At 44.7% G+C, this 72089-nt stretch overlaps 1 protein-coding gene and 4 long non-coding RNA genes across 5 annotated transcripts; all 5 read left to right on the top strand.

The window, feature by feature from the left end:
* Positions 1 to 38817: 38817 nt before the first annotated feature.
* Positions 38818 to 40822, top strand: LOC109732897 (uncharacterized). The gene is made up of 3 exons (XR_012189998.1): positions 38818 to 39254; positions 40247 to 40301; positions 40471 to 40822. It is a non-coding gene; the product is annotated as an uncharacterized lncRNA (long non-coding RNA).
* Positions 40823 to 41196: 374 nt separating this feature from the next.
* On the top strand, positions 41197 to 42597 carry LOC109732899 (uncharacterized). Its single transcript, XR_002225498.4, has 2 exons — positions 41197 to 42086; positions 42256 to 42597. It is a non-coding gene; the product is annotated as an uncharacterized lncRNA (long non-coding RNA).
* A 1163-nt stretch (positions 42598 to 43760) lies between these two features.
* LOC120969510 (uncharacterized) lies at positions 43761 to 44382 on the top strand. Its single transcript, XR_005763789.3, has 2 exons — positions 43761 to 43874; positions 44044 to 44382. It is a non-coding gene; the product is annotated as an uncharacterized lncRNA (long non-coding RNA).
* A 453-nt stretch (positions 44383 to 44835) lies between these two features.
* Positions 44836 to 46175, top strand: LOC120969931 (uncharacterized). Its single transcript, XR_005764515.3, has 2 exons — positions 44836 to 45667; positions 45837 to 46175. It is a non-coding gene; the product is annotated as an uncharacterized lncRNA (long non-coding RNA).
* A 4938-nt stretch (positions 46176 to 51113) lies between these two features.
* On the top strand, positions 51114 to 53633 carry LOC109732898 (amino acid transporter AVT1I). Its single transcript, XM_020292099.4, has 3 exons — positions 51114 to 51751; positions 51933 to 52540; positions 52869 to 53633. The coding sequence occupies exons 1-3, from the start codon at positions 51676 to 51678 to the stop codon at positions 53382 to 53384; spliced, it is 1200 nt and encodes a 399-aa protein (XP_020147688.1). The 5' UTR covers positions 51114 to 51675; the 3' UTR covers positions 53385 to 53633.
* The last annotated feature ends 18456 nt before the right edge of the window (positions 53634 to 72089 follow it).

Below are 72089 nucleotides of genomic sequence, written 5' to 3'. Positions count from 1 at the left end.
CCACCTCCCCAAGTAACGTGGGAAAGGGTGTGGGGGGCGCACCACCCCTTAGTGGGCTGGTTTGCCCCTTCCCCTTTGGCCCATGAGGCCCTCCAACACTTGCCGGGGCTCCCGAAACACCTTTCAGTCATGCTGGCCATAGCCTGGTACCCCCGGAACACTTCCGGACTCCAATAACCTTCGTCCAATATATCGATCTTCACCGCCGGATCATTTCGGATCTCCTCGTAATGTCCAAGATCTCATCCGGGACTCCGAACAACCTTCGGTAACCACATACTATTTCCCATAACAACTCTAGCGTAACCGAACCTTAAGTGTGTAGACCCTACGGGTTCGGGAACCATGCAGACATGACCGAGACACCTCTCCGGCCAATAACCAATAGTGGGATCTGGATACCCATATTGGCTCCCACATGTTCCACGATGATCTCATCGGATGAACCACGATGTCGGGGATTCAATCAATCCCGTATACAATACCCTTTGTCAATCGGTATGTTACTTGCCCGAGATTCGATCGTCGGTATCCCAATACCTCGTTCAATCTCGTTACCGGCAAGTCTCTTTACTCGTTCCGTAACGCATGATCCCGTGGCTAACTCATTAGTCACATTGAGCTCATTATGATGATGCATTACCGAGTGGGCCCAGAGATACCTCTCCGTCATACGGAGTGACAAATCCCAGTCTCGATTCGTGCCAACCCAACAGACACTTTCGGAGATACCTGTAGTGCACCTTTATAGCCACCCACTTACGTTGTGATGTTTGGTACACCCAAAGCATTCCTACGGTATCCGGGAGTTGCACAATCTCATGGTCTAAGGAAATGATACTTGACATTAGAAAAGCTCTTAGCAAACGAACTACACGATCTTGTGCTATGCTTAGGATTGGGTCTTGTCCATCACATCATTCTCCTAATGATGTGATCCCGTTATCAATGACATCCAATGTCCATGGTCAGGAAACCATAACCATCTATTGATCAACGAGCTAGTCAACTAGAGGCTTACTAGGGACATGTTGTGGTCTATGTATTCACACATGTATTATGGTTTCCAGTTAATACAATTATAGCATGAACAATAGACAATTATCATGAACAAGGAAATACAATAATAACCATTTTATTATTGCCTCTAGGGCATATTTCCAACAGAATATTGTGTATATGATGTCTAAACTATGCAATGCAAGACACCGTATGCATGATATGAGCAGTATAACCATGCCAAGTTAGAGCATACACCTCAGTGGGGGAATAGGACTGGTCATCTGTCTCTGAATCCATCTCTGAGGAGCTATCGGGACCCAACAAGAGATCTGCTTCGACAGGTAGCACTGTCTGCTCTGAAGGCCTTGTTTTCACTCCAGATTTTTCCATCTCCCACCCAAATGGCTGATTCACAGGAAGAGTAGTTTAATGTGCAAACATTGTCGACAAATGGAAATGTAATGAAGAAAAGGATGGGCAAGGTATCATTCAAATATATGATGCCTGGTTAAACAGGATGGCATTGCACATTTCACATATATTATGGCTGGCTAAAAGACATGAGACTGCATAATTCCCATATATGATATAGAAACTAAACAGGTGGCATTACAGAACATGTCTAAACTAAGCAGATGACATATATGATGTCAAAAGTAGGCACTGCAAGGCAACATATGCATGATATGACTAACATCATCATGCCAAGGTAGAGCAAACACCTTGGGGGGTAAATAGGAGTGGTCAGCGGCGTCTGAATCCGCCTCAGAACAGATATCTTCCTCTGGATTACAATCTGGAGAGGGGTGGGGAGGGTTTTCCATTGAACCCACCATGGAGCGATGTCTGCATGACATTGTATTGCCGCGCAAAACTCTTCTCTTTTTCTCTACATGTTCAGCATGACTGTGTACAATATCTGACATGCATACGAAAAAAATATGGTGAGTTTATGTAAGGAGAGCATGCAGAAATTTAGAGTGATGGTAACAACTAGTGGATCGATGTTTTTCCGTTGAACCAAAATAGCCCTAATGGATCGACGTGAATGTATAGTAATAAGTGATGCAACAAGTGTACAACCTCTTTGTCGTAGCCGTGTCGACCTCAGCAACATTGGGTTGGTCGCTGAAGCAGTTGAGGCAGAGGTGGTTGTCGGAGGTGTGGAGGAAGATCTGAGGAATCTGTAGACGGCGTCCAGGGCACTGCTCTGTTGTGATGGATCGTTCTGTCGTTGGAGCAGCTCCGGTGAGCCGTAAGACGTCAAGGCTGAAGCAGCACAAGACAGACATCGTCAATCTCAAGTGGGATTCTAATAGCATCTCCAATATATGATGTAAAATGGATGTAAAATTAACATCACCAAAAACCACCTGACTACAACAGATGAGGTAAAAACTGTTGACTCTGAACTTAACTGTCGAAACTAAAATTTACTGTGGAATCTGAATGCTACTGTCAAAACTGAACGCAATGGTAGCAGAGAGACACTTGACATGTAGTTTAGGGAGGGCCTGCAGTTCATCTTCAACCTGCACCCCCCTGAGCCGCCAGCCACCACCGGCCGAGCCGCCGGCCCCAGCGCCGCCTCGCCGCCCCGAAACAACTCGCCACCGCCACCCCGGCCAACCCTCTAGGCCCCCCGCCCCCCACCCTGAACCCTAAGATAGATAGCGGGGTACCTCTCCGGCGAGCCCCCGTCCCCGCTGCGGGTGGTTCTTCCATGACTCCGGCGAGCCCCCCGCCCCCCCCCCAACCCCTGAAAATCGACTGATCCAAAAGTCGATTCAGTCGACTGAAGTGTGGCTTAATTGGAGCAGAGCAGCAGCACGAGCGAGGGGGGAGCAGCAGCAGCAGCAGCTGGGCGAGCGACCGATCGAGCGAGAGCCGGAGCAGCAGCAGCAGCAGCGCGAGCGAGCGAGAGCCGGAGCAGCGGCAGCAGATCCGGCTGGTATGGACGCCGCCGCCGAAGGGGCCTCGCACTGGGGGAGAGCCTCCGTGGAGATGTCGCCCGCGGCGCCGGCTTCAAGGTAGCCGCTCCATGGGGGTGCGGGATGGAGCACCGTCGGTGCCGGGAGGTCGAGTTAAGGAGAAGGTGCGATGCGATGAGTGTAAAACCTCTTTGGTGGCGCCGAGTAGGCCTCGGCTTCGTCCGAGGAGTCGGTGAGGATGCTGCGGTTCCGGTGGAGCAGGTTAAGGCGGCGCTGTGGGGATGGAGCAGCCGCGATAGACGAGGCGATCGTCGGAGCAGCTCCTTGGAGGTGGAGGACGGGGCGGCTGAACCGGCGGGATGGCGAGATGGACAACGGATCCTCATCCGGGGAGGTGGATGAGGGACGTCGAGCTGTTGCGGTGGACGACGTCGTCGGGGAAGAGGCTCCGGCTGGGCAGCGGTGACGTGGCGGACGGAGGAGGGTGGGGTTTCGCGGCTGGAGCGGAGAGGTTATGGCGGCCTGGGATTTCGAATGGCGAAAAGGGGGCGATGGGAGGAGGTGAAGCATGACTTAGGGACGCGCTTGTCCAAAATGTAGGGTGTGTTACAAAAGTACCCCCCCCCCCCCACCGATTTGAACTAGCGGCCCTTTCGGCTCAGGATTAGAAGGGGGATTTCGCGTGTCAGGATTTGGCAGCTAGAGGGAGTTTTCGCGCGCGTTGTAATTTCGGGATAGCATGGCGCGGGTTGTGAAGGCGCCAGTTTTGGGAGCACGATATCTAAATTTTCGGGATATAACAAGACGCGGGTTGAATTTTAGGGACAAGCCTAACGTGTAGTAATATTGTACTTGTACGTACCAAATCAATTCGCACTTCCCTCAACCAAAAAGAAAACAAAAAAAATAAAACAATTCATACCACACAAAGAGAGAGTCTTGCCCCGTTTTACTATACGAATGCTATTCAAAGCTACTCCCTCCTTCCATCTATATAGGGCCTAATGCGTTTTTCGATGCTAACTTTGACCAAATATTAGAGCAATGATATATGACATGCAACTTACACAAAGCACACCGTTAAATTCGCCTGTGAAAGGTTCTTTCAATGATATAATTTTCACATTGTGCATGTCATGTACTATTAATCTTGTCAATAGTCAAGGCGGTCTTAAAAATCTCATTACGCCCTATATAGATGGAAGGAGGGAGTATGAATCCATGTTATGTCCGATTAAATTTTTTCGCTTGCTGTATAATGCATGTAGCCTACTCATACCAACATTTTAGTGCATTCCAAATGTCTATACGCCCTATATAGATGGAAGGAGGGAGTATGAATTCGTTTCTCTATTTCAATAAGAATCTACAATCATGATTGTTGCCAACTTCAACCATCATAGTTTCCTTGCTATCCGCCAGATATAAATCGGACGGCCTATAATGCAGGATGGTAGGCACACCATCATCAACAACTCCGTTTTTTATAAGAGTAGACATAAAATATATTAAATGTAGTATAACATGTTCATAACCACACCGTGTGTATCACAGTTATATATATTCACACATGCGTCGGTTTGAAACACTATGATAAATTCTTCAAATATCCGAATTCGCTTTTTATAATGAAGTATATATGATCTCTATTCGTCTTTTACACCCACACAACCCTCTTATCTTTGTAGCTAGCGCTAACTTTCTCTTGTGCATGCACACGCCCGCATCCCTCTCACCCTCCCTCAGCATTCTCTAGATCCATCGCGCAAATTCGTCTTTTCACTTTAGGTCGTTCACCCACGGTGTGTGTAGGCCCCTAGCTCCTTCTTTACGGCACACATCGATCGATATGCCTCTCTAGCCAGGTGTGCCTAGCACAAACACAAGCTTCCCCTCTTCTCTTGTCACCGTCCATGCCTCAGTCCCACCACTCTTTTCATCGTTCTCGTACTTGCACACTCCTCCCCCTCGATATAGTATGCCTCTCGTACCCCCTCCTACATGCACCCCTCTCTCTCTATCCTTCTCCTCGTGCCTCATTTGCTTCTAACACACACATGCATGTATACCGATCGATCTCCCAACATATACCTAGATCGACTTTAACTACCCCCCCCCCCATCGATCGACGTACCTCACAAGTTATGTCTCTCCTTTCTCTAACAAAGGGCGATTGATCTTCCTATGTACTTACGTCTGCTTACCACAGCCACATCGTCCCCCCTCATCATTCGTGCATGCCTTCTGACCCGTCTCTCACACGCACGTGCACAGACAACAAGCAGCCATCTCCTCTCTTATTGATATTGCGGGTGTGCCCTCCGTTTGTCTAGCAAGCCTATCCCACCATTTGTTAGAAGCAACTCCACTACCACCCCCTCCAACACTCTAGCTCTGTCTCTCTCCCAACCTTATTCCTCTCCTGCACATATGCATGGATGCCGATCGATCTCCCATAATACATGAGGCAGATCGATCTCCTTAATACATGAGGTAGGCATCTCTCCTCCTCCACACATATACCAGCCATTGTACCTCTACAGTTAATTGGGCCTCCCTCTTCCCCCACCACACACCGATAGTCGAGCGCTGCAGGTAGGTATCCATGCCACAAAGACAAACTGCACATGTCCCATCTCACGTTCCAGTAGGCCAGCCACTCTATATCTTTGACGTGGGCACACACAAATTCGATGGCACTCTTTATCGATCGCGCGCGCACACACACACACATCATCCCTCTCTTCGATTCTATGGACACCTCAAGCCGATGATACCTCCACTCTCTTCTTGTGGATCGCCCCTCTATATATATGTTATATCCAGGACTCTATTTCACACACATTGCATATCTTACTTTTTTGATTGACCCCCCCCCCCCCCAAAATCTCAAGAACCCACACACTATATCTCTCTAGGTTTGTATCTCTCTCACACAACCCCACGTAGGTGGTGTACGTATACAAGAAGAGAATAGATCCACCGTGCACGTACTCACGCTTCGTGCCCAGCCACACCCGCGCGGGTACACGGTGGAGCTCATTTCTTTACGAAATGGCAGCCCACGTGCTAATTTGAACGCCTGTAGCGGTTGTTTACCTAGGGAGGTCGTGTACCACGCGTGCACGAAACAAAGTTCGACTTGACGCGTTGCCGCGTTATTTTTAAATAAAGTTATAGCGCTCAATGGCACGTACACAGAATATAAAACGATTTTTATGGAGAAAAAGGTAGTCCGCTCACTATATACAATGGAGCCTGCCTGCCTGGTTTGTCGCTCTTCAGAGTATCTCACACAAGGCTGCGGTGGCCTCCCTCTCTCTCTCTCACCGTTGGTCACTGATCCGGCCGCATCCCGTCCGCCGGGGGAAAGGGAGTGCGGTGGCCTCTCTCTCTCACCGTTGGTCACTGATCCGGCCGCATCCCGTCCGCTGGGGGAAAGGGAGGAAGTGCATCGTTTCTCCGTTTGACGGCGCCGAGGAAGCACGTCCCGATCTGCGGTACACGCCGTTCTCTCTGACCAAGCTACGGCGCGGCAGGGCCTACGCCACCTGCTCGCAGATTTTTCCCGCCGCCGCTCACCTAGTTACATCCCGACGACCTCCAGGTATCCCCTCCGGCCTTGCTCCACCGCCCGTCTTCCCACGTCGCTGCATGTGGATCTTCCATAGTTCTTTGCCCAAAACGTAGCTCGTCTGGCGTACTTTCCATATTGCATTCGCGTCCTCACACCGTTTTAGACAAACACAACCATGTTGTTATCTTCCCTTAGGACAAGGAATATGCTTCTTTTTTGTCGTCGCATGTGTCATCAACTGTTATTGGCCAGTAATTGTTTCCTTTCTACTCGTTGCTATTGCGACCTTTTGGTGAACTGCACAAATCACTTTTTTCTTAAGAGTGTTTTGTGCAGTTATACTAAAATGTCACACGGGCAACGTCTCTACATTTCAGTGCGACTGCACAAAGGGAGATTGGTTTTGCTCTATCCTCCTCATCCAACTCCGAGCCTAATCTTCTCCAACTAGTTAGTCTTAAGAGAGACTGCAAAGGTGACCGGCTTCTATTTGTGTGTTTATTGTTTCATCAGCAGTCCTCTATTATCGTAATCACACTTAATATCTTTGGAACAGGGACGCTCGGCTCTATTTTAGTGGAACTGCACAAAATGATCGGAATGTTGCATGCTCCAGACAGCTACTTTTTTTCCCAACATGCCTTGTTGATTTAGACAGAGCTAGGGGGACGTTGCTGCCAATGAAAGAATGGATCAATTTTAATTTAACACCTTCTCACAACTCTGTCTTCAGATGTGATGTAATTATTAGCTCTGATCTGCTAATAATTGACATGCATTAGCAAGGAAGTTAGTTTTTTATTGTTTCCGAAAGAGCATCGATGGCAAGACACGCGAAACAAAAGCTGAAAGCTCACACCATTGTACAATTTCATGTCGCTGGAAAATTATTTGTATAGTACGTCAATTATGTAAACAAATGATGGAAGCTTGATAGCATTGCCAGAAGCCTCTTCATCATCCGGGTCCATGTGCCATGCACAAAATTATACTCGTTCGTTCCTAAATATTTGTCTTTTTACAAATTTCAAACGGGCATATTTTAGAGTGTAGATTCACTCATTTTGCTTCGTATGTGTACTCCCTCCGTTCCTAAATATTATGTTCGTCTTTCTAGAGATTTCAACAAGTGACTACATACAGAGCAAAATGAGTGAATATACACTCTAAAATATGTCTATATACATCCGTATGTGCCAGTCCATTTGAAATCTCTAAAAAGACAAATATTTGATTACTCACTCGTTGAAATCTCTAGAAAGACAAATACTCCGGAGTATATTTAAGAACCGAGGGGGTAGTGCACAACCGCATGGGAGACTCATCCCGGTCATTGCGCCGCATTAATAGTGAGTAATGAGCAGTCAAATCATAAGCCCCACCTTTCCAACTGTAAGTTGCTCTGAAGAAGCAACCATCAATACGCTCTTCTTTGAATCCGCTCATACTACTCCATCCGTCACTATTTATACAGCGCGCTTCAGAAAAAAGAAAAAAAATCTGTAGGACCAAGGCGACTAGCGATCGGCCTGAAAAATAGCATTGGTAGTTATAGCACGGCGTCTATTACTAGAGGGAATAATGCGTACACACATGCATGCAGTGCTTCCACCCCGGGTACACACATGCATGCACTTACTCCACTCCGTAGTAGTACAGTACATGGAGAGAAAATTGTGGACTTGATTGCGGTTACCACGCCCTAATTAATTGAGCATTAAACCAAACGCGTCTAAAGTCTCTGTGGTGGTGGAAATGCATTGAGAGAAATGCATCATAATGAAGCGCGCCCTGTAAACTGTGACGGAGGGAGGAGTAGTATGAAGGTGCAAAACCAAGTACGCATATGGCCAGTCGGTCAACGCACCTCCTCTTGGCATATCACTGACATGTGGGACAGGAGTGTGAGCAAACCGATCTCAATTGACGGCAAAGAGCCAACCCGCCGTTCCTTGAGAGAGACGAGGAGCGAGAACACACAGACGGGCTCGCACGGAGGCCAAGATATATTCGAGCATGGTTGGTTGATCGATATCATTCATTACATGTTGGGCTGCCGTTTTCAACCCTTCTCCGAAATAAACGTGTACTTTATCAGAGATAAAAAAATAAGAGTACAGACGCTCCACCATGCGGTTCTAGTAGTAGTACTACTCGTACTACTGCGCTTGGCTCTTCGCCTCTTCGTGAAGACGAACAATGATGGTACTCCACATGTTGGGTACTACAGTGTATGCCTCTGACAATCTGACACCGAATGGACTGATGCATGTCCACCGAGGGTAGGTTGCATTAGTCAAAAGGCGTAAGCGAGCTTCACCTTGTCCTGCAAGCTTCTCCTCGTTCTGTGAGTTGACGGGACACACAAAAAAGTAGTGCTAGTCCATACTCCCTCCTTTCCGGTTAATATGGCTTAATCTTTTTTGCGGGTAAATAAGAGAGCTTTATTCATATATAAGCATTCTTAGGACGATCAGCCAAGACACTGGTCACTAGGAAGCGAGGTACCCCGCAAAAAAATAAGTAGGAAGCGAGGTGTTTCATCAAGCCAGCTCTCGGCCACATTCAAAGTGCAGCAAGCACGGTTCGCACGAAGATGTGCCACAAGGTTTGCTGACCTGTTTACATGCTGAATAACAAAAAAAGAGGAAATATTATCGAGTGCTACTATTTGTAACACGATATGAGCCAGAATTAAGAGAGAATTGTGACGAGTGTTCCATGCAATCAACTTCCATTATCACATGCGAGAACCCTCGAAGAGAACCAAATGTGTTGAAGATTGCTTTATCACATTTTAAAATTATAATAAGAGTGCAGACGCTCCTCCATCCGGTTCCTAGTACTAGTATAGTACATACCTTTATAGACTATAGTAGTAGTACTAGTAAACTTTGCGCTTGGCTGTTCGCCTATTCGGGAAGTCGAACAATAATAGCACTAGTAGTATAGTGTATGCTTCTAGCAATCTGACACCGAATTAACTGTTGCACGTCCACCGCCTGAGCGAGGGAGAGCTTGCATTAGTCAAAAGTTTCTCCTTGTCCTGCGAGCCACCGCGCGCAAGCTTCTCCCGTCCTGCAACCTTCTCCTCGTTCGGTAAGTTGACGGGACACAGCAAAGTAATGCTAGTCCATACTGCCTCCTCTCCGGTTAATATGGCTTAATTTCAAACGAGATAAATACACTGTCTGTCACTGTATATTTGTAAAAATACGGTCAGTGGACTTCATAATACGCTCATTGCGCTCAATATATATATTTTCCGGTGTTTATACGGTCACTAGCTCACCCTGACTGAGTATGTGTGTGCATGCACGTGTAGGTTGAGCACTTGAGCGTGACCGTGTGTGTTCCGTCGTGTGCTCGGACATGCATGAATTAGGGCGTCGCGCGTGTTTTTGCGTCCATGTGTACGTGTGACTGTTGCATACACGTAGGGGGAGTACGTGTAGGGGCCACTAAGGAGCAGTCAAATCACACAGTAAGTTAGTCGGAAGAAGCAACCATCATTTCACTCTTGAATGACACGTACGCAATATAACATGGTTGATATGGAGAGAAAAAGAAAACCACTATATATACACGTACGCAATATAACATGGTTGCTTAGGTTGCTCTCTTCACAAGCATAGAACGACGGGCCTGATCCCGCAGATGGGGGAAGGGAACAATGTTCTGCGTAGACGCGGTCGACATCGGCGAGGGAGAAAACCCACAGTCGGTGCGTCCCAATCGAGGGTCACCGCGGTATGGGCCGATGCCGCGTCCCAACCGCCCTTCTAGCTACAGCCCGACGTCCTAGGTAGTCCATCTTCCTTTTGGAGCCGGCTTGCTCCACTGCCGTAGCTCCATCTCCATGTCGATCTTTCTCTACTTCTACCGGCTTCTACTTGTGATGAGTTTATGTCTCATGAACTAGTGCCAGTACTATTATTCTAATCACACTTCTTCAATATCTTTGCCATCAGGGATGCTCAGGTCGATTTTAGTGGAACTGCACAAAAGCATCGTATGATCCGAGGGTGCCGGCCGTCTTTCCTTCGACAGGTTCTACCTGGCCAGGAAATTAAATCATGTTTAGGGTTTAGGGTTTAAGTCGTAGTGACCCCATCAGTAGTTTTTCTTTCGTACACGCTCTCACAACTTTTTTCTTTAGTTGTGAAGTAAATATTGGCTATGATCTGTGAATCATTGAGATGCATCAGCATGCGTGTTAGTTTTCCTTTGTATTTGATGGAATGTTGTAATGGGGCAACCTTGGAATAGGAATGAAAATGGAGTGGAAAGTTTCCGTTTTTCTGGAGAAAAAATGGAAACGGAGAGAAACCAACGTTTCGTTTCGTTGGATCGCGCCATCGAGCAAAACCAACGTTTAAATCACGTCTGTCGTGTTCGTGTCTCACCCTCCTCCATGGCTCGACCCCACACGGTCGCTCGGCATGCCACTCACCGCAAACCGAGTATACGATAACTTTCCCGCCTGCTTGTCGATGGATCGCGCCATGGAGTACTACCACTACTGGAAGAGATTGATGAGTTGGGGGAGGACAGCTAGCTGTAGCACGGACTCCCAAGAACTTTTTACATGCATGTTGTAGCCGGCTATTGCGACCTTTGAACGCGGAGCAGCCGCGTGCACCCGGAAGCGGCACGAGCGACGCTCTCTCGGCCGGCGCGCCGCTTCAATGCCGGCGCCAGTGAGAGGTCGCGTCCGCTCTGGCCGGGCATGAATGCGGCACTGACCGTTTCGGGCAGGAAGCACGCGCGGGTGATGAAGAGGGTTCGGGTTGGTCAGGACCGGCCGTGGCAGCGGTCCGGACGTGCGCAAACAAGAGATGATGTACGTTAATATTGCTGCGTATATAATTAACAACGTAAATAATGTGCCAGTTGGACAAATATGATTGGAGATGGAGATGGAAATGGAATTTTACGTAAACACGGATATGCATGTCTATGTCTATGTGTGTGTGCGCGACGACTCTCGCGACCTGGAAGCGGGGGCGTGTTTTTGATCGAATTTTCTTTCTTGGTACGTTAGAAAATCAGTTGGTCTAATTCACATCTAGATGTTATTTAAGGATATCACATCTAACCTCCCACAAGTATATAATGTAGCAACAAGAAACAAAAAAAACTAGGAAAAAAATAGACCACAAACAGAGTGGACATCAACTTAGATGTGACATAACTATGTCACATCTAGATGTGTCCTAGACAGACCCTTAAAAAATTGTCCGCCAGTTTTCATTTGTTTTTTCCTGGAACGCGCGTATTCTATTTAAAACCACTGCTATGGAGAGATTTTTTTACTCCATTATAGCCTCTTGTTTGATAGATAATTATGATGCTTCTGTTTGTTGGTGTACTTTTCATTAATTCTTATTGACAATTGAGATGTCGTTGCTAACCCTTTTTTATATTTTTGGAAACAGCGACGCGTGTCTCCATATACCCGGGCATGTCTTCCTCAATTTTAGTGGAACTGCACAAAATTGGATGGCCATTGTTGTTCCGCCTCACTGTCCTCTGCCACGTGGTTCTTCCTTCCTCGAGCTTGATTATTGAGAAGAAACAGACCACAGTGAGGATTTGTCGAACTTCATAGGTGCCTCACCCAAACTTGATGCCAAATGGATGATGCATCACCTCGATGACCTATCGATGCTCATGGTTGCACCTCATGGTTGCGTCGGCTGGTGAAGCTGATCGATTTTCAATGAAAAACAAGCTGTCTTCCATCAGTGCTCTTTGCTTGTTACGCACAAAGATGATATCCTTCGTTAGTTCACCTTGGTTGCGTTGGAGACGCAGTCGTCTTTCACGTTGGTGCAATTTTATCACACAATTGGCTATGAACCAAATGTTTCCTCGAAGAAGGATCGACGTTGGTACTAAGAGCATAAGTTTTGTATTGATTTCTAAGCCTTCTCGCAACTTTGTGTCCAGCTCCCCTGTAATTTTATTTGTCCAGCTATTAACTTTGATTTAAAAAATGGTGTGGACTAAAAACCCGGATGGACGTAGTAGCCCTCCATTTTTATATACTCCGCATATTAGATTTGACTGAAGTCAAACTTTGTAATACTCTCAAACCTTTCTGATAATTGAAATTAAAATTCTTTATTTGTACACATTCTCACACGTTTCTGATAATTTGGCGCATGTGTGGTTGTTCACTTATGGGAGGGTAATGTACCACACGTGAAGGACAGGAAGTGCGACCAGGACACATGGGCGTGGATCGTTAGTTCATCGGAAGTAGTACTAGTTTTCTTCACTGTACATCAAATAAAGAGTTTCATTTCATACTTACACAATTTAAAACGATTGTGATGGAGAGAATAAGAAAACCACTCCACTATATATTAGTCGTATACACGAGAGTACTATATGGACGCAGCTTCATTGACTTAGTGCACCTGCCTTTGGATTTATGACAGGTGGGCCCAAAATGTGGCTGGCTCACCTGTCATACAGCCAAAAGCAGGTGCAGTGAAGGCACCGCAGCTTAGTCCGTACTACAGTAGTATATATATAAGCGGGAGCCTCAGTGCTTGTTCGCTAGGGTTTGCACTCTCCACACGCTCGCCGCACTACATATATGTTACATGCTGGAGGCTCGGCGTTCATTTGCTAGGGTTTGCTATATTCACAGTCTCTCACCCTCTCTTCACCAGATCTAAACAAGACTGCGTTGGCCTCTTGTCTCTCTCTCCCCCCTCACAGCTGGTGAAGGAGGCGTCCGTATCCCGTCGCACCGGGAAGGGGAGGAGGTGCAGTGTTCACTCTATCGCCTTCGGCAAGGGAGGCAATCCACTGCCGGTTGCGCTATTCTCTTTCACCCAGTGCCTGTGCAGGAGGGCCACCGACCCCTTCTTCCTCGCTGTCGTACGTAGTGTGGGCAGATCCGGCCTCCCGCCGCACGCCTTGCCACATCCCGACGACCCTAAGGTATAAGTTTCTTTGAAACCGTCGTTGCTCTAGCTGCATGTGGATATTTTTTGATCTGTAGTCGAATCTAGGTCTTGGTTCAAAGAGGAAAGAAGGGTGCGGTGGGATGGAGCAAGAATCTAGGACGTGGTTCAATGAGGAAAGGAGGGCGGAAAGTAGTATAGACTGGCTATCCAGCCGCTTTGTAGGTTGAAAAGGGAAAAGGGGGGTAACCCAGTACACACATCTGTAAGGAACCGATCTCTTTGTTGAAAAGGGAAAGAAACTGGGGGGTCGGGTAGTTTGTGCAGGACTAGATTTCCTGCCCTCACATAGGAAGAAGGTTCAAAGAGAACAAATATGGTACCAGCGCATATATGTTGCTTGGCTACATACTCTGCATCACCCATTTATACGTGTGGACGCACATGGTGCTGGCATGTCCCATACAGCTATTTTGCTGTTGTTAATCTAAGAATGCCGCCGGAAAATTGAAGCAATGTCACTGTTAAAAGTAAATTACATTTTTTAACGAATGTTGTTTCAAGAGAATGTCTCTGTTAATATGAATCAATGCAACCGTTTTAGAAATGCTACTGTCCTACTTTGTTTTCCATCCAAGATAAGTTAGATGCTTCTTTCTGTCACCGTTTGTTTCATCCTCCTTTATCGGCAAGTAATTGTTTCCTTTTTTGCCTCTGTTAAAACAGGGCTATCGATTCAACTTGTTGCTATTGCGACATTTTGCTTCGCTACTCGAAACACTTATGTTTTAAGAGTGTTTTGTGCAGTTCAACTTGAATGTCACACCGGTGACTTTGCTTAATTTTGGTGGAACTGCACAAAAGGAGATCGAGATTTGTTTCCAGTCTTCGTGGCGAGTTGTTTCAAATCTTGGTCTCAACCACATGATGTGCAGTGTGCTTTGAGATGTTGTGCTACTTGTTTTGGTACTGTTTTAAATAAATGTTGAATTGAAGCTATTGTATTGCTGTCTTTTCCCATTAAGTAGTGAACAAAAATGGGACCAACCCAGACATGACGCTTGCTGCTTTGTTACAACAAATTCAGCATCACCCCCTTTATAAGCCAGTAATTGATGCCACTCTCAGAATTAACTACTGAATCTTATTTCAAAACTGCAACACTTGTTAGGGATTGGCGGGATTACCATTTTTGTGGCCGCATGTTTCATCCTCCTTTATTAGTCAGTAATTGATTCCTTTTTTGCCTCTGTTTAAACAAGGATATCTATTCAACTTGTTGCTATTGCGACATTTTGCTTCGCTACGCGAAACACTTTGCTTGATTTCAGTGCAACTGCACAAAACGAGATTGGATTTCCTATTCGTGTTGGCAGATTCGTATTTTATCTTGTCCATCTCATGAAAGGTCAGTACAGGCCTTCATCCACATGATTGTGCAGTGTGCTTTGAGATGTTGTGCTACTTGTATTGGTACTGTTTTAAATAAATGTTGAATTGAAGCTATTGTATTGCTGTCTTTTCCCATTAAGTAGTGAACAAAAATGGGACCAACCCAGACATGATGCTTGTTGCTTTGTTACAACAAACTCTGCATCACCCCCTTTATAAGTAGATGGAAGCACATACTGTTGTTGCGCCCACTCTCCCCTAGAATTGTTTATGCTTTTCGTTAATCTAATGCCGCTGGTAAAATTAAGCAATGCCACTCTCAGAATTAATTAACTACTGAATCTTAGTTCAAAACTGCAACACTTGTTAGGAATGGTACTATCCTGCTTTGTAGTTCTTTCTACATGTTTAACCAAGGTATTGTTAAGATAATGTCTCTGTTAAAATGAATCAGTTGCATTGTTTTAGGAATGGTACTTTTCTGCTTTGTCGTTCTTTATACATGTTGAAACAAGGCATTGTTAAGATAATGTCTCAGTCAATATGAATGAATCACACTGATGGAGAATTGCTACTCTCCTGCTTTGTTTCCCATTAAGATAAAGTAGATCAGTAGATGCTTTTTTTCTGGGAGTACAAGTCATCAACCGTTATTTCTCAGTAATTGTTTCCCTTATACCTATTGTTGCTTACAGGGATATCAAAATTAAAGCTCGGTTTTATTCCGACTTTGATTTTAGTTGAACTGCACAAAAGGAGCCAATGTGTCCCAAGGCAAACTGCTGCATTACTGGGTCCAGTTGGTCGTTCCACTTTGCAGAAAGAAGCAGTCACTGTTTGCGCTACATTACAGAAGGAATGACTGAGAAGCTTTACAGAGTATTATTAGACACCGGTGACATGACTAGTCTGCAGAGACCATTGGCAATTTAACAACACGTGGAGTGCCCAAACAAGTACAAGAAGCTACGACAGGACTCCACGATCATAGGCATTACATATTTTGAATGGGAAAAGCTTGTCAAAGTTTAATCATTGATGTTAGCAAGAAGACATTAGTTTAATATATTGGAATTGGAAAACCTTGTCAAAATTTGCTCATTGATGTTAGCCAGAAGACATGCATTTGATATTTTTGAGTGGGACGCCCTTGCTGTGAGCAGCGTCGAGTGTTTTTTCCTATTCCTGTGTTCAGTTTAGAAGTAAATAGTTACTCTGTTGAGATATTCCTGTGTTAAGAGTTTGTTCTGAATATTGTCTATGTAATACCAGGCCTTGTGTTTGATTGCAAAGTTGAGCTTGGAATGTTGTGGCATGCGGCATCACGAGTTGTTCACCGTGCCTCCTGAGAATAATGCTTCGTATTGTTTTGCATGTCGATCTAATGCCAGTGATTTGCTTGTTAAGAAGATCATCCTCTTGTGTTGCTTCCGTGCTTAAGAAGTTCATCGTCTGATGTTTCATTCATAGCCTATACGACAAGTCGGGTAGGTTAGACGTGAAACCATATGATCTTCCGACCAACTCATGATATTAGGCCGTGATTGGATCGTCGTTTTCCAACCAAAACCGCTTGTAAAACAGACGCTTGTAAATTAAAGCAGATGGTCTCGGGCGAAGGCGCTTGGTTGGTCGATTTCGACTAGTAAAATATCGGAAGTACTTCACACACGATAAAAACGCTGAACGACACTCGGACGATTGCTAATCCAGCCGTTAGCTGCTATTTCAGCCTTGCCCATGGATGGCATGACACGCACGTCATGCATGTATCGTCTGGTAATGTCGTCCATATAGCAGTGCTCGTTAAATATACACTGGTCTCTCAAATTACACGCGTAACCCGCCGGTTTTACTTACAGACCTCGAGCCCTCGGTTTCATAACGCCTGTATTTTACGCGTTGTTTCCGATGACGAGTAAATTACACTTGTATGTTAATACAGGTTTGAAATAAACCAGAGCTCCCAAGCACGGCCTTACCGTTTCATGCCGTCTCAGTTTCTCGAAGGTGCTCATAGGTGTCCGATGATCCTGGCTTCCTGAATGAGCAGCGGGCGCTGTATCAGACCATCCGTAGGGCCCGCGAGGCCCTCTCCATTGTCCTTCGAGTTGTTGCGCTCGCCGTGGCGCCGAGCATTGTTAACATCGTCAACGAACATGAGGATTCAGGAGATGACTTTATTTTGACTGGATGACACTAGGGACCCATTAGGGCCATAGCCGTACGTACGCAAGTGCCTCCTTATTATGTACAACTATATTTTTTTTCTTTCTCCTGGTTTCCTGACATCACGGTCCCACACCATTGTCAACCTATGTAGTCAATATAAACGAGAGAATTGCACAAGGTGCGGCCGACAGCTGGGACCAAGCAGCTCGAGCAGTATTTGTGTTTTTGAGGCGTGACCACTGTAGAGTTTTTCTTGGCGATGATTTCGTTGTTGTTTAGAGGAGAGCAGGGTATTAACTGGGCGGGCTATGGCCCGTCTAGCCCAGGCCAGATATCCAGCCCAGATACTAATTTTTTTCAAGATGAAAATGGCTAGCCCAGCTATACGTCTTTTTGAGGAATACCCAGGCAAGGTCAACTTGTTATTCTCTGCCCCGCTGGGCTGCAAATCTTTCCTAGTAGGGATGCATTAGGCTTAACAGGAAAATGGGCTTTAAAAATAATAAATGGGGTGTAATTATAAAAACTGGGCAGTAACTATAAAAATGCACCAAACACGAAATTAGTTTATAAAATATTATTTATGGATTTTGAAAATCTTAAATTTTCATTGTTGCGCGCGCAATGTTTCGTTGGATTTTTACGTAATACAAATTTATATTTAATCTGACTAGAAATTTCGGGATAAAAATATTTCGGATCCCATCAAAATGTGGGAAATTTTATTGAATTCTGTCTTCAACGGTTGATTGAAATTATTAATCGTTGTCCTAGCTAGAAAATGGGCTGTACTTTTAACAAACTGTAAATGGGTTGTTGTAAATTCCATTAGAATTCAAAAATGGGTTGTACATTCTTACAAAACGCAAATGGGCTATAAGTTCTCTGCCACACACTTGTGGGCCTACTAAGTGACGCGTCCCCTAAAAAAAATAAGTTGACGCGTATGCAAGGCTTTGTCAACTTATTATAGTCAACACACGGTTCTAGCAGCAGTGGCCATTGGATGTCTGTCCAACGGATGTCGTGCTTCTTCTTCAATCTCGGATATTCTTAGCTTCGGCCGCCCAAAAAATGATTCCTCCCCCTGACATCTGGGGCGCACCGTTTCGGAGGCTGACCTGTGGGCCTACTAAGTTGGAGCGTACCAAGGGCTTTGCCAACTTAGTCAATATAAACGATTCTAGCTTCAGTGACCGTACGATGGCCATCCAACGGCCGTAGTGCTTCTTCAACCTCTGGTCTTCTTGGTCTAGCCGCCCAAAGCAGCGCCGGTCGTGCCGCCTGCTCCTGCCTCCCGTGGCCGGCTGTGCTGCCGCGGAGGCCTCACCGCCCCCATACTACTCCCACCGCTAGCCAGGCCATCCCTCCACTCACCCACACCCCCTGTTATTCTGCGGCGACGGCAGCCTCACACCGTAGCCGAACCAGTGAACCCTCGTACTCCTCTCCGTGCGGGCTTCCACTGTTACGCCTTCCCCGGCTCCGCGTCGTCCCCTTCCTAGGCCTCGCCGTCGTCCACCGCCCTGGTGCTCTCGGCGCGGCGTGGTCAACGTGGTCAACGACCGACTTCCATCGGAAGAGTACTGTACGTGGAGAGGCTAACAGCTGGGTCCACGGCGGCCGCAAGGAAGTGCCTCCTTATTACGCGCAAAATAATTATTCCTCCACCTGACAGCGGGGACCCACCGGATGGGCCACCTTATTTCGCAAAAAAAATGTTTCCCCCCTGACTACTGGGACCCACCGGACGGGCCACCGTATTTCGTGAAAAAAACGTTCCCCCCGCTGTCAGCTCGGACCCACCGGAAGTGCCTCCTTATTACGCACAAAAAAATGAATACTCCCACTGCTAGCTGGGACCCACCTTGGTGGGAGGCTGACTTGTGGGCCTACTAAGTTGACGGGGACGGAGGGCTTTGTCAACTTAGTCAATATGAACGATTCTAGCTCAAGTGACCGTACGATGTCCATCCAACGGTCGTAGTGCTTCTTCAACCTCTGGTCTTCTTGCTCCAGCCGCCCAAAGCAGCGCCGGTCGTGCCGCCTGCTCCTGCCTCCCGTGGCCGGCTGTGTTGCCGTGGAGGCCTCACCGCCCCCTACTAGTCCCACCGCTGGCCAGGCCCTGCGGCGACGGCAGCCTCACACCGCAGCCGAATGAGTGAACCCTCATACTCCTCTCCGCGTGGGCATCCACTGTCGCGTCTTCACCGGCTCTGCGTCGTCCCCTTCCTAGGCCTCGCCGTCGTCCACCGCCCTGGTGCTCTCGGCACAGCGTGGTCAACGTGGTCAAGGAACGACTTCCATCGGACGTGGACTGTACGTGGAGAGGCTGACAGCTGGGTCCACGGCGGCAGCAAGGAAGTGCCTCCTTATTACGTGGAAAATAATGATTCCTCAACCTGACAGCAGGGACCCACCGGACGGGCCACCGTATTTCACGAAAAAAAGTTTCCCCCTGACTGCTGGGACCCACCAGCTACACCTTCGCACGCAAGGAAGTGCGTCCGGGCAAAAAAACGATTCGCCCCCCTGACTGCTAGGACCCACCAGCTACATCTTCGCATGCAAGGAAGTGCGTCCGGGCAAAAAAAACAAAACGATTCGCCCCCTGACTGCTGGGACCCACCAGCTACATCTTCGCAGGCAAGGAAGTGCCTGACAGTCGGGACCCACCTGGTCGAAGCGTACGTAGCGTTGTCATTCTGGTCACGAACGTGTACGTACATATAGGGTCGATGTAGAGGCGCGCACGTGTCGTAGTAGAGGCGCGTACGTGTCGTAGTAGAGGCGCGCATGTAGCATGTACACGTACGTACAGCGGCCAGGGTGCAAGAAAGAAAATACGGCCACATACGTACAAATGGGCAGGGTCTCGAACGCCTACTCGCACATACGTACGGCGAGGGCTCGTGTACATGGCTGGGTCGGAACGGAGAAACAGCGTCGTCGTCGTGTTCATGGGGAGGCAACGGAATGCGTCGTGTTCATGGGGAGGCAACGAAATGTGTCATGTTCATGGGGAGGGGTGTGGCGTACCGCAAAACGGAGGAAATGGATCTCCTACGGTCGAAACGGGGGTCCTGTTGATTGGGAGGAGTGTGGCATACCGCAAAACGGAGGAAACGGACCTCCTACAGTCGAAATGGGGGTCCTGTTGATCGGGAGGGGTGTGGCGTACCGCAAAACAAAGGAAACAGACCTCCTACGGTCGAAACGGGGGTCCTGTTGATCGGTAGGGGTGTGGCGTACCGCAAAACGGACGAAACGGACCTCCTACGGTCGAAACGGGGGTCCTGTTGATCGGGAGGGGTGTGCGTACCGCAAAACGGACGAAACGGACCTCCTACGGTCGAAACGGGGGTCCTGTTCATCGGGAGGGGTGTGGCGTACCGCAAAACGGGACTCCACGGGATACTGTTCATCTCCACCGTCGACCTCCTCCAGCCTCCACGGGCTACCGTCGACCTCCTCCAGCCTCCACGGGCTCCTGTTCATCTAGCCTCCACCGCGCGCTACTCCATCGGCTACTATTCAACCACCCCTCCACGGGCACCCCTCCACCGTCTACTGTTCATCCAGCCCTCCACACCATGGGGTCCTGTTCAACCACCCCTCCATCGTCTACTGTTCATCCAGCCCTCCACACCACGGGGTCATGTTCATCCAGAGGCAACGCCACCGCTCACTTTTCATCCAACCCCCCCCCCCCCCCCGCAACGCTCACTGTTCATCCAATCGATCGGCTTCAGTTAGCAGCAGTAGCGAAGGAATCGCTCGATCGGGTTCAGTTAACAGCCATCGATCGATCGCTCGGGTTCAGTAACGCGTAGCCTGCAGTGCAATCGCTCGGGTTCAGTTAGAGCCCAACGCCTCTCTCGGGTTCAGTTAGAGCCAACGCCTTGCACACACGCGCGTACGTGTACGAGAGAAACGTGCATCGCTCGGCCCCCGACCTCCCACCATAACCGGGAACTCCCTAAAATTTTCCTCCCCCTCGCTTCTACCATGGTTTTTTCCGTCATGGACGGCCCAAAGAATGTCATGCAGCTGCGTCTCCGGCCCGCCCAGGACGAAAAGCCCATTTTCTGTCATGATTTTTTGTCATAGAAGTAGGAGCCCACCACATCTATGATGATACCGGGTTTTGTCACAATTATCGTCATAGAAGTGTCATATGTATGACAGAAAAAAATTCGTTCGGCCCAAAATGTCACGGATGTGTCTTTTTTTTGTAGTGTTACTCCGTAGTAGAGTGACGGTAGACTACCCCGATCGAACCGCCGCAGTAATGCCCAATGAGCCGTCAAATCACAAAACCCCCTCCTTTCCAGCAGTAAGTTGGACGGACGAAGCAAGCATCATTTCACTCTTCTCTCTCAGCTTCCTCTCTTGAAGAAAACCCCCACTCGCTTCGCTTCTCCCTCATCTCGTTCCTCCTTTCACTCTTCTCTCTCAGCTTCCTCTCTTGGATGGACGCCAGAGCACCGGCCGACGTGATGTCTATGGCTCTAGCCAAAACCGTCGAGGCTCATGGTACGAAGAAGCGCAAGCACCCTGCCGAGACTACCGCAGACAAGCTCAAAGCCATCGCCCTGTCCAAGCCCCCCTCTCCGGGATCCCTCATTAAGCAAGTCCAGGTAATGTCTCCTGTTGACGATCTTTTTCTCGATCTCGATCGTGTTTTTTCATCTAACACGCAGTACTAGTACTGGTAGTACAACTTTCTGGGTGATCTTGCATGTGATTTTAGTTTGCCAAATGACGGTTCTAAATTCCTCTTTTGACCAAAACATGCGAGAGGTTGACACTGATTTCTTATAGATTACTTTCAACTACTCCCTCTGTCCCAAATTTCTTGTCTTAGATTTGTCTAGATACGGATGTATCTAATACTAAAATGTGACTTGATACATCCGTATCTAGACAAATCTAAGACAAGAATTTTGGGACGGAGGGAGTACTGTATGAACATCAATGCTACCTTTTAAGAGGGTATATTTGCCTCAGTAACTTGTGTTATGGATATTGCATGTAATCCCTCTGCTCTCATGCCTTTGAAGACATGTTCTAGTGTCTTTGTTCACTCATTTCTGTGCGTATATGTAGTCATATATGGAGTATAATATCGAAAATCATCTTATATTTCTGAACGGAGGTAGTAATAAAATATGGTTTCTGTTTGAATTAGAACCAGGTCCGCGGTGGAGATGAAGTTCTCAAAGTCATGTCGTGTGAACTGGAAGACCTGATGATGAGTTCTATTGCTGAACTATCCAGCTGTTGTGTCCTTGTCGCCACGTGTCCTGAACTAGTGTTTTCCTGTAGCATTGTTGTCAGGCGTGTTCTCGAGGCTGTACTTGACCACAACAATTTCCTGGCTGTGCCTTCGATTACGAAGGGTGTGGTTCTTGTAAAGCTTCCCAACAAATCTGATGCGGCCTGTCTTCATCATCATGTTTATGAGTGGAAAGACCACTCTGTTAGGTTCTCCAAGGTTGACAAGATGGTGATGGTGCATGTAGACATCTCACACGAAGTCCATGGCCTAGTCAGTTATGCGGGGTTCATCCCGTAGGTCGGTGGCAAGAAATAGTCTGCAGAGTTTAGTTAGTGCAACTTTGCTTGTCTGTAGTAAGTACTATTGTTCAGTACTTGATTTGTGTTTGTGAACCCTGTATTGTTTATTAGTACTGCCGCTTTTGGTGTGTGAACGGTCTATGTTAATGTCTGTCCACTCAATTCAGTCTGTATATTTTGAAGTATCCAGATCATATTTTTTGTGAGGACGGTTTATCAATTATGGTTACACTCCAATATCTGTATGCATTGCAGGGTTTATCGCACCCACCAGGATTTCCAGTCCCATGGATGTTCGATCCATACGATTTGTCACGACCTTTGGACTGTCCTGCTTGTGGGAGTAGGCGGGGCCCCTGCATGCCACGCGTAGTTGGACGATCAATCTTCTGTTTAGTACTTCAACATAGTGATTTCCTGGTAAGGATTCACTCCTGTCACATCAAGTAAATCTTATTGATTTACTGTCTAAATCTTATTGATTTAATGTCATGTTTTCTTTCTTTTCCTACAATTTTACGATGCAGGTTTTGCCATGTGACATTCATCACAGAATAAACCGTTTGGTTTGCTCTACGATGGCTATTTTTGCAGGTTTCACTTCTTATATCGTGTCAGTAACGAAGGCACTGTCCATCACTTATATTACTGGAAAAATTGGATCAGTCTGTTGTCTGAGTATAAGCTGAATCCCTATGATGAACTGCAGTTTGGTTTAACAAAAACGCCACAATTAGTCCTTCTCGCGTTTAAAAGAAATGAAGAAAAAAACTGGATCACGGTCACGGATCCTAGTCAAGTTAGAAAGCTGATCATAGCAGACCAGACACGATCACCGCTGTCTCGCACAGATCGAGCACCGGCAGTTGCTCTAGCACTGACAGTGGCAGCAGCTTAGTCTGATCCAGCTGAGGATTGGGCACCGACCGCGTCAGCGGATCAGTCTGATCTACCGGAGGATCGGGCATCGACACCGGCACCAGCTCTACAAGGAGCACCATCTCCGGCAGAAGCAGCGGCTTCGGCCCTGCACCAACGCTTGCACTTGCATCTGTTCTGGCCCGTGCAGTTGTGTCGGCAACAGACTGGGCTGCAGTTTACACTTCATATAACAAAGTCCTTACAAAAACCGACATGTCCACCTTCTTGGTAAGCATTGGCCGCCCAAGTGTTTCTTTCTTTTTTATTTCCATTTTGTTTCACATGATTCACTGTGTTGATCTAACTGTTTGGGTATGTCTTCTTGTTTGCAAACAGAGAATTCCTAGAGCAACGAGGGAGTCGTTCAACAATCCGGGCGACCGCGGCCAAGTTTCTCTTACCATGCGCAGCCTTGGTGTGAATGAACCTGCTCAATATACCGTAAGTACAAAGGATGGTCGCATGATGATTGATGCTAAAGGATGGTCAAGGTTCAAATCTAAATCATATCTTGCGGTAGGGGATGATGTTAAAATCGAACTTTCTCGGCAAGGAGAGCTGGTCCAAATCAACTTTGAAATTCTTCAGTAGCAGCACGCAACTGCCGAACTGATCTATCCTCCGAGAGATTTTGATGTAATAATCTGGCATGGTGAAACAAGTGTCCTGTGTGTATAAGTAGTACGACAGTATTATTTATCACATGGTATATCGTTGATAGAATTGCAACTCTGATTGCTGGTTAGGAACTGTCGTTCGATTTCATTACAACAGCTACCGTGCTTTATTCAATTTTGTGTATTCGCCTTGCGACAGCATCTAAAACCAGCGCCGTACCGATCGCTTGCAATATGAAAAGCGCTGAGGTAGAACACATGGGCCCCCAAACATGCAGGGTCAGCCTGCGGCCCAAAGTCCAGAACCATGAGCCTATCTGAGTATTATATTCTCAGCTGAACCCCCATAAAAAAAGCTGAACCCCCATAATGCACGTGCGTTGCAGAAGGAGTATATTTCTCGGCAAGGTGAGCCTGTGATATAAAAGATTTGTATATTTCTTTACAGAGGGAGTATCTCTCTGTCAAAAAATATATTTATGTGTAACTAGTTACTCCTGTCTTTCTACTTCCTTTCGCTGATATGTGGGGCAACCGCCAACGGGGTCCACGTGCCATATGCACAAATTAGAGTGCACAACTTCACGGTAGACACACCCCGGTCGTAGCGCCGCAGTAATGCCCAATGAGCCATCAAATCACAACCCCCCTTTCTAGCTTTAGCAGTAAGCTGGACGGACAAAGAGGCAATATTTCACTGGGCCTGAATCCCCTTCTCCCTCGTCTGCTTGTTTAGAGAAAATCCCCTCTCGGCAATTGCATAGGGTTTTCTCATGGAGAACCAGGTACGAATTCTTCATCCATCCCCGATAAATCCAAGTCCCTTGGTCGCAGGTAACCTAGGATGGCAGCCGCCGCCGTTGATGCATTTTTCTTCCTACTGAATCTAGTGTGTTTCATTTGCAGTGCCAAAAGTGCGAGTACCCTACAGGTTTCTGCGCCCTCGGCGAGACGCCACACTTGTTCCTTCTCATCCTAACACAGCATTTTGAAACGCGCACAGTATGTTCCTAGAATCCTCTTTTCTATCCGGGAGGGTGGGGGTTTTTTGAACATGCTGTGTTCTCATATTATTTTTCCTGCAGTGTATTATTTGCTCTGCCAGAACACATGTAATCAAGATGCTCGGCCTTGCCATAACTGAATACACTAGTTTAATGGTCACAGTGAAGACAAGCCATGGATATAAGTTCCGAGTTGGGTTCATGAACCAAGAAGATCGCTGCTTTTTTTATGGCCGAACTTGGATAAACTTTCTCAAGTGTTACGGACGGAAAGTTGGCGCACGAATGTTGATGGAAATAGCAGAACCTGATCTCATCTTCACTGCGATCTTCCACCCCGACGTCATTCCAATTGTTCATCCATGTTAGTTTTGTATCTGGTTCTTGCTTGTTGCCTCGATTACTTCTTAATCCACCTATTATGTCTAACTAACCACAATTTAACTTTAGAAGTAGCAAAAAATCTCTCACGAAGATGCTACTTCTAACTAATATTTTCTTATAATTGGTGGCACGTGTAGGTTTTTTCAGAGTTAAGCAGTCTGCTCGTTTGTTACTCTATAATAACTCGGCTGTTACTAATGGCACTGAAGTTGACTGGATCGACATCCACAAGTTCCTACACTTTATTGATCGTCTTGAGGTCCTTGTGGGGCATTTCAATGGTGGAAGGCCACGTGGGATATGTGTGCCACTGCTGCACTCGTTGAACAGGTCCAACTGTGTCGAGAAACTTATGGTACGAGCTGTTTTCTGTTATATATGTTGTTCATAAACTATTGCTTATACACAGTTTTACAGCTGTCATCTTCTTGAAACAGGAACTGCCGAGTTCTATTGTTCCTATACAGATGCCTGACCATGGTCGGGTCAGACTTGCGCTTGGTCACAACATGATGTTTATGTCGACCTACTCAATTCCCCTTGGAGGTGAAAAGATACTTATTCATGGGTGGTCTCAAATAATGAAGGCCCGTCCATCTTGGAGAATCGGACAGAAGATTATGTTCATGCTTTTCCATGGCTCTAAAGTGAATATCCTGTTTATAGACCACGTTGCGAGATGAAGCCGCTTTCAGAAGGTTGTGGATGCGCGGGGTGGCGCCTGGGCCTTGTCCTGGGGCTTGGCGGCCTCACCCTTGGTTAACTGTAGGCAAAGTAGCACTGTTCGAGGCGTGCTTTGTACGGTTGAACCTGTATAAGTACCCATACTGCTTTCAGCTTTGGTTGTTAAGTTCCCCTGCTGGTTTCAGTTAAGGTTGTTAAGTACTCCTGCTGCTTTTACAATCTGTCGTGTTTCTTCAGTCCTGTCTTCCTCCAGCCGCCAAAACCAAACCAGCGCCGGCGGGGCCGCCTGCTTCCGCCTCCCATGGCTGGCTGCGCCTCAGCGCACGCATCGCCGCCCCACCGTCTCCTAAATCGTTAACGCCGACGTCCTCCGCGCGCTTTGGTGCGCTCGCCGCGGCGCCGCCCTCTCGCATTGTCAACATGGTCAACAAACAACAGGAATCGGCACAAGTACATGGAGAGGACGACAGTAGGGGCCCACCACGTCAGCGTATGGAAAAATAAAATGCTTCCTCCTAGTGTTTTCCTGACATCTGGGACCCACGACATTGTGAGCGTATATAGTCAATAGACAAGAGAACAGCACAAGATCGGCTGACACCTGGGACGTAGCTACTCGAGCAGTATTTTTTTGTTTGGTATTGTTGAGACGGAGCAGGGTTTGAACTGGGCTGTGGCCCGTCTAGCCCAGGCTTATATTTTATGTTCACCATGTGACCAGCCCAGCTATTTTTTCTTTGTGAAAATGAGCCCAGTTTATTTTTTCTGAAGAATACCCAATCCAGGCCTACTTATTTTTCTACGCCCTGATGGGCTGCCACTCTTTCAAGACGCCTGCAAATCTTGAAAGTAATATGAAATGGGTTGTAAATATAAAAACAGATGACAAATTGGCAATTACTTTATAATTTCTGAATTTTTTCACATTTTCAGATTCCTATTTCACTGGGCATTAACCTAATTTAAATATATCTTCAAAGTACTTTAAATCTAGCTAGACATTTCGGTATTAAAAATAGTTTGGAACCCACAGAAATATGCGAAATTGGCCCTGGCCAACCAAAAAAACGACTGCAATAAATTGCATAAGAAGTTGCCATGAGCTATATATAAATTATTAAAAAAAAGAGGGAGTGGTCTGACTTGTGGGCCTGTTTAGTTGACGCGTATGCAAGATTTTTTTTAGTTATTATATACGTCAACAAACGATTCTAGCTGACGTAACCGTTGGATGTCAATCCAACGGCCGTCGTGTTTCTTCAATCTCTGATCTTCTTGCTCCAGCCGCCAAAGCAGCGCCGGCGGGACCGCCTACTCCCGCCTCCCGTGGCTGGCTGTGCTGCCGCGCAGGCCTCAGCGCCCCCTACTACTCCCACCGCTGGCCAGGGCATCCCTCTACTCACCCACACCCCCTGTTATTCTGCGGCGACGGCAGCCTCACACCGCAGCCGAACCGGTGAACCCTCGTACTCCTCTCCGTGCGGGCTTCCACTGCCGCGTCTTCCCCGGCTCCGCGTCGTCCCCTTCCTACGCCTCGCCGTCGTCCACCGCCGCGGTGCTCTCAGCGCGGCATGGTCAATGTGGTCAACGACCGACTTCCATCGGAAGAGTACTGTACGTGGAGAGGCTGACAGCTAGGTCCACGGCAGCCGCAAGGAAGTGCCTCCTTATTACGCGGAAAATAATTATTCCCCCACCTGACAACAGGGACCCACCGGATGGGCCACCAGTATTTTGCGAAAAAAATGTTTCCCCCTGACTGCTGGGACCCACAGGACCGGCCACCGTATTTCGCGAAAAAAATGTTCCCCCCGCTGTCATCTCGGACCCACCGGAAGTGCCTCCTTATTACGCACAAAAAAAATGAATACCCCCCTGCTAGCTGGGACCCACCTTGGTGGGAGGCTGACTTGTGGGCCTACTAAGTTGACTGGGACGGAGGCCTTTGTCAACTTTAGTCAATATATGAACGATTCTAGCTCCAGTGACCGTACGATGTCCATCCAATGGCCGTAGTGCTTCTTCAACCTCTGGTCTTCTTGCTCCAGCCGCCCAAAGCAGCGCCGGTCGTGCCGCCTGCTCCTGCCGCCCGTGGCCGGCTGTGATGCCGTGGAGGCCTCACCGCCCCCTACTACTCCCACCGCTGGCCAGGCCATCCCTCTACGCACCCACACCCCCTGTTATTCTGCGGCGACAGCAGCCTCACACCGCAGCCGAACGAGTGAACCCTCATACTCCTCTACGCGCGGGCATCCACTGCCGCGTCTTCCCCGGCTCCGCGTCGTCCCCTTCCTAGGCCTCGCCATCGTCCACCGCCCTGGTGCTCTCAGCGCGGCGTGGTCAACGTGGTCAAGGAATGGCTTCCATCGGACGTGGACTGTACGTGGAGAGGCTGACAGCTGGGTCCACGGCCGCAGCAAGGAAGTGCCTCCTTATTACGCGCAAAATAATTATTCCTCCACCTGACAGCGAGGACCCACCGGACGGGCCACCGTATTTCGTGAAAAAAACGTTTCCCCCTGACTACTGGGACCCACCAGCTACATGTTCGCACGCAAGGAAGTGCGTCCGAAAAATACGATTCGCCCCCCTGACTGCTGGGACCCACCAGCTACATCTTCGCACGCAAGGAAGTGCATCCAAAAAAATGATTCGCCCCCCTGACTGCTGGGACCCACCAGCTACATCTTCGCAGGCAAGGAAGTGCGTCCGGGCAAAAAAAACAAAACGATTCCCCCCCTGACTGCTGGGACCCAGCAGCTACACCTTCGCACGCAAGGAAGTGCGTCCGGGCAAAAAACAAAACAAAATGATTCGCCCCCCTGACTGCTGGGACCCACCAGCTACATCTTCGCAGGCAAGGAAGTGCCTGACAGTCAGGACCCACCTGGTCGAAGCTTACGTAGCGTTGTGATTCTGGTCGCGAACGTGTACGTACATATATACTGGTCGATGTAGAGGCGCGCACGTGTCGTCGTAGAGGCGCGTACGTGTCGTAGTAGAGGCGCGCACGTAGCATGTACACGTACGTACAGCGGCCAGGGTGCAAGAAAGAAAATACGGCCACGTACGTACATACGGGCAGGGTCTTGAACGCCTACTCGCGCATACGTACAGCCAGGGCTCGTGTACATGGCTGGGTCGGAACGGAGAAACAGCGTCGTCGTTGTGTTCATGGGGAGGCAACGGAATGTGTCGTGTTTATGGGGAGGCAACGGAATGCGTCGTGTTCATCGGGAGGCAACGGAACGCGTGGGAGCCAACCGGCTGGGTCGGAACGGAATGCGTGGTCGTGTTCATCGGGAGGGCTTGGACGGAACAGGCGATGGAAACGAGGCCTGGCGTACCGCAAAATGGAGGAAACGGCCTTGTGTTCGACCGGCCACGTTCGAAACGGGATCCTGTTCATCGGGAGGGGTCTGGCGTACCGCAAAACAGAGGAAACGGACCTCCTACGGTCGAAACGGGGGTCCTGTTGATCAGGAGGGGTGTGGCATACCGCAAAACGGAGGAAACGGACTTGTGTTGGAGCGCTACGGTTGAAACGGGGGTCCTGTTGATCGGGAGGGGTGTGGCGTGCCGCAAAACGGGACTCCACGGGATACTGTTCATCTCCACCGTCGACCTCCTCCAGCCTCCACGGGCTCCTGTTCATCCGGCCTCCACCGCGCACTACTCCACCGGCTACTATTCAACCACCCCTCCACGGGCACCCCTCCACCGTCTACTGTTCATCCAGCCCTCCACACCACGGGGTCATGTTCAACCACCCCTCCACGGGCACCCCTCCACCGTCTACTATTCATCCAGCCCTCCACACCACGGGGTCCTGTTCATCCAGAGGCAACACCACCACTAACTGTTCATCCAACCCCCCCCCCCCCCGCAACGCTCACTGTTCATCCAATTGATCGGCTTCAGTTCGCAGCAGTAGCGAAGGAATCGCTCGATCGGGTTCAGTTAACAGCCATCGATCGATCGCTCGGGTTCAGTAACGTGTAGCCTGCAGTGCAATCGCTCGGGTTCAGTTAGAGCCCAACGCCTCGCTCGGGTTCAGTTAGAGCCAACGCATCGCACACACGCGCGTACGTGTACGAGAGAAACGCGCATCGCTCGGCCCCCGACCTCCCACCGTAACCGGGAACTCCCCGAAATTTTCCTCCCCCTCGCTTCTACCATGGTTTTTTCCGTCATGGACGGCCCAAAGAATGTCATGCAGCTGCGTCTCCGGCCCGCCCAGGACGAAAAGCCCATTTTATGTCATGATTTTTTGTCATAGAAGTAGGAGCCCACCACATCTATGATGATACCGGGTTTTGTCACAATTATCGTCATAGAAGTGTCATATGTATGACAGAAAAAAAATTCGTTCGGCCCAAAATGTCACGGATGTGTCTTTTTTTTAGTGCTAACATCTTCCTGGAAAGGCTTTTCAAGCCGTCCGTGGTGTGGCAAGGGGAGGGCGGCAACAACAGTCCAGATCCGAACACAACCCCAAATCCCGAACACACCGATAGTATCGGGGGCTCAGCCACCGAAATAACACCCTCGGTCCATCTCATTATGGCAGTCATTGCCCCATGGACCGAACCCTTCTTGGCCTACATTAATAGGAAGGAGCTTCCCGAAGACCAGAACGAGGCTCGCCGCATTGTCCGGCGTTCGAAGGCCTACAAGGTTCACGACAGAGAGCTCTACAACAAAAGTACTACCGGAGTACTTCAAAGATGTATCTCCGAGGAAGAGGGGCGGCAGCTTTTAACAGAAATTCACGCCGGTCTCGGCGGACATCATGCCGCAGCTCGGGCCCTTGTTAGCAAGGCCTTCCGTACTGGGTTTTATTGGCCGACAGCCCGAGCAGACGCGCAGGACCTTGTCCAACGCTGCATCGGATGCCAACTCTTCGCCAACCAAAGCCACATGCCCCCAACTGCCTTACAAACTATCCCCATTACTTGGCCTTTCGCGGTCTGGGGACTGGATATGGTTGGACCCCTTAAAGGGGGAAGCCATAAGAAAAAAATATCTGCTGGTCATGGTGGATAAATTCACTAAGTGGATAGAGGCTAAACCGGTCAAAACGGCTGAGTCCGGCCCGGTGATAGAATTCATATCCGGTGTGGTGCACGGTTATGGTGTCCCACACAGCATCATCACCGACAACGGCTCTAATTTCACAGCCGACGAGGTAAAAACCTGGTGTACTAATCTTGGCATTAAACTCGATTACGCCTCCGTCTATCACCCGCAAACCAACGGTCAAGTCGAACGAGCCAATGGTCTTATTATGAGCGGCATCAAGCCCAGACTAGTGCGGTCTGGATCTGGGTCGGGGACGCCAGCTGTGACGTTTCTTCAGTGGAACGCTTGCAAATTCTGGGAGACCCCTGCGGACTGGATCGGGAAGAGCGACGTCTTCTATATAGAACCATTCGGAGGCCATTCTTCGAACGCCTCCCTTGGTGTGCCGGATAGGTATCCGGTGTCGGCGACGCGCCATACTTCGGCTCCGCCTACTTCAAATATTGACCCCTGGTGGTTGCGCGGGACAAGGCAGAACAACTTTCTCCACAGTTCGTAAAGTTGTGCAGGTGAAGGCCATAGTATTCCAGAAGCCCCCGGAGGAATGGATGGATTGGAAACCCGACGCCCCTTAGCAGATAAGGGACGAACAAACCCGTTCCCCCCGGATGGATTGGGAAAATCCTCTGTCTGGGTCTCACCGTTAAGGGAGGCTTGCCCTGCTCGAACAGGGACCAGATCTGCAGGGGGAGGAACCCCTGCGTTTGCAGCTTCTTTAATTGGCTGTGGGCCACTGAGCACTTCTCCCACTCGCCTCTCTCTGAGTCGAAGGAGGAACTGGGAATGCTAGCCATGTTGGAATGGCTTCTCCTATCAGTCTTTGGGGATTTTTCTCCGCGAGATGTCGAATGGATCCCAGATCCGATCTCTTTAAATAGGCGCTCTTCCTGGCCTAAACGGGGTGTTATTTGCAAAAATACCCTGACCCCCCGCATTCGCTCGACACGTGGAGGACGAGGTCATTAAACGCGCGGAAGTCGAGGAGAGACATTGAATCTACGGCAGAATACACTACTTGGAAATCATTAAAGGAGGAACCCGCCTTGCAATGCCGAAGACAATTTGTGTGCCGGACACCTCGCTATTGAAGACTGGTTCGGAGGCTACTGAGGGAGTCCTGGACTAAGGGGTCCTCGGGCGTCCGGCCTATTATCCATGGGCCGGACTGATGGGCTGTAAAGACGTGAAGGCCGAAGACTATACCCGTGTCCGGATTGGACTCTCCTTGGCGTGGAAGGCAAGCTTGGCGACCAACTATGAAGATTCCTTCTTATGTAACCGACTCTATGTAACCCTAGATCCCTCCGGTGTCTATATAAACCGGAGGGCGTAGTCCGGATAGCACATATATATACTCATTACCATAGTCATACAGGCTAGACTTCTAGGGTTTAGCCATTACGATCTCGTGGTAGATCAACTCTTATAACACTCATATTCATCAAGATCAATCAAGCAGGAAGTAGGGTATTACCTCCATAGAGAGGGCCCGAACCTGGGTAAACATCGTGTCCCCCGTCTCCTGTTACCATCGATCCTAGACGCACGGTTCGGGACCCCCTACCCAAGATCCGCCGGTTTTGACACTGACATCGGGAGCCTGTATCGCCTGCGCCTCGGTCTTCCTCGGATCAGGAGTTGGGATCCTCTGCGCCAACTCACACAGAATCTTCTCAGCCAGGATCTTCTGCGCCCACAGCATCAGCTCTTCACCAACCTCTTCGCCGACACACTAGATCGCAGTCAGGCATTGTCAAAGGGAAAGAGTATACTGATGGTACTATAAGGTATGACAGAGTCAAGCGTGCTTTTCTTAGCAGTGTTGGTGAACCAACTCACTTGCATGATGCTCTTGCTCATAAGGATTGGAAAAAGGCTATGGATAATGAGTGTGATGCACTTATAAAAAATAATACTTGGCATTTAGTACCACCAAAGAAAGGTAGTAATGTTATAGATTGCAAATGGGTATACAAAATAAAGAGAAAATCAGATGGAAGTATAGACAGATACAAAGCTAGGCTGGTTGCAAAGGGTTTCAAACAGAGGTTTGGTATTGACTATGAGGATACGTTCAGCCCTGTTGTTAAGTCAGCTACTATTCGACTTGTATTGTCTATTGCTATTTCCAGAGGATGGAGCTTACACCAGCTAGATGTTCAGAACGTGTTTCTTCATGGTGTTCTTGAGGAAGAAGTGTTCATGCGGCAGCCACCAGGATATGAGGATCTAAGCACACCACATTATGTCTGTAAGTTGGATAAAGCTTTGTATGGTTTGAAACAGGCCCCGACAGCTTGGTACTCGAGGTTGAGCATACAGTTACAACAACTTGGGTTTACACCTTCTAAAGCAGACACCTCCTTATTCTTTTACAATAAAGACAATATCACCATATTTGTTCTTGTTTATGTTGATGATATAATTGTTGCTAGCTCAAGTTCAGGTGCTACCACTTGTTTGCTTAAGGATCTAAAGATGGAGTTTGCTCTCAAGGACTTGGGTAATCTTCATTATTTTCTTAGCATAGAGGTCAAACAAGTGAAGGATGGTATACTTCTCACACAGGAAAAATATACCACTGACATACTCAGGAGAGTAGGATTGGAAAATTGTAAACCTGTGAGTACACCAATGTCAACCTCAAAACAACTTACAATTGAAAGTGGAGAAACACTTGGACCAAAAGATGCAACCAATTACAGAAGTGTTGTAGGTGCTTTACAGTATTTGACTCTTACACGTCCTGATATTTCCTATTCTGTGAACAAGGTATGTCAATATTTGCATGCACCTAGGACAACTCATTGGACTGCAGTCAAGAGAATTTTGAGGTATCTTAAATATTCAGAAGGACTTGGAATTCAAATTACCAAGTCTTTGTCTATGCTTGTCACTGCATATTCTGATGCAGACTGGGCAGGGTGTGCTGATGATAGAAGATCCAGAGGTGGTTTTGCTGTGTTTCTGGGTACAAATCTTGTGTCATGGAGTGCAAGAAAACAAGCCACTGTTTCAAGATCCAGTACAGAAGCTGAATATAAGGCTCTAGCAAATGCTACTGCTGAGGTAATGTGGATACAAACATTACTCTATGAACTTGGAATTAAGGCTCCTCAAGCTGCAAGGTTATGGTGTGATAATATTGGTGCAACCTACCTCTCAGCTAATCCTGTTTTTCATGCACGCACAAAACATATCGAAGTTGATTTTCACTTTGTCAGAGAAAGGGTAGCTCGAAAGCTACTTGATATTCGGTTCATACCAACTGGTGATCAAATTGCTGATGGCTTCACAAAACCTCTTACTACGAGAAGGTTGAATGAGTTTAAGTACAATCTTAACCTTGGCAAAATGCATACGGTTTAGATTGAGGGGGAATGTTAGAATCAGTTGTATAGGGATAGGATTCTCATTTGAATTGTAATCTGTTTCTATCCCTTCTTCCGTTATTTCTCCTGTAAACGATGAGATCGATCTCTCCTTCTCTCGGACGATCTCATCTTCCTTGTAAGCCACGGCAAACCTCCAATATGTACAAACGCGGCCCAGACGAAGGGTTCTACGCTTCCTCATTAGCTTTCAGGAGTGAGACGAGACTATCAACTCCCCCTTTGAGAGTAGAGATGGTCAGGTCATGTTTTCCACCGGAACTCTAAAACAACCATTTTCTATCTGCTGGAGTTGCTCTTAATATGTCTTCACTTTAATATGTCTTCACTTTGTATGTTTGAAGTAGAAACATCATTGTGTACACACACCGACAAATAGCAAAGTGAGAGCAGCATGCATGTGAATGCATTTGGAGAGCCCGCGATAAGGGACTCTACGTACACCAAGACTAGTTAATTGTAGTATCAGCCGGTCTGTGTTTACATCGCAGACAGCGGCCGTGTGCTGGCGCGGTCAACTCTTTCTCCTCCAGTTTCAGAAAAAAAAAAGGAAGAACAAAACTCTTCCTCTTACAAGCGGTGGTTCATGAGCTAAGCAATGCAGACGATGTAGCCCGCGGACTCTGTGACTGTGAAGAGACATGGGACCTCCTATCTGCCGCATTGTGCGGCAGACTGGCGGGGGATCACAGAGGCGCCGATCGAACGGGCTGCCCAGGTAGCCAACTACGCGAGGCGAAAAAATGGGTAAAAACGATGCGTGCTGGGTTCGAACTCGCTACGCTGACTCATCGATTCATGAACGAAGCAGCACGAGCTGAAGCTGAACAGCTTTTGTGAAAAGTAAGCAGCGCCATCTTTTAAGTAGTTACACTCGCATAAAATAAAATTCCAGAAAAAGATGGACACACAAGGGTTTGAACTCAGCACCTCCTGGTAGCAAGCAGCGGTACATAACCAGTTGAATACAAATTTTGATGTCAACAGGATGCAGCGCAGCTTATAATAACTGTGAAAGGCGACAGATCTACTTTTTAAGAATTTTGAGTTCGTTTTTATATAGGAAAGCGAATATTTATCAAAAAATATATTTCAAAATTGTGAGCAAAAATCAAAATTGGAAAATTATTCCAAACACGAACATTTAATTCAAAAGTCAAACGTTTTTCAATGTTGAACAAACTTTAGAAAAGCAGAATTTTTTTGAACAAATTGAAAAGATTAACGTTTTCAAAAACATGAACATTTTTGGAAAAAATAGAACATTTATTGAAACTCTGAACAAAAATCTGAAAGCGAACAATTTTTTGCGTTCGTGAACAATTTTTGAAACTATGAACCAAATTAGGGAAAAGCAAGCTTTTTATGAATATCATGAACATTTTTTCAATTTGCAAACAAAATTTGAAAAACTCAAACTTTTCTAAATAGTTTGTGCAACATGTACAAAATTTGGAATTTACGAACATTTATGAACACATGAGAAATTTTGGAAAATGAGAACAAAATTTTTTACATTTTTTGTAAAAATGGATATTTTTTGAAACTCTAAACTTTTTTGAAAACATGAACAAATTTGGAAATCACAAAAAATATTTAGAAAACATGAACAAAATTTTGAAACTTCAAACATTTTGGAAAACATGAACAAATTTCAAAATTCTGAACCTTTTGGAAAAGGCGAAGATTTTTTTGAACATCAATAAAATTTTAATTTCCGAAATGTAAAAAACGAACAATTTTGAAAGTTGTTAAACATTTGAAATTTCGATTTTTGAAAAAAGGCAAAAAGAAAATGTGAACCTGAAAAAGAAACAAAAAACGAAACAAAGAAATGAAAAAAGAAACAGAGAAAAAGAAACCGAAAAAAGAAATGAAACAAAGTAAAGAAAAAAATCACAAAAGAAAACCGTTAAACCGGTATAAAACAAAACACCAGTTCAGGGAACCTTCTGGAAGGTTCCCAAAACCGGCTGCCTCGCTATGGGATAGTGGACCGGCCCAGTTCTCGCGCTCGAGGAGATCGCCTATGCGAACCCTCGACAGTTTGACGTAGTTAGCGTCAAATAGGATTTTCCGAAGGGAAGATTATAGGGCGCCCGTGTCTCCTTGTTTTCGTACCAGAAAAGCCCATATCTATACTACTATATAGTGTACGAGTAGCGAAACATATGAACTGTTGGATCACTGCAATCGGATGGTTCTAATTGATTGATTCAAAAATTAGGAAGTCATGGCGTCACATGCGTCGTTGGATCACGCAATCCGACGACCCATATTGAAGGGATTCACGGTGGGGACCACCACCTCTGCCACACATGTGATCTGACTCTAGCTCTAGAATTTTCAGTTAGCTAGATGTGGTCAAGTGGTTACAGTGACAAGAGTACTACTCCAGTAAAGGCTATTTTTTTTGCATGGTAATACGTGTCTCATTCATATCATAAAGAACAAAGTACAAGTCACGTAAAGACTGACATGACAAAACTGAAAAGATAGCAGAACATCTTTGAGCTTGACACTAACGCCCGTCACCTGCCTCCGCACCACCACAGCAGCCACCGAAGAAAAGAATGACGAATCACCTCCTCACCCGAGCTCGACGCGGCTCCATCGCTGATATGCAGCTTTGCGGACCTCCAAGCTGGCTCACCAAAAGTGAACCCCTTACCGTTGAACGAATCAGACCGGGGCAACACCCCAGACACGCCATCGAACTTCAGATCTGGCACCCCACTACGACTAAAACGTCGAAGGAGAAAACCATATCTGCCATCCACGAACCACGAGCCCAGCACATGCTCCGTCTTCCAGATGTCGTCGATGCAGACCACAATCTGCATCCGCTCCTGCACTACCTCCCAAGCTCCGCGCCGACGCTGGAGCAAACGCCGCCGCAACGGCGGAGCCCGAGGACACATGTCCACCACGAGGATGCTGCCGCCGCCGCCACCCCATCCTTACTTGAACAGACTGGTTTCCAAATCCATCCCCAACCATAGGACTGATGGCCTCGTTAGGGAAGGTTCTGAAGAATCTTTATTCAGCATTGCCATCGTCGCCGCCGAAGCAAAGACGATGAACAACCTTAAAACCTAGACTACGAGAGTAAAAGCGATCCACACGTGTGGATCCGGCGACCCCCCTCGCCATCGACGACCGAGGTCGCCGGCGGAGGGGAGCCGCCGGATAGCGACCTTGGAAGATCGGTCTCCCCTGGCGGGCTAGGGTTCCAGCCACCAGGGACAAGAGGAAAACAGGAAAGAGTCCTCCAATAAAGGCTAGAAACATCTTCAGACGTGCGGATAGGCTAGGAATGTACTGTAGCAGCATACTTTTTTAATGTAATACTAGCAGGCAGGATACTTTTGAATGGATGTACGAGAGGGTTCCTTCTTGTTTGAAGGTGATAAAGTATACCCTGTTAGAGGGCGGGGATGTTCAATTGATTATCTAATTTTTGTTTCGGTGCCGGACAAAGTCATGCAATAGAAAGTAGTAGGAGATATCCAGACTTAATGGTGAGAAAAGGCAAAAAAAAAGGTGAATATTTTTTACATCAAGCTTCTTTTTTCTACATATATAACGTTTATTTTTTAAGAAACAAAGTTTGTGTCTAAAACAATTTCAATAAATAAGAAATTGGTGTGTTATTGTGATTTGATGTGAGTAACAAGTAATCTTCCATGAGCTCCTATGAGAAAATAGGAATTTTCTTTCAAAATATCCAATATAAATTTATCTTGATATATGCGCTCTACTTTTAGTTTTAATGTTTTACTCGTAGTATTCTGCTTATACATAGAAGTCGTGCACGTACAAATGACTAGGCTTGATTTTGGCTGTGGTATGACAACAAATGTGATGTGGCTGAGCTGACGGGCCTCTCAAACACGTCTGATATCTATTTCCGCGGCTTTTCTAAAAAAAAAAAAAAATCTGTCTCCGCAGCTGAGCGAATGACCTCCGGCACAGTGGCGGTCGCGGCGTTTCACGGGGAGCCATAGAAGCGGGAACGACTAGTATAGAATCTGGGCATCTGGTGCAAAAATAGAAAAAGGATTCTGGACCATTGGATTTGGGATGAATAGTAAGGATCTAGGTGGAGGTATCTGTACTCACGGTTACATAATTCTATGCAAAAACATCCCTCTGGTCCTCATGTTTTCTCTTCGGATCCTTCTCAGATCCCCAATCCTCCATCGGCCCTCTCGACCTCTCCAGCCGGCGAGCGACGCTGTCGGCGGTCCAGGCCAGATCCGGTGTTGGCTCCCCTCCACAGCTTCTTCTCCCTGCCTCCTGTCTTCCACTCCGGCTTCAAGGTCGCGTGGATCCGCCTCCCGGCCAGGCCCAACGTCGCGCGGCGCATCATCGCAGGGATTCGTCGGCCGTCGCTAGTCGTCCTTGCCGATGGCCGCTGGCGCCTCGGGCACAGCTGCCTAGGTCACCATCTGGCCTCCACCATGCCGGACTCCGACGGGTTCGCGACAGATCCGAAGACCCGCGGCACAGAGTTGTTAGAGAATACGCAGCCCCGACGGCTACACGCGCCAGCTCTTCTTCCTGACTCCATCCCCTCACTGGCTCAGTATCAAGGTATCTTCCGTCTCACCCATATATTTCTATCTAATGGGGAAGTCTAGTTTGTGTTCGAGTCTGGGCACATGCCCAGCCAACGTAGCCACTGATTTAGCTCATGTTCTATGTTTACCCATCACATGTAACAATTTTGAATGCACAGAATAGTTTACTGCTTGTACTCCACTACATAGTTCCATTTAATCTATTGCGCCATGTATATGCTACTCCCTCCGATCTAAAAATAAGTGTCGTGGTTTATTTTGGATCAGATTGAGTATTGAATCAAAGCATGAATATTTCGGAGGCAGTGCACATGTCTTTGACTGAATTGACTATGGATCTAGCTAGGGGAAGTATGCCTAGAGTGCACACAGTTATCAATTTTGCATTCCTTCAATTGCGGATCTTACGCGTACATCGGTCAAATTATTAGCTAAATTTAGCTAGCTTCTAGTTGAATTGCTTTCAAGCGGTGATTGAAAAGTGAATATAATTTCCCTTGATTATGGAGCACAAGTGACATGTTGTGCGGAAACTCGTCAATGGTTGGGCAACATATGCATATCCGGCAAAATCAAGCCGAGGCAATAATGTTCGTCCATCTAATTAACCTGCACCATGTTTGGTTAGCTAGCTGGTTAAGAATTTGTTGTTGTTCTGAGCTAGTGTGCTTGCTGGCATGGGGGTATGCATATTGCAGATTTAACTAACAAAACTCAAGGCTTTTGATGAACTGACGTCGGTCAATTGTTTCACACTCCAGTAGCTAGCTGGTGGGAGACACCTCGATTGGAGACATCAAATAATAGATATATGTGTATTTGTGACTAACAGTTAGCCAACAAGGGTTTAACAACATTACAGAAACAGTAGAAGTACATATGCAGAGAGAGCTAGCTAGCTAGCTGCCTGAGCTGCACCGGCATGCGTGGTGCAGCCTGTAGCCTTCTAATTTGCAACCATGCAATTGGAGATGACTTCTGAATTTTGAATTTGTTTTGTTTCAGGAGATTGAGAAGTCAGACATCTGGATTTTGGTGTAGAACACATGTTATGCTCTGGGTATGATGAGTAGTTTAGAGCTCATTGACTAGTACTAAGCTCTGCCCCTGCCGTTGCTCTTGGGTCATTTTGAAGAATTATTTACAGCTTCTAGAGAATCTTAGTTGTTGCTGTCTCACCTGGTTCTAAGCAAATAAAAACAGTATTTGTTTTGTGTGATCTTTCCCAGGCATATGAAGTTCCAAGGGCAAGAAACAGTATAACTGGAGGCAAGAGAAGAACTTTCTGTCATATACCATCAGGATAGCAAAGCTGATACAATTTTTTAAAGCAATGATTGTTCAGTGTGATCCTTAAGTCCTTCACACTCATTCTTACCGGCCATGCACTAGAAATGATCATGTCATCTTATGTATCACTTCATATGTATGTATGTCTCTCGTGGATGCGCCAGATTGACAAATATGTGTGCCCGGGAAGGGTCTAGTTTGACGTGTACTCGAATATTTGTGCAACTGATGGTCTAGCTTGACATGTACTTAAATAATTCCAATATTTGTGCCTGGAATTGTCCAGTCTAACATGTGCCTGAAATGGTCTAGCTTGACTTAATTTTCTCATCTTCACTTATATTTGTGATACATATTGACACACTTTGGTAACCAACTTGTTTAGTTTTCTTGCACGATTGATAGACATATAGTAGAAGCCAGTACTGTACTTATATATACATGAAACCATCCATTAGACAAGTATAAAGCTGAAGCATCAACTGTGACGTTTTGAAAGTTAGTCTTATGTACCAAGGACAAAATGAACGAATATGAGAAAGGTAAGGTGTTTACAATGAAAGTCATGTTTTATATCTGACTACTAGCGGGTGGTTTTTGTAAAAATACACATTAAGTGGCAGGAGGTACCTCTGTGCCATTCATCTTCAATCCACGGCCCAGAATGCATTTTTCTATTTTTGCACCACAAGTGCAGATTCTATACTAGTTGCTCCCTCCGATCTAAAAATAAGTGTCGTGGTTTATTTTGGATCAGATTGAGTATTGAATCAAAGCATGAATATTTCGGAGGCAGTGCACATGTCTTTGACTGAATTGACTATGGATCTAGCTAGGGGAAGTATGCCTAGAGTGCACACAGTTATCAATTTTGCATTCCTTCAATTGCGGATCTTACGCGTACATCGGTCAAATTATTAGCTAAATTTAGCTGGCTTCTAGTTGAATTGCTTTCAAGCGGTGATTGAAAAGTGAATATAATTTCCCTTGATTATGGAGCACAAGTGACATGTTGTGCGGAAACTCGTCAATGGTTGGGCAACATATGCATATCCGGCAAAATCAAGCCGAGGCAATAATGTTCGTCCATCTAATTAACCTGCACCATGTTTGGTTAGCTAGCTGGTTAAGAATTTGTTGTTGTTCTGAGCTAGTGTGCTTGCTGGCATGGGGGTATGCATATTGCAGATTTAACTAACAAAACTCGAGGCTTTTGATGAACTGACGTCGGTCAATTGTTTCACACTCCAGTAGCTAGCTGGTGGGAGACACCTCGATTGGAGACATCAAATAATAGATATATGTGTATTTGTGACTAACAGTTAGCCAACAAGGGTTTAACAACATTACAGAAACAGTAGAAGTACATATGCAGAGCAGAGAGAGCTAGCTAGCTAGCTACCTGAGCTGCACCGGCATGCGTGGTGCAGCCTGTAGCCTTCTAATTTGCAACCATGCAATTGGAGATGACTTCTGAATTTTGAATTTGTTTTGTTTCAGGAGATTGAGAAGTCAGACATCTGGATTTTGGTGTAGAACACATGTTATGCTCTGGGTATGATGAGTAGTTTAGAGCTCATTGACTAGTACTAAGCTCTGCCCCTGCCGTTGCTCTTGGGTCATTTTGAAGAATTATTTACAGCTTCTAGAGAATCTTAGTTGTTGCTGTCTCACCTGGTTCTAAGCAAATAAAAACAGTACTTGTTTTGTGTGATCTTTCCCAGGCATATGAAGTTCCAAGGGCAAGAAACAGTATAACTGGAGGCAAGAGAAGAACTTTCTGTCATATACCATCAGGATAGCAAAGCTGATACAATTTTTTAAAGCAATGATTGTTCAGTGTGATCCTTAAGTCCTTCACACTCATTCTTACCGGCCATGCACTAGAAATAATGATCATGTCATCTTATGTATCACTTCATATGTATGTATGTCTCTCGTGGATGCGCCAGATTGACAAATATGTGTGCCCGGGAAGGGTCTAGTTTGACGTGTACTCGAATATTTGTGCAACTGATGGTCTAGCTTGACATGTACTTAAATAATTCCAATATTTGTGCCTGGAATTGTCCAGTCTAACATGTGCCTGAAATGGTCTAGCTTGACTTAATTTTCTCATCTTCACTTATATTTGTGATACATATTGACACACTTTGGTAACCAACTTGTTTAGTTTTCTTGCACGATTGATAGACATATAGTAGAAGCCAGTACTGTACTTATATATACATGAAACCATCCATTAGACAAGTATAAAGCTGAAGCATCAACTGTGACGTTTTGAAAGTTAGTCTTATGTACCAAGGACAAAATGAACGAATATGAGAAAGGTAAGGTGTTTACAATGAAAGTCATGTTTTATATCTGACTACTAGCGGGTGGTTTTTGTAAAAATACACATTAAGTGGCAGGAGGTACCTCTGTGCCATTCATCTTCAATCCACGGCCCAGAATGCATCTTTCTATTTTTGCACCACAAGTGCAGATTCTATACTAGTTGCTCCCTCCGATCTAAAAATAAGTGTCGTGGTTTATTTTGGATCAGATTGAGTATTGAATCAAAGCATGAATATTTCGGAGGCAGTGCACATGTCTTTGACTGAATTGACTATGGATCTAGCTAGGGGAAGTATGCCTAGAGTGCACACAGTTATCAATTTTGCATTCCTTCAATTGCGGATCTTACGCGTACATCGGTCAAATTATTAGCTAAATTTAGCTGGCTTCTAGTTGAATTGCTTTCAAGCGGTGATTGAAAAGTGAATATAATTTCCCTTGATTATGGAGCACAAGTGACATGTTGTGCGGAAACTCGTCAATGGTTGGGCAACATATGCATATCCGGCAAAATCAAGCCGAGGCAATAATGTTCGTCCATCTAATTAACCTGCACCATGTTTGGTTAGCTAGCTGGTTAAGAATTTGTTGTTGTTCTGAGCTAGTGTGCTTGCTGGCATGGGGGTATGCATATTGCAGATTTAACTAACAAAACTCAAGGCTTTTGATGAACTGACGTCGGTCAATTGTTTCACACTCCAGTAGCTAGCTGGTGGGAGACACCTCGATTGGAGACATCAAATAATAGATATATGTGTATTTGTGACTAACAGTTAGCCAACAAGGGTTTAACAACATTACAGAAACAGTAGAAGTACATATGCAGAGCAGAGGGAGCTAGCTAGCTAGCTGCCTGAGCTGCACCGGCATGCGTGGTGCAGCCTGTAGCCTTCTAATTTGCAACCATGCAATTGGAGATGACTTCTGAATTTTGAATTTGTTTTGTTTCAGGAGATTGAGAAGTCAGACATCTGGATTTTGGTGTAGAACACATGTTATGCTCTGGGTATGATGAGTAGTTTAGAGCTCATTGACTAGTACTAAGCTCTGCCCCTGCCGTTGCTCTTGGGTCATTTTGAAGAATTATTTACAGCTTCTAGAGAATCTTAGTTGTTGCTGTCTCACCTGGTTCTAAGCAAATAAAAACAGTATTTGTTTTGTGTGATCTTTCCCAGGCATATGAAGTTCCAAGGGCAAGAAACAGTATAACTGGAGGCAAGAGAAGAACTTTCTGTCATATACCATCAGGATAGCAAAGCTGATACAATTTTTTAAAGCAATGATTGTTCAGTGTGATCCTTAAGTCCTTCACACTCATTCTTACCGGCCATGCACTAGAAATGATCATGTCATCTTATGTATCACTTCATATGTATGTATGTCTCTCGTGGGTGCGCCAGATTGACAAATATGTGTGCCCGGGAAGGGTCTAGTTTGACGTGTACTCGAATATTTGTGCAACTAATGGTCTAGCTTGACATGTACTTAAATAATTCCAATATTTGTGCCTGGAATTGTCCAGTCTAACATGTGCCTGAAATGGTCTAGCTTGACTTAATTTTCTCATCTTCACATATATTTGTGATACATATTGACACACTTTGGTAACCAACTTGTTTAGTTTTCTTGCACGATTGATAGACATATAGTAGAAGCCAGTACTGTACTTATATATACATGAAACCATCCATTAGACAAGTATAAAGCTGAAGCATCAACTGTGACGTTTTGAAAGTTAGTCTTATGTACCAAGGACAAAATGAACGAATATGAGAAAGGTAAGGTGTTCATAGTGAAAGTCATGTTTTATATCTGACTACTAGCGGGGGGGGGGGGGGGGTTTGTAAAAATACACATTAAGTGGCAGGAGGTACCTCTGTGCCATTCATCTTCAATCCAACAGCCCAAAATGCATTTTTCTATTTTTGCACCACAAGTGCAGATTCTATACTAGTTGCTCCCTTCGATCTAAAAATAAGTGTCGTGGTTTATTTTGGATCAGATTGAGTATTGAATCAAAGCATGAATATTTCGGAGGCAGTGCACATGTCTTTGACTGAATTGACTATGGATCTAGCTAGGGGAAGTATGCCTAGAGTGCACACAGTTATCAATTTTGCATTCCTTCAATTGTGGATCTTACGCGTACATCGGTCAAATTAGTAGCTAAATTTAGCTAGCTTCTAGTTGAATTGCTTTCAAGCGGTGATTGAAAAGTGAATATAATTTCCCTTGATTTTGAGCACAAGTGACATGTTGTGCGGAAACTCGTCAATGGTTGGGCAACATATGCATATCCGGCAAAATCAAGCCGAGGCAATAATGTTCGTCCATCTAATTAACCTGCACCATGTTTGGTTAGCTAGCTGGTTAAGAATTTGTTGTTGTTCTGAGCTAGTGTGCTTGCTGGCATGGGGGTATGCATATTGCAGATTTAACTAACAAAACTCAAGGCTTTTGATGAACTGACGTCGGTCAATTGTTTCACACTCCAGTAGCTAGCTGGTGGGAGACACCTCGATTGGAGACATCAAATAATAGATATATGTGTATTTGTGACTAACAGTTAGCCAACAAGGGTTTAACAACATTACAGAAACAGTAGAAGTACATATGCAGAGCAGAGGGAGCTAGCTAGCTAGCTGCCTGAGCTGCACCGGCATGCGTGGTGCAGCCTGTAGCCTTCTAATTTGCAACCATGCAATTGGAGATGACTTCTGAATTTTGAATTTGTTTTGTTTCAGGAGATTGAGAAGTCAGACATCTGGATTTTGGTGTAGAACACATGTTATGCTCTGGGTATGATGAGTAGTTTAGAGCTCATTAACTAGTACTAAGCTCTGCCCCTGTCGTTGCTCTTGGGTCATTTTGAAGAATTATTTACAGCTTCTAGAGAATCTTAGTTGTTGCTGTCTCACCTGGTTCTAAGCAAATAAAAACAGTATTTGTTTTGTGTGATCTTTCTCAGGCATATGAAGTTCCAAGGGCAAGAAATAGTATAACTGGAGGCAAGAGAAGAACTTTCTGTCATATACCATCAGGATAGCAAAGCTAATACAATTTTTTAAAGCAATGATTGTTCAGTGTGATCCTTAAGTCCTTCACACTCATTCTTACTGGCCATGCACTAGAAATGATCATGTCATCTTATGTATCACTTCATATGTATGTATGTCTCTCGTGGATGCGCCAGATTGACAAATATGTGTGTCCGGGAAGGGTCTAGTTTGACATGTACTCGAATATTTGTGCAACTGATGGTCTAGCTTGACATGTACTTAAATAATTCCAATATTTGTGCTTGGAATTGTCCAGTCTAACATGTGCCTGAAATGGTCTAGCTTGACTTAATTTTCTCATCTTCACTTATATTTGTGATACATATTGACACACTTTGGTAACCAACTTGTTTAGTTTTTTTGCACGATTGAAAGTTAGTCTTATGTACTCCCTCCATTCCACAATGTAGTGCTTCCTCTATCCCCGTGCTTCAACTTTGACCGTAAATTTAACTATCAAGACCGATTGCGGCGGGAGCAAAAATTATATCAGTGAATTCGTATTTGAAAGAAGTTTTTAATTATGTAATTTTTTCACCCGCCGCAGTCGGTCTCGTTCATTAAATTTATGGTCAAAGTTTGACCTCGGGAAGCGCGGGCGCACTATATTTTGGAATGAAGGGAGTACCAAGGACAAAATGAACGAATATGAGAAAGGTAAGGTGTTTACAGTGAACGTCATGTTTTATATCTGACTACTAGCGGGGGGTTTTGTAAAATACACATTAAGTGGCAGGAGGTACCTCTGTGCCATTCATCTTCAATCCAACGGCTCAGAATGCCTTTTTCTATTTTTGCACCACAAGTGCTGATTCTATACTAGTTGCTCCCGTAGAAGCAACCGGCGCGCCGTCGCCGGCCGCGACTGCGGCGGTGCGCCCACCAGAGTCACTCCCCCCCTCCCCCCTTAGCACCAGGATGCCTCGGAGCGCCTGCCCCTCGCAATGCCTCCGGTGAGTTCATGTGTGGCCAACGCTTGGTTTTGTCCTCTGCGCTCTGACTCCTTTCGTCCGTGCGTTTCAGGTTTCGAGCGGGGAGGGCGCCGCTGGTGCCTGATGCCGCTGCTGGTCGACGGCGCCGTGCCGCCATCGTCAGCCCCGTGGGTATTTCGGGCGGGGGCGCATCGGAATTCGGAAGCGATGCCGGAGCCGGAGCTGCTGGGCGCCAACTGAACTGTAAGTGCCTGCCACTGCCAAACTGGTACGAATTCAGTTCGTTGGCTGGACGGGCCATCAGAGTGCTGTCCCGTACCAGCGCAATTCCTCACCTGATTTTAGTGCTGATGCACAATGTGTGGATGGGCGTCTTGGCATGTTAGGGTGGATTAAAAATCTGAGAGGAACTGGCGAGAATTCGGACAGAGAGTGAAGTGTCGGCGAGAGTGGGAGGCACACACAGGGTGATAGATTTCACTTGCGCCTGGGTTGGGCTGGGGAGCACGCCAGCATGTGCTTGCTGAGTAGGTGCGCATTCATGCTTCTCTTCGCTTTGACTTTCACCTTTAAGTTTTCCTCTGAAATATGTTGGGACTTTCGTGGTCTGCCATGACCAGGATAAATCTGAACTTCTCCATCAAAGCTTATTGTATAATGTTGCTCGAAGTCGGCCAACAGAATCGTGATTTGCTTCTATTATTTGAGACTCCACCTTCCCATCAGAAAAACAAACAAATGGATTGTCTTCAAAGGGGACCTTATTCAACTCTGGAAGAACATATTGTATTTGACATCACCACTTTCTCCTAAGAAAGCACCACACCTAACTGCACAAACATAATATTCTGGAACCTGGAGCACGAGGTTTTTTTTGTAAGATTTTGTGCGGGAGTCATATTATTCTCTGCAAAACTCATGTGAAGTTCGTGCACTCTGCCCTAAATGAAGTTTGTTCAATTTTGGCTAATATAATCATGATTTTTTGCATCAATTATCATAGATTCCACCTGCCACCAGAAAAAAAAGCAAAGGGTTAGTCTTCGGAGTGGACCTTATCCTACAGAAAGAACACACCTAACTATTTATTCGAATCAGTTCAGAATACCCAAATCATTGGTTTTGATGCACTTTCCTGTTTCTGCCCAAACATAATATTCTGGAATCTGGAGCACGAGGTTTTGTTGTGGAATTTCTGCGGACAGTCATATTATTCTCAGCAAAGTTTATGTGAAGTTTCTGCACTGTATTTAGGCCCTAAATGTTGGAAATGTAGGCCGAAAACACACGCAAAGCTACTTACCTTTGAGAAAAAAGCTAATATTCTACTGCTTTGCACCTAGCATCTTCGGCTACAGGTCTGGTAACTTTACCATTAAAGAATATCTAATCATGATCAACTCTTTGCTGCTACAGCCTCCATCAACTTTGGCTAGCTTTCATTGCTTTATTTCTATTATCTTGTAGCGCATTCATTTTAAGAAACTGAGCACATTTTTCATGTCTTGTGCTATTTCCTTTGAGGAACACACTTCATTTACCCTCTCTTTGATATGCCTTTAGCTTTCACAATGAGCTGATTTATATTTGATGACAACTCTGGTTGCCGGATATCCCTGGGAGTGGCAACTTTTTTGCTATCTGCAGGTCTGCATCCTTCCTTTATAAAGGGAACTATCCTGTAATATTAGTAAATGCAACCAAGTTCCACTTCCATTGCCAGACAGAAATTGTATGCTATGCAATGGGAATGCTGAATGAAATTGCTCGCAACTGTTTTTTTACATAATCTATATGTTTTCTTTAATGCAACACAAATGCATGCTGTAGCTTTTAGCTACGACCAAAGTGATACTGAGCTGATACGTGTGGAAGTACACAACTGACACTTGTGGCAATGAAGATTTACTTTTGGAATCTTGAGGAGGATACATGGTGGATCACCCGAAGCAACTTTAACAGGTTGAGAAGACTCAAGAGGATACCATGAGAGAGACCACTGTGTCATCTCTTGTGTTACCTCACCAGAGTGCTTTAGAACTGATCAGTTTTAGACCAAGTATTGGAAAACTTAAATTATGCTATGTGTTTGCTGATGCTCCGCTCTTCATTGCTAAGAACAGTTAAGTCTGTATATGTTAATTGAGCATGTTAATTTGATACATCCTTTGCATGAACGATACTTGGAAAACTGACTGGTGCCCTAGTCCACGCTCCAATGGCAAGAAGTGCATGATAAAATATTCCAAGAATATTAACAAAATTCATGGATGTAAATGTAATACATAAAAATGCTAAAGTTTGATGTCAAATTCATCCTGATATCAAGGACCAGAAAAGGCAGTCATTCTTACACTCTTCATTTCCGCCAAGACTGTCAACTTGTGTTTCTGTATCTTGAATATTTGATGTCAGGAACGAATATGATACTGATCCTCTGGAATTTTGAAACATTGTATCGTTATACTTTATGGGACTTTCACAACAACGACGTGATCCCCACTGGACAAAAAATGCTTATTCCTTACATTTTCGTGGGACTGATTGGTGTTTTACTTTTGGCACAAAACTTGTATTTGTCATTGTTAAAGAACTAAAAGAGAATGATTTTTCAAGTGCTTACGTTTGGGATCTTTCAGGCAATGTGCTTTATATACTTGGCCTGGCACCTTTCAAGAGCACACCCATGTGGCTTAAATACTAAGCGGTTCCTTTTTCAGCTGCTTTGATTTAAATAATGCAGTTGAACGACAAATAGTGAAATTCTTCTTATTGCAGAAAACATATGTTATATTATTTTGGCGCTCATTATTTGATATGATCCCACCAGATGTAGAATAGGCAAATTTAGTGGAACGGTGATGTTTTATGTATTAGCTAGGGCTAGCTGCAACAAGGTAGCAGAAAGCTTTATTGTTGGCACATTTGCTGGGTGCAACAAACTTTTGTTATTGTCAGAATGGAGACATCACATAGTGGGAAGTGTCATTATTTTTTAAAAGATGAGGTTCTGGCCACATATAGAGTCTTGTGCCATCATTCTGCTTGGTGCAGGTACGTAATGATTTGAGTGAAGCACATAGTGCTTCATAATTATGCTTCTTACTATTCAAACTTCTACAATTTACATGTTGAAGCATATTTTTATTCTGCAAGGTTTGTATATGTGCTCTGAGCAATCTTAACATGCTCCCTCTTACTCCCTCTTTTCACACGAGAGGTAAGAGTATATAATAGATATGAGCCGTTGATCTCATTAATTAGTGGTCTAATTAACTCTTACCTTCTTACCTCATCTGTAAAAAGAGGGGGTAAGAGGGAGCATGTTAAAATTTACCATGTGCTCTAACACAGTGGGAACTGTAAGGTTTTTATTCTATTTGCATATGCTGGTCATTTTGGAACATATATTCTATAACTTTAATCAGGTATACTTTTCCTTGTTAAATATGATGGTTAAGATGATAATTATTTTCTCACTTATGTTGTTGTTGGATGCTCTGATTGTGAGCCTTTGTCTGTTTTACTCTCTACATCATCGCATGACATCTAATCAACATAAAATTGTGTGCGTGATATATGTTCCATCACATCTTAAAATGAGTGTAAACTGCAGTGTATGCGGGATATGTTGAAACAGCAAGCTAGTAGGGGTTAAGGTTAACGTCCGTTATATATTTTGGATATTAACCTAGAGTTTTGATTAGTGAGTAGCTCACTCATGTGTGTTAATTATTGTCAGCATTACTCTATTTGACATGATGCTATTAAGGAGCACCCGTGTCATGACTGGGGATTGAACCCAGGCCTCCCAGCTGCGCACACCATGTTCCCACCACACCCCAACTGACAAGGGTTCCATACTGGCAGTAACTAATATATATTGACTAAATATTTATTATTTTCAGAAATTTAGTCATTATATAAGTCTGATTTATAATTTACTGTTCTGGTTTATTCACATTGTTTGTTAGGTTACAGTTTCCCTCTAGAACATTGCTTGGCTGTTGAGTATGTATACATTTTCACTCTCTGTAATGAATAATTTGTATATACCCCCTCCATTCATAGATATAAGATGTTTTAACCATTTTCTGAATCGGATGTATATAGACATGTTTTAGTGTGTTTATTCACTCATTTCGGTCCGTATGTAGTCCATATTGAATTATCCAAAACATCTTATATTTGTGAAGGAGGAAATAGTTTCTAGCTAACCGGGTTTTCTACCTCTGTTATCTTCGAATTCATGGATATACACTACGGTGGGGTGATAATAATTGAATATTTTTCTTGCATCCTGACATCACACAAATTTTGCGCGTGCAATCATGGAAGAAGAAAGTACTAGCCTACCTTTAAAGATAATTGGATTGTATAATCCAAGGAAAAGAGCAATAGACTGCACAGAATCATGTGTTCAGAAGTCTTGGTCCTATAAATATCCTAGTTATTAACATGTGTTCAGAAGACGGAGCAACTTCACTTGTTCCCTGCCTTTTGCATGGCTGCTGCATGCATTTTTGATGGGCGTCTTTCCTTCCTTAATCTCTGGGGCATGTATCCTTAGATCCTCAGCCTCTTGTACATATCTGTTATTGAGAAATCGAACATACATTGTACACATCCGCTTTGCCGCCCTTACAACTCCACTCAGTGCTTTTCTTGCATTTTTTTCTCCCTTCTTTTTGAGAGATGGACATCTAGTCAGTTATCACAAGAAAGTGCTCTGCTAATGCCAACCTCATGCACCACCCTTGTCTTTAAAAGGCAAGGTAATGAACACGGTCTAGCCCAACAGCACTACTAGTTTGTGATGGACACCAGTACTCCTCCAAAGTCTGGGACGAGCTTCCTCAAAACTTGCTTCAATGGAGTTAACGCCCTCTCAGGTTTCTTCCATTCTTTCTCTGTTTTTTCCCAAGCGTGAGATTGGAGAAATCATGCTATATCTATTTACTTACTCCTGTGCCGCCTCATATGTCCTCTTGAACCTTGCTAACTTACTCCTGTGCCGCCTCATATGTCCTCTTTAACCTTGCTAACTTGCAGTATTAACTTCCTATTTTGCAGGGGTTGGAATATTATCGATTCCTTATGCATTGTCTCAAGGAGGATGGTTGAGCGTACTTATGTTCACAACTATAGCAGTTATCTGCTTCTACACTGGGATTCTCCTACAGAGATGCATAGATTCAAGCTCACTTGTTAAGACCTATCCTGATATAGGTGAACTGGCTTTTGGCCGGAAAGGAAGAATCATAGTGGCGATATTCATGTACCTGGAGCTGTACCTTGTGGCAATCGATTTCATGATATTAGAAGGTGATAACTTGGAGAAATTATTTCCAAGCGTCGACTTCCATGTTGCTGGAGTCAAGATTGGAGGCAAGCAAGGGTTTGTTCTGATTTTCAGCCTGTTGGTTTTGCCGACGACATGGTTTCGGAGCTTAAGTGCGCTTGCGTACGTCTCTGTTGGAGGAATCGTGGCTTCTGTCGTTCTCATCGCGGCTGTTATCTGGGTAGGAGCATTTGATGGTGTTGGTTTCCACGAGAGAGGTGTGCTTGTCCACTGGGCTGGTATTCCAACTGCCATGAGCTTATACTCATTCTGTTTCAGCGGCCATGCTGTTTTCCCCATGATATACACTGGAATGAGCAACAGAAAAATGTTCCCAACAGTAAGTAAAGCAGAAACCCTTTCACCGATCTTTTGTGTTATTTGACCAATAAGCAAATATAACTGCTGTGTAGCACGTCAGTACTTATTTGTTGGAAACCACAAACGATCCGAGCTTGCCCCAACTATTATGGTTAAATCTTGCTTTACATGCCCCGAGTCAATGCAAAATAGTATAACCTTTTTGACTGATAGGATAAAATACATGTTGTAGCAGCACTCCAATTCTGGAAACTGGAATCCTGTCAAAACTTTCCCATTTCATAAAGCTTGCAGTACTAGGGAATCACGTTTGTGCTTAACCCCTCTTCTCCTTTTTCGAATTTCAGGTGCTACTCCTCTGCTTCATCATCTGCACTCTCAGCTACGGACTGATGGGCGTCGTCGGGTACCTGATGTACGGGGAGTCACTGAAGTCCCAGGTGACGCTGAACCTCCCATCGAGGAACCTGAGCTCCAGCATCGCCATCTACACCACGCTGATCAACCCGTTCACCAAGTTCGCACTGCTGGTCACCCCGATAGCGGAGGCGATCGAGGACACCCTCCACGTCGGCAAGAACAAGGCCGTCAGCGTCTCCATCAGGACGTCGCTGGTCGTCAGCACGACCATCGTGGCGCTCGTCGTGCCCTACTTCGCCTACGCCGTCGCGCTCACCGGCTCGTTCCTGAGCGGCACCGCCACGATGCTGCTGCCATGCGCCTGCTACCTGAAGATCAGGTCCAGGACCTGCAGGAAGGTGGGGTTCGAGCAGGTGGTCTGCGTGGGCATCATCGTGGTCGGGGTAGGGCTTGTGGTCGTGGGCACCTCCAGCTCACTGAAGCAGATCATCCAGAGCTTATGAAATGTATGAGTAGGGATGAACAACCATAGGCAGTGGAGCCTATTCTAGTACGGCGCAATCATGCTTGTACTCTGTAGTCTGTACCTATGTTCTGGTAACATGTAGATACTATGAATTTAGCTTACATAAGACTGGATAGGAATAATCCCTAAGATGTTTGTAGTATTGAGACTTACTTCTTCAGAAGAAACTGCCTGTACCTATCATGTTATAAACATTATTCAAATGTATGTATAGCCTGATGTCTAGCTAGTGGTTGTTTCTTGCTAATGATGATCATCAGCAGAGTTTCAGCCTTTTGTTGCAGAAGCAAAATCTGCTGTTCCAACATCATTTTTATGCTGTATAAGTATAACTGTGAATTCTTCGCACCTCCAAGCACCCAGACCGCGACGAACAAGGATATTGGTGCGCATTCAGGTATGTCGACACAGGACACATACACACCTTGAAGTTGAAATGAGCCCATGCCCGTGGCTTTCCTGAAGTTATCTGGTCTGCCCATATGTTGATGTATTGATGTACTGCCTACCAATACATGAATACCCAAAGAAGTACTCCCTTGGTCCAGAAATACTTGTCGGGGGAATGGATGTATTTTAATTCTAGATACATCCATTTTTATCCATTTCTCCGACAAATATTTCTGGACGGAGTGATATACAATATTAACGAGGAACAGAGTTGCAATCTGCAGGCATAAGGTACGCGACAGCATCAGGAGCGTCTTGCAACCACAGGAGGGTCTTGAGATGTTTGTACTGTTAGCAGATTTTCGCCCCGTGGTGGATACCTCGAGCTTGAGCATCCACACCGGGTTTCCTGCTAATGCTTCAACTCGCTCATCTCTTTCCCGCCCCCTTATCTCTGTTAGTTTCAGTTTCCTTGCTGTGTCTGAACTACTATCACTGGAATATTTCCGTTAAGTGATTAATGGAAAGGGGTGTGAGCCCAGTTGGACAAAACAAGGGTCCGCGCGGAGCTCCGTTCTAGCCACGTTAAAAAAGACAAATGAATGTAAAATTAATCCCGCTCAGAAGAAGACTCAAACTAGACGAAGGAAATGACACCAAGCATTCAGGTAAAAAAAGTGTTTTAAATAACTGTAAAACTATCGCTCACTCTTATAAGTTGTCATGATCCCTAGCACTCCATGTGAAGAATCATCATCAATGTGAATTTTATTTTATCTATAGAAGAACGAAAAGTTTGGTTAAAAGCTTAGAATCAATAAATCTAACCACAAGAACTAATTTGGAACAAAATTAACCATAAAGTGACCATCTTTAAGTTAGTGACTACCTATGACAAAAGAAAATTGTGGAATGAATTGAAGTATTATACCAAAACTAAGTGACACAACAGTAAAACTAACTGAAGCGTGTTTCTGGTGTGAAGCACGACATATCCTAAAGCATTGGGCAACTGAAACATGTCTAGATACATTTAATATGGACTAGCTACAGACTAAAATGAGTGAATCTACTCACCGAAACATGTCTAGATACATTTAATTTAGAATAAACTTAAAACATCTTATATTTCGGAATGGATGGAGTAGAATATTGAATAACACAGAAAATTGTACGTAAAACCATTTGCTACGAACCTCAAGGATTGTCGTTGATGCAAAATAAATCCTTCTCAGAAGAAGACTCAAAGACAAAGGAAATGACACCAATCATTCAGATAAAAAAGCATTTTAAATAACTGTAAAACTATCGCTCACTCTTATAAGTTGTCATGATCCCTAGCACTACATGTGAGGACTCATCCTCATCAATGTGAGTTTTATGTTATCTATAGAAGAAGGAAAAGTTTGGTAAAACTTAGAACCAATAAATCTAACCACATGAACTAATTTGGAACAAAATTAACCATAAAATGACCATCTTTAAGTTAGTGACTACGTATGACAAAAGAAAAATGTGGAATGACTTGAAGTATTATACCAAAACTAAGTGACACAATATTTTACAGTAAAACTAATTGAAGCGTGTTTCTGGTGTGAAGCACAGCATATCCTAAAGCATTGGGCAACTGCATTGAACCCTAAATCTGCAGAAAACATCTAGAACAAATAAGTGAAAAAAGTTCTCACCTCAGTTCCGGAGTCTGACAAATAAATAATGGATGTGTCACCTTTGCCAAAATGTTCAATATGTATTTAAAAATGTTCAGCATATATTAAAAAAATGTTCACCATATATTAGAAAATATCAGCTAGTATTTAAAAATGTTAACTGTTTATTAGAAAAATGTTCATGTATACTAAGAAAATGTTTGAAAAATTCAAAACAAATTCGAAATTTTCAAAAAAAAACTATGTTCCGAAATTTTAAAATTATTCTTATTGTTCAAACAAGTCTGCATTTTAATATATGAAACCAACTAAAAAATGCTGTACAAGAGGTCTCTCACCCAGGCATAGTTTAGGAAATGCGGGCTGCATTGTCTGCTGTTAGCCGGCCCACAGTAGCTCCTTGTCTTTTACTCCCTCCGTTCCAAAATAGATGACCCAACTTTATACTATTAGTACAAAGTTGGGTCATCTATTTTGGAACGGAGGGAGTAGTTTCTTTAGATTTTCAGAAAAAGGTTTTAAGTTGTAAAATCTGTATCAATTCCATCCACACCTCCAAATGAGATGAGTTCTGTATGAAGTTGCTCAGAATTTTATCTAGAGTTCAAAAATGCCACTCTCACCTATGTTGAAAAATGTTTAACTTGTCGTTTTAATTAAATTGCATGGATGGCTTTGCTAAAGGGTTAAACTCATAACTAAATCATTATATCTTGGAGTTATACAGATAATATATGCATGTTAGCAGTGGCGGGGCTTAGTGAGGGCCAAAGGGGGCCATGGCCCCCCTATCATTTTTTTTACATAAACGCATCATATTTAACACTATTTGAGCCATTTAACATACTACACTAGATTAGCCCCCTCAATTCTATTTAAGACAAATTTAGCCTCCTCTCAAATCGCATTGAAGCTCTGCCACTGCATGTTAGTCAAAAAATGTGCAGAATATATTTATGACATTGTTTTTTCTTGATCTTCAAGGCGTGCGCGAATGATGTGCAATGGAGAGAATAATGACTTGTCTGCTCTGGATCCTCCTCGCCGTGTTGGCTGCTCTGGTCCCGGCTATTCGGCGGCAGTGACCAATGACAGCAGTGTGACGATGCTACCTGGCGGCCCATTGCCAACGTTTCTGACCCGGTGGGGTTCTTGGCATCGCACACACGACGCTTGGATCTCCAAAATCAAGATTTCCTCAAACTTCATGTTCGCCCACTTCCACGAATTCATTACTCCCTGGGCCACCTTTCCCGACTTTCAGCTCAATGCGGACACCAAAGATGATATCATTTGAAAGCATACTTCCGCCTACAAAACCCAATTCCATGTCACCATTTGCTCCCCCATGGAACGCACGGCTTGGAAGGCTTGGGCGCCTCTCAAGGTCAAATTCTTCGATTGGCCTTCCATTTAAAATAGGATTTGGACCACGGATCGATTGGACAAGCGTGGATGGCCAAATTATGGCCCTTGTCCCTTATGCAAGAGCGAACAGGAATTCGTTGACCACCTTTTATATAACTATTCTGGTCGACCTATGAAGTTCAGTGGCAACTTGATCCAAAGTTTCATGATCATTATCATTAGCTTCCTCTCTAGTCGGTGTGGGCATCACGAGAACGATTTTCTCTGATGTGCTACTTTCCAATTCGAGAGTAGGTACAGTTACCTCATCAAGTTCTACTTTTCTCCTACTCACTTCTTTTGAGAGAAACTCCTTCTCTAGAAAGGAACCATTTTTAGTAACAAATATCTTGCCTTCGGATCTATGGTAGAAGGTGTACCCAATAGTTTCTTTAGATCCTATGAAGACGCACTTCTTCGATTTGGGTTCGAGCTTATCAGGCTGAAGCCTTTTGATATAAGCGTCACATCACCAAACTTTAAAAAACGACAGCTTAGGTTTCTTTCCAAACCATAGTTCATACGGTGTCGTCTCAACAGATTTAGACGGTGCCCTATTTAACGTGAATGCGGCTGTCTCTAATTCATAACCCAAAAATGATAAAGGCAAATCGGTAAGAGACATCATAGAACACACCATATATAATAAAGTATGGTTACAACGTTCAGACACACTATTATGCTGTGGTGTTCCAGGTGGCGCGAGTTGTGAAACAATTCCACATTGCTTTAAATGAAGGCCTCGTAACTCAAATATTCGTCTTCACGATCAGATCATAGAAGCTTTATTTTCTTGTTACAATGATTCTCCACTTCACTCTGAAATTCCTTGAACTTTTCAAATGTTTCAGACTTGTGTTTCATCAAGTAGATATAACCATACCTACTCAAATCATCTGTGAAGGTCAGAAAATAATGATACCCGCCGCGTGCCTCAACACTCATCGGACCGCATACATCGGTATGTATTATTTTCAATAAGATATTAGCTCGCTCCATTGTTCCAGAGAACGGAGTTTTAGTCATCTTACCCATGAGGCATGGTTCGCAAGTATCAAATGATTCATAATCAAGTGATTCCAAAAGTCCATCCGCATGGAGTTTCTTCATGCGCTTTACACCAATATGACCTAAACGGCAGTGCCACAAGTATGTTGCACTATCATTATCAACTTTGCATCTTTTGGCTTCAATATTATGAATAAGTGTATCACTACGATCGAGATTCAACAAGAATAGACCATTCATCAAAGGTGCATGACCATAAAAGATATTACTCATATAAATAGAACAACCATTATTCTCTAACTTAAATGAATAACCGTCTCGCATTAAACAAGATCCACATATAATGTTCATGCTCAAAGATGGCACCAAATAACAATTATTGAGGTCTAAAACTAATCCCAAAGGTAGATGTAGAGGTAGCGTGCCGACGGCGATCACACCAACCTTGGAACCATTCCTGAGGCGCATTGTCGCCTCGTCCTTAGCCAATCTTCGTTTATTCCACAGCTCCTGTTTCGAGTTACGAATATGAGCAACCGAACCAGTATCAAATACCCAGGCGCTACTACGAGCATTAATAAGGAACACATCAATAACATGTATACCAAATATACCTTTGTTCACTTTGACATCCTTCTTATCCGCCAAGTATTTGCGGTGGTTCTGCTTCCAGTGACCATTCCCCTTGCAGTAGAAGCATTCACTTTCATGCTTGGGTCCAGCTTCGGGCTTCTTCACAGGAGCGGCAACTTGCTTGCCATTCTTTTTGAAGTTCCCTTTCTTTCCCTTGCCCTTTTTCTTGAAACTAGTGGTCTTGTTAACCATCAACACTTGATGCTCCTTCTTGATTTCTACCTCCGCGGCCTTAAGCATTGCGAAGAGCTCGGGAATCGTTTTCGTCATCCCTTGCATATTATAGTTCATCACGAAGCCTTTATAGCTTGGTGGCAGTGACTGAAGAACTCTGTCAATAATACTCTCAACTGGAAGATCAATTCCCAGTCGAGTCAAGTGGTTATGATACCCTGACATTTTTAGTATGTGTTCACTGACAGAACTGTTCTCCTCCATCTTGCAGCTATAAAACTTGTTGGAGACTTCATATCACTCAACCCAGTCATTAGCTTGAAATATTAACTTCAGCTCTTGGAACATCTCATATTCTCCGTGGCGTTTAAAACATCTTTGAAGTCCTGGCTCTAAGCCGTAAAGCATGGCACACTGAACTATTGAGTAGTCATCAGGACCGAGTCCGCCAGACATTTATAACATCTGCAGTAGCTCTTGCAGCAGGCCTGTCACCTAGAAGTGCATCAAGGACATAATTCTTCTGTGCTGCAATGAGGATAATCATCAAGTTACGGACCCACTCCCTATAGTTGCTACCATCATCTTTTAACTTAGCTTTTCCTAGGAACGCATTAAAATTCAGGGGAACGGTAGCACGGGCCATTGATCTACAACATAGATATGCAAAAACTATTAAGATTAAGTTCATGATAAATTAAATTCAATTAATCAAATTACTAATGAACTCTCACTTAAATTAACATCCCTCAAGTTATCTAAGTGATACATGATCCAAATCAACTAACCCATGTCCGATCATCACGTGAGATGGGGTAGTCATCAATGGTGAACATCTCCATGTTGATCATATCTACTATATGACTCACTTCTTGACCATATCACATCACAACATACCCTGCAAAAACAAGTTAGTCGTCCTCTACTTTGTTGTTGCAAGTTTTACGTGGCTGCTACGGGCAACTAGCAAGAACCGTTCTTACCTACGCAAAACCACAACAGTAATTTTATCAAGTTTGCTATTTTAACCTTCTTCAAGGACCGGCCGTAGTCAAATTCGATTCAACTAAAGTAGGAGAAACAGACACCCACCAGCCACCTTTATGCAAAACAAGTTGCATGTGATACGTCTCCGTTGTACCTACTTTTCCAAACACTTTTGCCCTTGTTTTGGACTCTAACTTGCATGATTTGAATGGAACTAACCCGAACTGACGTTGTTTTCAGCAGACTTTCCATGGTGTTATTTATGTGCAGAAACAAAAGTTCTCAGAATGACCTGAAACTCCACGAAACATATTTTTGGAAAATATTAAAAATACTGGAAGAAGAATCCACGTCAGGGGGCCCACACCCTGTCCACGAGGGTGGGGGGCGCGCCTACCCCCCTGGGCGTGCCCCCTGCCTCGCGGGCCCCCTGATGCTCCACCGACCTCAACTCCAACTCCATATATTCACTTTCGGGGAGAAAAAAACCAGGGAGAAGGATTCATCGCGTTTTACGATACAGAGCCGCCGCCAAGCCCTAAAACCTCTCGGGAGGGCTAATCTGGAGTCCGTTCGGGGCTCCGGAGAGGGGAATCTGTCGCCGTCGTCATCATCAACCATCCTCCATCACCAATTTCATGATGCTCACCGCCGTGCGTGAGTAATTCCATCATAGGCTTGCTGGACGATGATGGGTTGGATGAGATTTATCATGTAATCAAGTTAGTTTTGTTAGGGTTTGATCCCTAGTATCCACTATGTTCTGAGATTGATGTTGCTATGACTTTGCTATGCTTAATGCTTATCACTAGGGCCCGAGTGCCATGATTTCAGATCTAAACCTATTATGTTTTCATGAATATATGTGAGTTCTTGATCCTATCTTGCAAGTCTATAGTCACCTACTATGTGTTATGATCCGGCAACCCCGAAGTGACAATAATCGGGACCACTCCCGGTGATGACCATAGTTTGAGGAGTTCATGTATTCACTATGTGTTAATGCTTTGTTCCGGTACTCTATTAAAAGGAGGCCTTAATATCCCTTAGTTTCCATAAGGACCCCGCTGCCACGGGAGGGTAGGACAAAAGATGCCATGCAAGTTCTTTTCCATAAGCACGTATGACTATATTCGGAATACATGCCTACATTACATTGATGAATTGGAGCTAGTTCTGTGTCACCCTATGTTATGATTGTTACATGATGAACCGCATCCGGCATAATTCTCCATCACCGATCCAATGCCCACGAGCTTTTCACATATTGTTCTTCGCTTATTTACTTTTCCGTTGCTACTGTTACAATCACTACAAAACCCAAAAAAAATACTTTTGCTACCGTTACCGTTACTTCCATATTACTTTGCTACTAAATACTTTGCTGCAGATACTAAGTTATCCAGGTGTGGCTGAATTGTCAACTCAGTTGCTAATACTTGAGAATATTCTTTGGCTCCCCTTGTGACGAATCAATAAATTTGGGTTGAATACTCTACCCTCGAAAACTGTTGCGATCCCCTATACTTGTGGGTTATCAAGACTATTTTCTGGCGCCGTTTTGTCGGGGAGCATAGCTCTATTCTTTGAGTCACTTGGGATTTATATCTGCTGGTCACTATGAAGAACTTGAAAGACGCTAAGACAAAAATTTATCCCTCAACTACGAGGGGAGGTAAGGAACTGCCATCTAGCTCTGCACTTGATTCACCTTCTGTTTTAAGTAAGCTTGCGACACCTAAACCTGCTTCTGCTATTCATTCTGATATGTTGCATGTTATTGATGATGCCACTTCTGCTATGCATGATACTTATGATGAAACTACTTCTATGCTTGATACTACTGTGCCACTTTGTGAATTTCTTGATGAACAACTTGCTAGGGCTAGAGAGAATGAAATTATTGAAACTGATAATATTGAAGATAGTGATGATGAAGACTCTCCCCCTAATAAATATGAATTGCTTGTTGTGCCTAAGGGTTATGTTCTGGATGAAGAATCTGCTAGAGCCATTCTTGCTTGCAATGATAGAAGTGATCTTAAGAAATTATTAGCTAAATGGAAGCAGCAATCTCTTAATGCTAGAATGAAACCTGACCCTGCTTTTGCTACTTCACCTATCTGTCTTACTGATAAGGATTATGAATTCTCTGTTGATCCTGATATAATTACTTTGGTTGAATCTGATCCTTTTTATGGCTATGAATCTAAAACTGTTGTGGCACACCTTACTAAATTAAATGATATAGCCACCCTGTTCACTAATGATGAGAGAATCCGCTACCTTTATATCCTTAAAATATTTCCGTTCTCATTAAAGGGTGATGCTAAGATATGGTTTAATTCTCTTGATCCTGGTTGTGTGCGTAGTCCCCAGGATATGATTTATTACTTCTCTGCTAAATATTTCCCTACTCATAAGAAACAAGCTGCTTTAAGGGATATATACAATTTTGTGCAAATTGAAGAAGAGAGTCTCCCACAAGCTTGGGGGAGGCTTCTCCAATTACTTAATGCTTTGCCTGATCATCCTCTGAAGAAAAATGAAATACTTGATATCTTTTATAATGGACTAACCGATGCTTCCAGAAATTACCTGGATAGTTGTGCTGATTCTGTTTTCAGGGAAAGAACACCGGATGAAGCTGAGATTCTATTGAATAATATGTTGACCAATGAAAATAATTGGACACTTCCTGAGCCAGCTCCTGAGCCTATTCCTAAACCAACTCCGAAGAAAAGAGGTGTTCTATTTCTCAGTCCTGAAGATATGCAAGAGGCAAAGAAATCTATAAAAGAAAAAGGTATTAAAGCAGAAGATGTTAAGAATTTACCTCCTATTGAAGAAATACATGGTCTTAATTTACCGCCTGTTGAAGAAACATATGATCTCAATCCATCACCTATTGAAGAAACTCATGGTCTTGATAACCCGACACAGGTAGTAAAGGTAAATTCTCTCTATAGATATGATAAAGCTGAAATCCCTCCTACTAAGTTTGCTAGCCATTGTCTGGATGAGTTTGATAACTTTATGGTTAAGCAAGAAGACTTCAATGCTTATTTTGGTAGACAATTAAAACAAAATGCTTATATGATTGAACACTTGAGTAATTACATGGCTAATGTTAAAGGTGAACTTAAACTCATTAGTAAACATGCTTCAATGGTCACCACTCAAGTAGAACAAGTACTTAAAGCTCAAAATGATTTGCTCAATGAATTAAATAGTAAGAATAATGATTATGCTGTTAGAGTGGCTACTAGAACTGGTAAGATGACTCAGGAACCTTTGTATCCTGAAGGCCAGCCTAGGAGAATTGAACAACATTCTTAGAGAAATAATATTGATGCACCTAGTCCTTCTAAAAAGAAGAAAAAGAAAAATGATAGGACTTTGCATGCTTCTAGTGAACCTGTTGCTGAAACACTTGAGAATCCAAATGATATTTCTATCTCTGATGCTGAAACACAATCTGGTAATGAACATGAATCTAGTGATAATATCAATGAAGATGTTCATGATGATGCTCAACCTAGTAATGATAATGATGTAGAAATTGAACCTGCTGTTGATCTTGATAACCCACAATCAAAGAATCAACGTTATGATAAGAGAGACTTTGTTGCTAGGAAACATGGTAAAGAAAGAGAACCATGGGTTCAGAAACCCATGCCTTTCCCTCCCAAACCATCCAAGAAAAAGGATGATGAGGATTTTGAGCGCTTTGCTGAAATGATTAGACCTATCTTCTTGCGTATGCTTTTGACTGATATGCTCAAAATGAATCCTTATGCTAAGTATATGAAAGAAATTGTTACAAATAAAAGAAAGATACCGGAAGCTGAAATTTCCACCATGCTTGCTAATTACACTTTTAAGGGTGGAATACCTAAGAAACTAGGAGATCCAGGAGTACCAACTATACCATGCTCCATTAAAAGAAACTATGTTAAAACTGCTTTATGTGATCTTGGAGCCGGTGTTAGTGTTATGCCTCTCTCTTTATATCGTAGACTTGATTTGAATAAGTTGACACCTACTGAAATATCTTTGCAAATGGCTGATAAATCAACTGCTATACCTGTCGGCATTTGTGAGGATGTGCTGTTGTGGTTGCAAACGTTACTATTTTAACGGACTTTGTTATTCTTGATATTCCCGAGGACGATAGTATGTCTATTATTCTTGTAAGACCTTTTTTGAATACTGCAGGGGCTGTTATTGATTGCAACAAAGGCAATGCCACTTTTCATGTTAATGGTAATGAGCATACGGTACACTTTCCGAGGAAACAACCTCAAGTCCACAGTATCAGTTCTATTGGAAAAATTCCATCGATTATTTTTGGAGGTTCTGAATTTCCTCTTCCTACTGTCAAGAAGAAATATGATATTCTTATTATTGGGGATGTGCATATCCCCGTTGAGGTAACATAGTGTTATTCGAAATTTCTCCGGTTCCATGTTATTCGGAATGAGTTTGTTAACAAGACTTGATCAACCTTGTTAATGGATTCCTTTTGATGAGCATGAGATGGATGAAACTAGAAAGCACAACCTTGTGTACCCTCCTTTTACTTTCTGTTATTTAGTTGAAATAAAGTAAAAATAGTATTTTTCTGTCTGTTTTCTGAATTATCCGTGCAATATAAAAATACCCCGAAAATAAAAGTTCTCCAAATGCCCTGAAAATGGAATATGATTTTTTCTGGAATATTTGAGAATATCTGGCACTGAGAACACAGCAGGGGGAGCACGCGCCCACCCCTACAGAGCGTGCCCCCTGCCTCGTGGGCCCATGGTGGCTCCCCTCCACTTATTCCTGCACCCACACACTTCTTCTTCCTCCCAAAAAAATCACCATCCAGCTCAAGCACGAGTTCTAGCTCATTTTGCTGCGATTTTCGATCTCCTTGCTCAAAGCACCTCTCACAAAACTGCTTTGGGAGATTGTTCCTTGGTATGTGACTCCTCCATTGGTCCAATTAGTTTTTGTTCTAGTGCTTTATTCATTGCAAATTTGTGCTGCCTAGGTGACAATGTTCTTGAGCTGGCATGTCAAATTTATATGGTTCCAAGTAGTTCTAATGCTTGATATAGTCTCTAGGCACTTGTAGGAGTAGGTGCTATCAATTTTGTTGAGCTTGGTTCAATTTTATTTGAAGTTACTAAAAATTTCAGAAATTTTTCAGAGGAAGAAATATGCTTAGGAAAATGTACCAAGGTGGTTCTTCAAGGAAGCAAGGACCCAGGCTTGCAATGCGTGATGCTGACGATGAGCCACCAAGGGACGCTCCAGTGCGGCCTTGTGAATGGCCTTCAGAAAACTTTATGGATCGAGCGGTAATCAAGGAAGAATTTAACGCATATTTGCGTAACGCTGATCTTGTGAGCTTCGAGGGAGAAAAGTGCCGCCAGTACCACTATCTCACTAATTCCTTTGTGAGGAGGTTTGAATTTTCATCTTCACGCAATTCTCCAACTGTCCTGTTTGATCTTTATGAAAAATCTTATACTATGGACTTAGAGGATTTTACCACTGCTTGCAAACTTCCACAGTGGGGTAGTGCTAGTGAACCTCGCAAATCTGAATTTAGAGAATTTCTTGCTAGTATAACTGTGGGGGAATCTAGAGACATAACACAAGCTACCATCGGGAGCATTCATTTTCCTGCTATACATTATTTTGCTCTCTTCACAGGTAGGTGCATAAATGGTAAAGATGAAGCATGTCATATGTGTGTCCCTGACCTCAGTATTCTTAGGAGTCCTGTGTTAGGAGACAAATCTTATAATTTGGGAGCCATTGTTGCGCGTAGGTTGCATCACAATAGATTTAATGGAGATTTCTTTGGTGGAGTTTATGTAACCCGCTTAGCTGATTTTCTTGGTGTAACCATACGTAATGATGATATTGAATTGCCTCCTACTTATTTAGACTTTAATGCTATGGTTCACCACCAATTTGTCGAGAGGAATGAATCGCCTCTCCGGTATCGCTTAATCTTTGACAGACGTCTTGCTGTGTGTATTACTCTCCCTGCTCCTGCCTTCTTTGATTATCAGGCAAAAGGAAGACATTTTATTACCAGAGAGGAGGCAGATGAGTACGAGAGGAGGGCGGAGGCAGCTCGCCGCCACGCTGCAGCCCAGGAGGCAATAACTGTCGCATCGCAGTACGACCCCGGCTACCACTTTGGATATCTGCCAGGCCACCCGTGGAAATAAACCAACTTAGGCCAAAAGCCTAAGCTTGGGGGAGTATGTATTTCCCACCGTCATTACATTTATGTTCACACACACTCATTGCTAGATGTCGGTGCTCATACTCTTTCTCTGTAATATCCATGCTAGTTTATTTTCCTTTTTCTTGCTTTCGTCTTGTGTGTTTAATAAACCTTAATAAAAACCAAAAAAATTAGTGTATCTTTTAGTTAGTTTACTTTTCTTGCTGTAGTAGTAATAATTAAAAAGAAAACCCAAAAATAGTTCATGTTCTTCTTTTGCTTGTTGGGAGCTTTCCCGTGTAAATAGTTTTATTTCTTTTCTTTTCTTTGGGGGTGGATAGGAGAAGACCATGATTAAATTGTTGAAGTGGCTCTTATATGCATTATTGTTGATTTAACCAAGAGCCCATATTGCCTTGTCTTCTCCTGCTTATTGAATGCTCGCAGATTCCAGCTTAGTCCAATGCACGTGCACTCTTATTATTTTCACATCGTTCGGTCGTGCAAGTGAAAGGCAATTATGACGATATATGACGGACTGATTGAGATGGGAGAAGCTGGTATGAACTCGACCTCTCTTGTTTTTGTAAATATGATTAGTTCATCGTTCCTGATTCAGCCTATTATGAATAAACATGTTTGCAATGACAATTAGAGATCATAGTTGCTTATGCCATGCTTGATTAGCTATGAGTTATAATGGTTTACCTTGCATGCCAACATGCTATTAAAATGGTTGTGATGTGGTATAGTGGGGTGGCATCCTCCTTTGAATGATTTAAGTGACTCGACTTGGCACATGTTCACACATGTAGTTGAAACAAATCAACATAGCCTTCACGATATTTATGTTCATGGTGGATTATATCCTACTCATGCTTGCACTCAATGTTTATTAATTTTAATGCATGTTCATGACTGTTGTCGCTCTCTAGTTGGTCGCTTCCCAGTCTTTTGCTAGCCTTCACTTGTACTAAGCGGGAATACTGCTTGTGCATCCAATCCCTTAAACCCCAAAGTTATTCCATATGAGTCCACTATACCTTCCTATATGCGGTATCTACCTGCCATTCCAAGTAAATTTGTATGTGCCAAACTCTAAACCTTCAAATGAAATTCTGTTTTGTATGCTCGAATAGCTCATGTATCAACTAGGGCCGTCCGTATCTTCCATGCTAGGCGGGTTATTCTCAAGAGGAGTGGACTCCGCTCCTCATTCACGAGAAAATGGCTGGTCACCGGGATGCCCAGTCCCATGCTTTATGCAAATCAAATCAAAATAATTGCAAACAAAACTCCCATGGGACTGTTGTTAGTTGGAGGCACTCGTTGTTTCGAGCAAGCCATGGATTGATGCTTGTTGGTGGAGGGGGAGTATAAACTTTACCATTCTGTTTGGGAACCGCCTATAATGTGTGTAGCATGGAAGATATCGCCATCTCTTGGTTGTTATGTTGACAATGAAAGTATGCCGCTCAAAATATTATTTATCTCTATTTCATAACCGAGCTCTGGCACCTCTACAAATCCCTGCTTCCCTCTGTGAAGGGCCTATCTATTTACTTTCATGTTGAGTCATCACCCTCTTATTAAAAAGCACCAGCTGGGGAGCACTGCTGTCATTTGCATCCATTACTATTAATTTATATTGGGTGTGACTATGATTGGATCTCTTTTACCATGAATGACAATGTCTAATCAGTCCTTGATCTTTAAAGGTGCTCTGCATTTATGTTTTGCGGTCTCAGAAAGGGCTAGCGAGATACCATTTTGTTATATCATATCATGATTGTTTTGAGAAAGTGTTGTCATCCGAGATTTATTATTATTGCTCGCTAGTTGATTATGCCATTGACATGAGTAAACATGAGACCTAAGAGTTATTGTGAATGTGGTTAGTCATAATCTTTGCTGAAAACTTGAATGCTGGCTTTACATATTTACAACAACAAGAGCAAACAGAGTTTGTAAAAGTTTTTCTTTATCATTTTCAGTTTATCAACTGAATTGCTTGAGGACAAGCAAAGGTTTAAACTTGGGGGAGTTGATACGTCTCCGTCGTATCTACTTTTCCAAACACTTTTGCCGTTGTTTTGAACTCTAACTTGCATGATTTGAATGGAACTAACCCGGACTGACGCTGTTTTCAGCAGACTTTCCATGGTGTTATTTATGTGCAGAAACAAAAGTTCTCGGAATGACCTGAAACTCCACGGAACATATTTTTGGAAAATATTAAAAATACTGGAAGAAGAATCCACGTCAGGGGGCACACACCCTGTCCACGAGGGTGGGGGCGCGCCTGCGCCCTGCCTCGTGGGCCCCCTGATGCTCCACCGACCTCAACTCCAACTCCATATATTCACTTTCAGGGAGAAAAAAACCAGGGAGAAGGATTCATCGCGTTTTACGATACGGAGCCACCGCCAAGCCCTAAAACCTCTCGGGAGGGCTGATCTGGAGTCCGTTCGGGGCTCCGGAGAGGGGAATCCGTCGCCGTCGTCATCATCAACCATCCTCCATCACCAATTTCATGATGCTCACCACCGTGCGTGAGTAATTCCATCATAGGCTTGCAGGACGATGATGGGTTGGATGAGATTTATCATGTAATCGAGTTAGTTTTGTTAGGGTTTGATCCCTAGTATCCACTATGTTCTGAGATTGATGTTGCTATGACTTTTCTATGCTTAATGCTTGTCACTAGGGCCCGAGTGCCATGATTTCAGATCTGAACCTATTATGTTTTCATGAATATATGTGAGTTCTTGATCCTATATTGCAAGTCTATAGTCATCTACTATGTGTTATGATCCGGCAACCCCGAAGTGACAATAATCGGGACCACTCCCGGCGATGACCATAGTTTGAGGAGTTCATGTATTCACTATGTGTTAATGCTTTGTTCCGGTACTCTATTAAAAGGAGGCCTTAATATCCCTTAGTTTCCATAAGGACCCCGCTGCCACGGGAGGGTAGGACAAAAGATGTCATGCAAGTTCTTTTCCATAAGCACGTATGACTATATTCGGAATACATGCCTACATTACATTGATGAATTGGAGCTAGTTCTGTGTCACCCTATGTTATGATTGTTACATGATGAACCGCATCCGGCATAATTCTCCATCACCGATCCAATGCCTACGAGCTTTTCACATATTGTTCTTCGCTTATTTACTTTTCCGTTGCTACTGTTACAATCACTACAAAACCCAAAAATATTACTTTTGCTACCGTTACCGTTACTTCCATATTACTTTGCTACTAAATACTTTGCTGCAGATACTAAGTTATCTAGGTGTGGCTGAATTGACAACTCAGTTGCTAATACTTGAGAATATTCTTTGGCTCCCCTTGTGTCGAATCAATAAATTTGGGTTGAATACTCTACCCTCGAAAACTGTTGCGATCCCCTATACTTGTGGGTTATCAGCATGTTAGTTGGTGGAACCGGTTGTAAGGGCATATTTATCCCTTAGTTGTTTGGTGATTGACAACAATGCTTTTGCGGACTAATCGTGTGCATTGAGTATTTCAGACATTTCTTCACTAGGCACAAGACGATTTGGTGCCCCTCGAAGACTATTGAAGATGGCGTTTCTCTAGTTTCTTTTTTGGTGGATTTGAGTCAGAGGAAAGCCGTACTATTAAGAGGGGGTCCGCTTTGGAAAGGTTTGGGTGGAATCATCACATACACGTCTACTCCATTTGCACCTCCTTTCCTCTGGCACTTTGGAGCATCCTCCGTCTTTTCTCGTCTATGCAAATCGTCGTGCTTGCTGAACTTGGGCATGCAGTAGTACTGCTCCTAGGAGCGGTAGTACCGCAGGCCCTTGCGGTAGTACCGGCCCCAGGCACGGTAGTACCGCAAGCGCCCACGGTAGTACCGCTCCTTTGGAGCTGTAGTACCGTGGCCCCAGGCCAGGCGCTGCTGCGGCTGCAGTAGTAGGGGCGGATGTAATTTTTTACATCCGCACCCTACGCGGTAGTACCGTGCGTTCTGGCCTGGCTCAGCAGCTTGCGCGGCAGTAGGAGCGGATATAATTTTTTACATCTGCACCCCACGCGGTAGTACCGCTCCTGGCTTGCAGTACTACCGTGTCGGATTTTTGCATAGGTCCCAACTCAGCGGAAGTTGCCACGGATGTATTTTTATATGTCCGTGCCCTTCCAATATCCAGTCTATCCCTACCTTGCGGTAGTACTGCAAGCGGGAGCGGTAGTACTGCGCCAGCGGTTCTACCGCCCTCAGCTTCCTTGCTTCTGGGTTATTCTGGTTTCAGCTGCACGGGCGGTAGTACCACGGGGCCCTGTGGTAGTACCGCGGCCCCGACGCGGTAGTACCGTGCTACGCAGGCTGGGTTGGTGGATAACGATTGGATTTGTTCTTCCACTATATAAGGGGTGTCTTCTTCTCCGAGTTGACCACCTCTTCCATCCCTAAGCTCCATTGTTGCTCCAAGCTCCATTTTCGCCCAATCAAACTTGCTGACTTTCTAGGGATTAGTTGAGAAGGCCCCGATCTACACTTCCACCAAGAGAAATTTGATTCCCCCCTCTAATCCTTTGCGGATCTTGTTACTCTTGGGTGTTTGAGCACCCTAGATGGTTGATGTCACCGCGGAGCCATATTCCATTATGGTGAAGCTTCGTGGTGTCGTTGGGAGCCTCCAATTAAGTTGTGGAGATTGCCCCAACCTTGTTTGTAAAGGTCCGGTCGCCACCTCCAAGGGCACCAATAGTGGAATCACGGCATCCGCATTGAGGGCGTGAGGAGAATACGGTGGCCCTAGTGGCTTCTTGGGGAGCATTGTGCCTCCACACCGCTCCAACGGAGACGTACTTCCCCTCAAAAGGAAGGAACTTCGGTAACACATCCTCGTCTTCACCGGCTCCACTCTTGGTTATCTCGTGCCTTTACTTGTGCAAGCTTATTTGTGTTATATCCCTTGCTTGCTTGTGTGCTTGTTGTTGTTGCATCATATAGGTTGCCCACCTAGGTGCATATCTAGACAACCTACTTTGATGCAAAGTTTAAATTGGTAAAGAAAAGTTAAAATTTGTTAGTTGCCTATTCACCCCCTCTAGTCAACTATATCGATCCTTTCAATTGGTATCAGAGCCTCGTCTCTTTATTAAGGACTTTGCCGTCCAAAGAGTATGGTTGACACCGTAGACGGTGTGGAGGAGCACTCCGGTGTGAATCCGGTCTCGTCTACGGCCGATGGGGGAACCGCGGTCTCTCGTGAGGAATTCAATGTGGCTTTGGACACATTGAAAACCTCCATGACGACCAAGGTTGAAAGCATGTCTAATAAATTCTTAGAAGGGCTTAAACTATCTACCGCACCGATAAAAGTGGGTGATCCCACTAACAAGGTGACGGATGCTAACTCCGACAAGGGGGAAGCTACTAGTGAAAAGGCTCCTTCTTCTAGTGGTAAAAATGGCACCGGCATCTTTGCCCATGTGGAACCCCCGCTTATTTATGGTGGACCGATCCCTTCCACTCATTTAAATCATACCGGTCCTCCTCCTAAGATTGTGAAAAATGAGGACTTTGATTCTTGGGTTTATCGCTTTAAGCGTCATTTAAACCATGTTAACACTAATCTTTGGAGAACCATTGAAGAAGGTTTTTATCCGCATGACCGAAGCAACTTCACTCCTAGAGAAGCCGCGGATAATCAATTCAATGAGAATGCTCTCTTCGTCATCCAAGATGCAATTCCACCCGAAGATCTTGCTCATCTCCGGCCCTTCTCCATGGACAAGGATGCATGGCGCCATGATGTCTCGCTCTATAGGGGAAGTGCAAGCATTCAACGCTCCAACTATGAAGTGGTGCAAGATGAAGCCGATGAGTTTGCAATGAAAGAGGATGAAGAACCTCGTGAGCTCTATCGGAGATTAACCACTCTCGCGGTCTCACTCCGAGATCATGGGAGCAAGGATACAGATGAAAATTGGATCAAGCGCAAATTCCTCAAGGCCCTTACCACAAGGCCATGTCCTCTGTCATTCGTCAAAGGCCGGATTTCCACACCTTGTCCTCAAGTGAAGTATTGGATGAATTCGTGGCTATGAGTATCTTGGACAAGACCGCCGACAATGCGGTGTTACGTTCTCAAAGAGCAAAGAAGCCCAACCTTGCATTGAAGGCCAAGGTTAGTGTGGA

The sequence above is a fragment of the Aegilops tauschii genome, chromosome 7, assembly GCF_002575655.3.
Source record: "Aegilops tauschii subsp. strangulata cultivar AL8/78 chromosome 7, Aet v6.0, whole genome shotgun sequence".
NCBI classification, from domain to species: domain Eukaryota; kingdom Viridiplantae; phylum Streptophyta; class Magnoliopsida; order Poales; family Poaceae; genus Aegilops; species Aegilops tauschii.
Note: the sequence above shows the minus strand (reverse complement) of the source record. Positions and strands in the feature narration are given on the sequence as shown.

Bases quoted from the DNA above. Each gene is read 5' to 3' on its own strand.
- LOC109732898 (XM_020292099.4), top strand. From the start codon at position 51,676: ATGGACACCAGTACTCCTCCAAAGTCTGGGACGAGCTTCCTCAAAACT. The intron at 51,752-51,932 runs GTTTCTTCCATT...CCTATTTTGCAG, and splicing joins TGGAGTTAACGCCCTCTCAG to GGGTTGGAATATTATCGATT. The intron at 52,541-52,868 runs GTAAGTAAAGCA...TTCGAATTTCAG, and splicing joins ACAGAAAAATGTTCCCAACA to GTGCTACTCCTCTGCTTCAT.